General features: G+C 34.8%; 1 protein-coding gene across 1 annotated transcript; it reads left to right on the top strand.

The window, feature by feature from the left end:
• The first annotated feature begins 18,423 nt into the window (after positions 1-18,423).
• GLIPR1L2 (GLIPR1 like 2) lies at positions 18,424-70,503 on the top strand. The gene is made up of 6 exons (XM_012551843.2): positions 18,424-18,637; positions 31,191-31,436; positions 45,580-45,683; positions 60,026-60,111; positions 69,922-69,948; positions 70,030-70,503. Exons 1-6 carry the CDS (start codon positions 18,470-18,472, stop codon positions 70,305-70,307), a joined length of 909 nt encoding a protein of 302 aa, XP_012407297.2. The 5' UTR covers positions 18,424-18,469; the 3' UTR covers positions 70,308-70,503.
• Positions 70,504-72,089: the final 1,586 nt, after the last annotated feature.

The raw sequence follows: 72,089 nt of genomic DNA, 5'->3' as shown, positions 1-72,089 counted from the left end.
TGATTTTTTTTTTGCATCATGATTTGTAAAAAGAACATGCATTTATTATTTCTGCCTTTCTGCATTTGACTTGGAGGTTTTTATGCTCTAACCCATAGTCAATTTTTGTATGAACTGTTGAGAAAAAAAGTAAACTCCTTTCTGTCTCCATTCAATTTTCTCCAAAGATCTATCTTACCCAAATATTTTAGTTTTCTATTTACTTCTTTAACTTCTTTTTAAAATTTATTTTGTGGTTTATTTATTTAGTTCTGGGAGAGCAAGTTTGAGATCCCCCACTAGTATAGTTTTGGTGTCTATTTCTTCTTCCCTGTCTCTCTTAACTTCTCTAGGAATTTGGATGCTATACCATTTGGTGCATATATATTTAGTATTGATATTGCTTCATAGGAGAAATTCACCTATATCATTGAATGTGCATCTTTTTCCCTCAAAGATAATGCTCATTTTAGCTGGATAGCTTATTCTTGGCTGTAATAAAATTCCTTTGCTTTTCAAAATATCAGATTCCAGGATCCTAGATCCTGGCATCCTTTAAGATGGAAGCTGCTAAATCCTGATTAATCCTAATTGTGGCCCCTTGGTATTTAAATTGTTTCTTTCTGGCTCCTTGCAATATCTTTTCCTTGATGCAATAGTTCTGAAATTTAGCCATGATATTCCTTGGGGGTTTAATTTTGGAGTCTCTTTCAGGAGATGATCAGCAAATACTTTTGATGGCCATTTCACCTTCTGAGTTTATAACATTAGGGCAGCTCTCTTTGATTATTGATATAGTCAATTATTTCCTGAAAAATAGTGTGTAGGCTCTTTTTTTTCATCATGGTTTTCAGGAAGTCCAATAAATCTTAGATTGTCTCTCCTAAATCTATTATCCAAGTTAGTTGTTTTTTCTAGGAGATATTTCATATTTTCTTCTGTTTTTTCATTTTTTTCTTTTTGTTTCACCGATTCTTAAAGTCTTATTGAGTCATTCACTTCCATTTGTTCACTGCTAATTTTTAGTGTTATTATTTTTTTCAGACACCTTTTTTAGCTCCTTTTGTAATTGGCCAATTGAATTTTTTTGTTCATTGCATTTTTTTTCCATTTCACAAATTTTGTTTTTTAGTGAAATGGTGTCTTTTTCATATCTCTTTTGTAGGACATTATTTTTTTTTCCATTCCTTCCTGCAATGATCTCATTTCATTTCCCCATTTTTCTTTTAACTTTTTTAAGATCCTTTATTTAATCTTCCAAGAAAGCCTTGTAAAATGGGAACCAGCTCATGTCTTCCTTTGGGGTTTCATTTGGAGTTGCTTTACCTTTAGGAACCTCAGGATTTGAGGTCTGTTCTCTCTCACCATAAAAGCTGTCTATGGCGAGAGTTCTTTTTTTTTTTTTTTTTAATTTTTTTAAGGGTTGATGTCTGTTCAATGCAAAGAAGGGACAGCTGCTTTAATTTGCCTTGAGGCAGTTTTACTGATGGTTTTCAGAATTTGGGTAATGGCAGCTAAGTCCAGCCTTCTTCCAGGGCTTAATAGTTTACAATTTGTCTTTTGTAGCAAATCTGCCAAATCACCTGCTTGCAACCAAGACAGAATAGTCTAAGAGGCTCATAGAAGATTCCCAGGTGTGTGGAAACTGCAGTGCTCTGACTCCCGGCCCCAGCTTTTTGTCTTTGCCTCCCTGTGCTACAATCTGGGCTCAGCAGACTGTTCCCTTGCCCATTTGAAACAGAGCTGTTCTGAAGTTCTTCCAAAGTATCTTCTTCTGGGAATGTGTTGTACTCCAAATATTTGTGAATTCTTTGACTCCAAAACCAGTTTAGAGATTTACTCTGCTGTTGGTCTGAGAGGAAGTCACAGAAATGTCCTCTCTCCACCATCTTGGCTCCACCTCCCCATGTATATATTTTGAAAATAAAAAGCTTTAATTTACAAAAAAAGGTTTGGAAGAGCAGATGTAACAAGTGGCATAGTGAATTATTTAGCAAGATATATACTTGCAGCAGTTTGAGCCCAAATGAAGTAATGTAATGTGAATTTGTAGTGGCTCAGCAAGCACAGTTGCATGATTTTCTTAACCTTTATCAGAAACTGTATAGGAGAAAAGGCAACATAAGGCAGCAGTGATTCAAGGCTGAAGCTTAGCAGGATACAGTTAGCAAAATGATAAATGGGAATTTGTTAAGGGACAGGTCAATTCCCTGAGAATCTCCACAGCTGTGGATCATAACATGAATTGTCATGAATAAGGTGCAGTCAAACATGTGTGTATGTATGTGTGAGTTTTGTGTGTATCTCTAAGGCAAATCTTTTCCAATGGCTCCTCTTTCTCAAATATTAATTCTTTTTGCTCCAGCCAGTTGCTAGTAGAACTATTGACCATTTCATTAGACACTATACCCACAGTTTAGTAGCCTTCTAGAACCTCATAAATTTCTGAAACTCACAGGGTCACCTTGGACTCATCCAAACATATATAACAAAGTCATGAGTTTTTAGTTAATGATTTGTCTTTATGGTTGAAGTATTAAAAAACTTAATTTATTCTTTGTATTCCCTCTACTCAATTATAATATATGTATATATTTTTAAAAGAATACAAATCATTCCCAATTGATAAATGGTCAAAGGATGTGAAGAGACAATATTCAGATGATGAAGTTAAAACTATCTATAATCATATGAAAAATGCTCTAAATAACTTTTGATTAAAGAAATACATATTTCAAACAACTCTGAGATACCACCTCTCACCTCTCAGATTGCCTGAAATAACAGGAAAAGATAATGATAAATGTTAGAGGGGATGTGGGAAAACTGGGACACTAGTCCATTGTTGGTGGAGTTATGAAATCACTCTGGAGAGCAATTTGGAACCATGCCCAAAGGACTATCAAACTGCATACAATCCTTTGATTCTTTGTTCCAGAAGTGCCTACTACTAGGTCTATATCCCTAGAAAATTATAAAAAGAGAGAAAAAGATTCACATGTACAAAAAATGTTTGTAGCAGTTTTTGTTTTTTTTAGTGATAGCAAAGAATTGGAAAAGGAGTAGATACTCATTAATTGGGGAATGGCTGAACAAGTTGTGGTATATGATAATAATGGAATATTATTGTTCTATAAAAGATGATAAACAAAGGCTTGGAATGATTTACATGAAGTGATGCTGAGTGAAATAAGCAGAACCAGGAACATATTGCACACAGTTACAGCAAGATTGTATGATCAACTATAAAAGACTTGGTTCTTCTCAGTGGTTCAGTGATCCAAGGCAATCACAATAAACTTTGGATAGAAAACACCATCTGCATCCACAGAGAGAACTATGGAGATTGAATGTAAATCAACATGTTATGTTCACTTTTTTTCTTTTTTCTTCTGTTTTTTTCCTCATAGTTTTTCCATTTTGTTCTGATTTTTCTGTCCCAACATGATTCATTAATGTGAATTTTAAAAATTGATGTACACATTATCAGAAAAAAATAATAAAACAATAAAAAGGGGAGAAATAATATGTGTATTATCAAATAATTAATTGCCAATTTTCTATCCACAAACTATACACAGTATTTTATATATATAATAATGGAGTCTATTACTTGTACCTTAAGACATCTGACTAGCCAAGCCATAGGCCAAATATATTCAAAGTATTAGATCATGGTACTATATGGTAATAAATATTATAGAAAATCAAATTCCATTTAGAGAGAGCATTGAAGTTCTACAGGATATCATCAGATTTGGAAAATATAATGGAGAGAATTTATTCTTTGAAGAGATATTGACAGGTCATGTCACAAGTACAACCAAAAATATATGGGCAAGTGGGTTTACATACTGGGTCACAAACAGTGCCCTACTGAGACCAAAAGACTTATAGGATGAACTTACATTTTGGTTGTTTCAAGAGAAAGGAGGACAAAAGGGGAGGAGAGGGCATGAAGTCCAGGGGAAGGGAAAAGTAGAATAGGAAAAAAAATGGAGGAGGGGAAGGGAAAGGGGAAAAGAAAAAAAAAAAGGATGAGAAAGGAAAAAGGGAGGAAAGAGAAGAAGGCCAAGAGGGAATGGGAAGAGAAGGAGGAGGATTAGATGAAGAACAACCAACAGCAGTAGCAGCAGAGTATCATCGGCATAGATGTGCATGATTTTGGTATTCTCAAGTTTAATGATCCTGGAGCTTAAAGAAGAAATAAATGGGGAGCTAGTGGTGCAGAGGATATATTTTACATTATGAATGGAAAGTAGGAAAAAAGGAAAAACTGGGGTGGAGAGTGGGGATTGGGAAGGACTTGTCCAGTTAAATAATATCCTGGACTGTTCCACTTTGCAGAAATTTCTTCACGGCTTGGGGTTTGAACCAAACTCAGTTAAACAAAATATTTCCAGTTCTATTCTACATTATAAATAATTTAAAAACAAGGTCAACTTTAATGATCTCTCCTAAAGGAAGCCTACAATAGTATGATATAAACTAATAGAGAATATTTGAACATAGACATCATGTCTTCCCTTAAGTCTTCTTTCTCTTTCTTAATCATTCTTAGTTCATCCATATCTCATTTTTTAATTCATCAATGTCCCTCCTAGAATGTAGCATCTATAAATAAACAAAATACTTTGAACAGCCAAGAGGTGAATGAGACTATTATGCGCTATGATTTAAACACTATTATTCTATTACTATAGTTTTAGGGTATATTTGAATCTTTCAACTATAACTGACATATCTTTTTCCACCAAAATGCTGGAATCCTCTCTTCCACTCTACCCCCAATTAATAACAGCACCAGTATGACTATTTAAATTATACAGAGGTTGTTCCTGAACCAGGGCTTCCTAGCTGCAGCCAGCTTTCTCCTTCCTATACTAGGCTCTCTCTTCATACGAATTCTCTGCCCTCTCCCCTTCCTGCCCCTTCTTCCCCCCTTCTGAAGGCAGTAAAGGGGAAGGAAGAATCAGCAGAGAAACCTAGACTGTATTTGTACATCAGGGCCCCCCAGTCCTCATTTTCCAATGGGGCGCCTTGAGCTTCACATAATTATTAAGGACTGCAAGAGATTTGGAAGATTGTTTAGTAGAATGTGTTCATTTTATGAAAGAAGAAACTGAGTCTTGGAGAGGAAGAGCTTTGGCCCATCATTACAAAGGTAACCAACAGAGTGTGTTCTAAGATTCGAATCTGAATCCTAAAGCTCACTCACCCTCACGATCTGGAGTTTTGGATTTCTCGTGCTCAGAACTAAGGAATCCGGCACCAATGCACTCACCTATGAGTGACTTGAACCCTTCTTGCAATCGCAGCTGCTAATCTAATAAATTCACGTGAAGTTCAATTACCCTCCTATAGTTGCCAGAATGGCAGCCAACTCTAAAGTTGAATTATTTGTAACTGCTGTGGGCTCACAGGTTTCCAAAACTCTGGCCTCCAAAATTTTTCCCTTTAATTCTGAAATGGAAAGTAGGCCTCAGAACAGGCTGAATGGCCCAAGAGAGTGTTCCTCCGTGACATCTTCCGTCAGGCCCTGTATACTCCCAGGTTGAATATTTTCAAATTGGAAAAGAAAGGATAGTGTCCATCTCGCTCCTTCGCCAGCTCGTGGAGTTACTTTGAAGTCCTGGAATCTGACCCCATTGCAGAATACCTGATCCAACACAAGGACCTCAAGGAAGCTCCACAAAGCTGCCTACATCAAGGATGTGGCAAAGGTGCAACAGCTACTGCTCCTTGAAAGTATAATGTGAATGATCTGCATGAAGTGAAACGGCAAGGATGAGGGTTGTAGAAAGGGGTAAGAAAAGAGAAGGCCCCCACGGGAGCAACCTAAGACACCCATCCTCATTTTTACATCCTTCACCCTCATCTTTACATCCTTGTCCCTGACGATTGCACTAACCCTCAGAAAATCATTTAACTCAGCAACAGGGACAGGGACAAGGTCAGGCTTTGCCTTCTGGAGATTAGCTAGCAAGTTCTGAAAGTTGGCGTCACCTATTCCTGTCCATTTTTAATGAATGGGAAACTCATTTTTACTTTTAGCCGGTCCAACTAACTTATTCTTAATCAGTGGTGGTGTGGCAGCAAATACTGTTCTCTTCTGCTGAAATGTTTTCATGTCTAAAACGACTGTTTGGGGAGATGTTCTTGGCAAAATTGCTTGAATGATTTGCCCTTTAGTTCATTTTGATCAATGAGGAAATTAAAGCAAACCCAGTTAAGTGATCTGCCCAGGGTCATACAACTGTAAGTATCTGTTTTGTTTTGTTTTAATTTTTGCAGGCAATTGGGGTTAAGTGACTTGCCTAAGGTCAAACAGCAAAGAGGTGTTAATGTCTGAAGCCAGATTTGAATTCAAATCTTCCTGATTCCAGGGCAGGTATTTTATCCTCTTAGCCTTCTAACTGTCCCTCAACTGTAAGGATCTGAAATCAGATTTGAACTCAGGAAGACAAATCTTCCTGACTCTAGCCCCAGAATTTTTATTCATTGTGCTAACTGCCCCATCTGTGAAATATGGACCCAATATGTGACAGAAAATTAATTGCTGCTTTTTATTAAACCTCTACTTAATTAATTATTAAACCTCTACTTAATGTGTTAATAACAAATAAAAAGAAATAGGTGAGCAGAGATTGTTCCTCTATTCTGGGAGGTCAAACAGATAGGAGAGTTAATCAGCAAGTGAGATTGCAAAAAAGTGAGAATTGAGAAAAGACCATTAGATTTGGTCAATTAAGAGATCATTGGTATCTTTGGAGATTTGGAAGATAGACCAGTGTTAAAATAAAGTGACAGGAGAGGAAGTAGAGACACCAGTTATCAACAACCCTCTCAAAACATTTAGCTACAAAAGACAGGAGAGATGTGGGATGATAGTGGGGATGGATTGATCAAGTGAAGGTTCTTTGAGGATGTTTATAGGCAAACAGGAAAATAGTCAGGATGCAGGGAAAGATTGAAGATAAATGAGAGTAATGTTAAAAGAAATGATAGCTAAAATAGAATGGTATTGCTTGTATATGTAGAGGCATTTTCATTGGCAAGGAGAAGAGCCACCTCTTCATGTCAGGTGAAGGAGAACATGGTGGCTAAAGGCATTTGGATGATATTAGATGAGGAGGGGGAAAGAAGGAGACTTCAAGGAATGGCTTCAGGTTTGTTTTTTGTTTTTCAGCAAAATGAGGCAATATTTTATTTGAGAATGTTCAGAATGAACTTTGGAAGGTTTGAGGAGGGATGAAAAGGTTTGGAAGAGCTTCTGTGATAAATGGCTTAGTGAATTATCAAAATATAGGAAATATTAGGACAATATAAAAAGATAGTTTTCTGTTAGTAATAATCCATTTGAGGTTATGTAACATAAATTTGTAATGGCTCAATAAACACAGTTGCATGTTTTTCTCTACCTTTCTTTAGCAGCATATGTATATAGCAAAAGCAACACACAGTAGGAGTGATTCCAAGACTGGGTTTAGCAGGAAATAGTTGGCAATATGAAAAGTGGGCAACGGACTCAAGGGAAGGCATTGTAGAGTTGCATAAACATGTTGAATGATTCACTAAGGAGTCAAGATGGAAAAAGGAGGAGAGCTAGTACAGGAATGATGGCCTGTGATTAGAGGTCATGGTCTCCATGAAAACAAGAGTTTAAGTTTGCAAGGCATAGAAAGAGGTTGAGTGAAATGGGAAACTGAGAACTTCTCAAAATAATAACTGTGGGAAATCCAAAACTCAGCACCAAGGATATGTTAATCATTAAGGCTCTGGGAAAAAGAGCAAAAGACTTGCTCTTCTAGTAGAAATATCTGAGATAATCTCTTGACCTTTACTTAACTGCTTAGAGAAAAACATGACTAATTATTTAATGGCTTTGGAGATGTTCAAGAAGTCTCCAAACTAGTTTCTCTCTATTTGTTGATTGAAGAAGCCTGAAGTAAACTATGTCTCCTTGGTTATTCAAGCTTAATGGATTACTTAACTCTAAATAAATCTTTTTATTTTGAGGGATTATTCTCATAAAATTATTAACTAAGGTAGATTGAATCTATAATCTAAATTTAGTTCATCAAGATCTGATGGGTTTGGAAAATGAAATTCTTTGTACAGACCTTATAATAGAATGCTCATAATATCTCAAGTAAGCATGTGTAAACCTTGTAAGACTGACCATCATAAATCCATAAATTTAGGCAAACGCACCTGTGAGCATTTGTAATCCTTGTGAAACTGACCACCATAAAGTTAGGTAAACATATCTGCAGTAAGCCAACTATGTTGACTTGGCTAGAATTTAACAAATCTGTGCTATTCTCATCTAAGCAAGCAGTGAATATTAGCCAGATAAGGGGAGTGGGTTCATGGATTCTTGTGGGTTATGATTATATAATTGCTCTTAATTTCTGTGACCTTGGCCTTACCTCTCTGGAGAACTCCAGTGAGTGGACCACCCGCTACTTACAAAATTCTCTTTTTTTAAATTATAGCTTTTTATTAACAGAACATATGCATGGGTAATTTTTCAACATTGTCCCTTGCACTCAATTCCGTTCCAACGTTTCCCTGCTCTCTCTCCACCTTCTCCCCTAAATGGCAGGCAGTTTCAATGTTAAACATGTTAAAGTATATCTTAAATACAATATATGCATACAGACTCGTATAATTCTCTTGTTGCACAAGAAAAATTAGTTTCAAAAGGTAAAAATAACCTGGAAAGAAAAATAAAAATGCAAGTAGTCCACATTCAATTCCCAATGTTCTTTTTCTGGGTGTAGCTGATTCTGTCTATCAATTATCAATTGGAACTGAATTAGATTTTCTCATTGTCAAACAATACTATATGAGGATATACTTCCATCAGAATATATCCTCATGTAGTATTGTTGTTGAAGGGTATAATGATCTCCTGGTACTGATCATTTCACTTAGCACCAGTTCATGCTAAGCCTCCAAGCCTCTCTGTATTCACCCTTCTGGTAATTTCTTATACAACAGTAATATTCCATAACATTCATATACCACAATTTACCCAACCATTCTCCAACTGATGGGCATCTATTCAATTTCCAGTTTCTACCCACTACAAAAAGGGCTGCCACAAACATTTTGGCACATTCAGGTCCTTTTCCCTTCTTTAATATCTCTTAAGGATATAAGCCCAGTAGTAATATTGTTGGATCAAAAGATAAGCACAGTTTGATAACTTTTTCGGCATAATTACAGATTGCTCTCCAGGATGGTTGGATTCGTTTACAACTCCACCAAAAATGCATCAGTGTCCCAGTTTTCCTGCATCCCCTCCAACATTCAGCATTATTTTTTTCCTGTTATCTTAACCAATCTGACAGGTGTGTAGTGGTATCTCAGAGTTATCTTAATTTGCATTTCTCTGAAAAATAGTGATTTGGAACACCTTTTCATATGACTACAAATAGTTTCAATTTTTTCATCTGAAAATTGTCTCTCTATATCCTTTGACCATTTATCAATTGGAGAATGGCTTGATTTCTTATAAGTTAGAGTCAATTCTCTATATATTTTGGAAATGAGGCCTTTATCAGAACTTTTAATTGTAAAAATATTTTCCCTGTTTATTGCTTGATAGGATTCTTACAAGGTACTAAGTCAGTGGAATTGATAGAGACAATAATTATCTAATTTAGCATGGTTCAGTATGATTGATCTGAACCTACAAGAAGATGTTATGGGCCAGAACTTGAAATAAGGTGGTAAGTCGCTGGAATTGATAGAGACAATGATTATGTACTTAGTACTTACTAGAGTTCTACAAGATTCACACCTTTAAGAGAGCATATATAAGCTAGGAGCCTCAACTAGGATGGACTCCAGGAGATTCAGAAGCCAGGATTCAGTCTGAGATATTCACAAGCCACAGAAGGCAGCTTAAGCTCTTGGAACCAAGGAGAGAGATAGGCCTCTATTAAAGCTAACCAGGCCCGAGGAAAAGAGACAAGACTTTGAAGGAGAAAATAAAGGATTTGGACTTTAATCCTTAGCTGCACTTGTGGTGATTACTGGCTGCCTCCAGAAGCCCCCCAAGAAACCTGCTCCAAGAGAATAGTATATTTTAGAATATTACATTCTGGTGCCTGAATGTGAGACAGACACAATCCGGATTTCAGTGGAAAAGTCTCCTTGACCCAGAAATTAGGGTGAGTACAAAAACAGACAGGAAAACTTTGTTAAAGGGCTAAGATAGTACAGCTAAAATGAAACAGATGTTTAGAAAATAGGTTTCTTTTCCTCTTCAAGGAAAATGTGTAGAAAGCATTGTCAGACTTATTAAAAGCCAAGGTTTGATTATAATGTGGGAGCAGATCACTGAACTTTTAGAAAATATACAGTACACATCTCCTTGGTTCTCTAAGGAAAAAGAATTGGATCCAAAATGAGTGGAAATTAGGAAAGCAATTATGTCAATTCTACAATGAAAATGGACCTGACTCAATTTCCAAAGACACACTTAATACATATAATTTAATACAACTGGCTTCAAGAAATTATATAAGTGTTAGAATAAAGAAAAAGAAGAAACCGCAGGAAGGGGAAGTACCAAACAAACTAAGTGAAAAAGGATGAAGAATCAGATAAGAATGGAGTAAAGTACAATTCTGAGTGTGGCACTTCACAGCAAGAGCATTTCTCATCCCCTGACCTACCTCCTTCAATTAACCCTTCATAGGTGGAGGGAAAAGGAGGAGGGAGAGAAGCAGAAACACAATCAGCATCTCCTATGAAGCAGCATATGACAAGATTACAAAAGGCATTGGTTAAAGCTAAGGGAGAAGGACAGGATATATCTGATTTGAAAATAAATGCATACCCTGTAATTGAAGAGCTTAACTCTTTAGGTCAACAAAGGAGAAGATATATTCCTTTTGATTTGGAAAAAAATAAGGATTTGAAAAAAGGTTGCACTCTTTATGGGGCTACATCATCTTATGTTAAGATGTTATTAGATAATTTAGCTTATGAAATTTTAACCCCCCAGTGATTGAAAATCCATAGCAAGGACATGTATAGAACCTGGACAAAACTTATTGTGGCTTTTGGAGTATCATGAATTATGTAAGATTCAAGCCCAATGAAATAAGCAAACTGGAGTTAACATACAAATCACTTTTGACCAACTAGCAGGTGAAGTTCAGTATGGAGAGAATTCAGCACAGATTAATTACCCCATAACAGCTTATGAACAAATTGCGACTGCTACAGTAAAAGCTTGGGGTTCCCTACCAGGGAAAGATGAAAGTAAAGCCTTCACAAAAATAGAACAAGGTCCCAATGAACCCTTTGCAGATTTTGTGGGATATTTGCAAACAGCTGTCATAAGAACCACTGGAGAAAATGCAGCTACAAGAATTATGATAAGACAGCTGGCTAAGGAAAATGCTAATGGGGTTTGCAGAAGAATGATATGGGGACTACACAAAGATGCTCTTTTAGAGGAGATCATAAGACACTGTGCCATAGTGGGCACAAATGCTTATTATACCCAGACTATGATGAACATGGGAAGACAGGGTCCCTTTGCGCAAGGGACTTCTACAAAAACTCGTCAAGGTTTTCAGTTTGGAAAAATTGGACATCTAAGAGCTCAGTGTAGGCAAAGAGATAGAGTGAGAGGATAGGGTGAGAGAATAAAACCCTAAACCCCATGTCCAAAATGCCATAAGGGCTTCCAGTGGGCCTCGGAATGTAGATTGACCCAAGGAAATGAGAGGCAGGCTCAGCCCCAAGATGTCAATCAAAAAACAGGTGGGGAATGATGGCAGCTGAGTTTTCACCCAGAGAGTCTTTAGAAGTTCAGGACTCTGATGTGATCAACCATCCAAAAAGCAATCAGATAGCAGAAAGGGATTACAATTGGGGAGAATACAGGTTTTTTAAACCAACAGGTCAATGTCCAGTGCAACCAGCTTCAATATAATTTCTAGATGATGAGGAGAGATTTGGAAAGTGTTAAATAGAAGGGACTAGATAGGTTAACTGCTTGGGAGAAAGAGTTTGCTTGTATTCCTACAGATGGAAAAGGAAACAGATGGAGAAGGAATCAGATGGGTGCCAATGAGCCATATTCACTTTGTCCATCAGAGAAAGACAGAAAAAGAGAAAAATCTAAAAACAAAGAAGAAGACCTAAAAACAAAATCTGCAGGAATCATTGGATTCCCTAACACAAGATGAGATTGTTGCAGAATTGAAAACCAGCAGGAATAATTGGATTCCTTGAGATGAAAAATTATTGATGAGACTATTGCAGGACTTCAAAACTTGCAGGAATTATTGAATTCCTTGCACATGCACTAATGGACAATGGATTCCTTTTGGACTATTTCTAGGACTTATGGACTTATATAATTCCTTATGTTGATTCATGTTATTTATTACAGCACTACTAGCCTATGTTATATTGCTATATGCTTGTATAATACCTCCGATATTGATGGATTTATGTATACCTGTCTTAAGAGTGAGCCCTTTCAGAAACCCATTAATTTGATTTGATTTCCCATTTCTTTTGGTATTTTCATCTCCCTTCCTGAGCAGTCAGGGAGGACATGACCACCTCCTTTTATGGTGTATTCACCCCTTTTTTTGAGCAGTCAGGGAAGGTGTGATCATCTCTTTTGGGGGGTTCTCATCTCCTTGAGAAATCAGGGAGGTCATGACCACTCATGTTCTAAATCAAAAGAAAGCAGGAGATGTTAGGATTCTTATAAGGTACTAAGTCAGTGGAATTGATAGAGACAATAATTATCTAATTTAGCATGGTTCAGTAAGATTGATCTGATCCTACAAGGAGATGCTATGGGCCAGAACTTGAAACAAGGTGCTAAGTCACTGAAATTGATAGAGACAATTATTATATACTTAGTACTTACTGTGAAGACCGAGTTAGCAACCTGGATACCTTAGAATCAGCCAGAGTCAGGATAAGGAAAAGTCCTTGATCTTTACTCTTGGTCTTTAAGTGTAGAAGTGAATTGGATGGACGCAGAATCTCCCATGACCTCTCCTCTTTGTCTCCTGCCCAAAAAGTGACTCTAACTAGTCTTACTCCACCTCTTAGTCCCTCCTACAATTCTGTGCATACACCAATTATCAAGCCAGTACAGAATAGTGGGAACCACCTTTTTCCAAGTATATGCTTATATTATCCAACTGGTAATTAGCCTTAAGTACTTGGTTGTCCAATCTCAGTACATAAACTCAAGAGTTTCAGCCCTTTACATCTCCTGTTTTCTTTTGTTTTAGAACACAAGTGGTCACGCTATAACTGACTTCTCAGGAAAGGAGGCAAAAATATCAAAAAAGAGGTGATCATGCACCCCCAACTTCTCAGGATGGGAGGTGAAAGCACTAAAAAGGAGATTATTACACCCTCCCTGACATCTCAGGAAGGGAGATGAAAAGCCCAAAGGGAAGTGGGGATTGCTAGCAGGTTTCTGGGCTGAAGGGTGTTATTAGAAACAGGTATGGACAAACCCATCAGCATGGGAGGTATTACGCAAGTACATAGCAATAATGCACAGGCTATTAGTGATGACTCTCCCCACAGTCAGTGCAGGCTCAATGTGGTGTAACAAACATGAATTGTACATGCTAGTGGCATAAAAAACAATATAAATCAACATGGTGTTGTAAAAATTTTCCAGAAGTCCTAGAAAGAGGGTATGTAAACAATAGTCACACACATGCCTTCTTCAGCAACCAAGAGATAGTCCAAAACCAATCTATTGTCCATTGATTCACGTGTCAGGGAATCCAATGATCCCTGCAAGTTTTTGAAGTCCTGCAACAGTATTGTTAAGTGCTAGGGAATCCAATGATTCCTGAAGATTTTGAAGTCTTACAACACTATTATCATGTCTCAGAGAATCCAGTGATTCCTGAGGGTTTTGAAGTCCAACAATTTGTGATATCCATTAGTCAAACGCCATAACTGCCAGGCACTTTCAGTAGTAGGCACAGTCAGCAATGGAACCACACGATGTTTGTTGGGTCTTCTCTTTCATTTCAAGGGTCTGCTCCATCTCTCTCCGATGGACAAGGTGAATACAGCTCGTTGGCACCCATCTGATTCCTTCTCCATCTGTGGAGATACAAGCAAACCCTCTCCCCCAAGCAGTTAACCTATCTGGACCCTTCCATTCACCACTTTCTGGGTCTCTCCACATCACTTGGAGATTATCTAAAGAGAGTAGAGCTTCTCGCATTGGTTCCAGTGCGTTATAAAACCTGTCGGCCGGAGTCAGTGCATCTTTGTGAAAAATCAAGAAGTTAAAATGGTACAAAGAGCTAGATTTAGAAGTTCTCTAGGGTTATCTGTGGCTCCCCCTTTCTTTTATTTTTGGAGGAGTGTCTCAATGTCTCTGTTTCTCCTCTCTAATGTTGTCTGTCCTTGAGTATTAAAGGGCATGCCAGTGGTGTGTAAAATCTTATACTGTGCACAAAAGTATGCAAAATGTTTAGAAGTATGTGCAGGTCCATTGTCTGCTTTTATTGCTTGTGGCACACCCAAAATTGCAAATGCTTGTATAAGGAATTCAGTGACCACTCAGACTGTCTCTTTTGCTGCTGATATTGCAAAAATGAACCCTGAAAAAGTGTCTACCTCAACATGGATAAAAGACAGATGACTAAAAGATTTATAATGGGCCACATCCATTTGCCAAATTTCATTGGGTCTCAAACCATGAGGGTTCTTCCTTGGAAGGAGTGTAGGAACATGAAAAAAAGATGCAAACTGTACAGGTTTTTACTATGCTCCTAGCTTCCTCTCTTGTTATTCCAAATTGTAAACGTAAAGCTCGAACAGCCTAATGATACTTAAAATGAGATTCTTGAACTTCCTGAAATAAAGGAATATTGGCTAACATGGTTAGAAGGCTATCTGCCTTTGAATTACTATAAAAAATAGGACCTGGAAGTCCACTATGAGAGTGGACATGCAAGATGGATGCTTTCTCACTTACTCTTGAAGTTCCTTAAAGAACTGATATATATTAGAGGCTACAAATTTTATTTGGGCTGTGGCAATTCTTTGTACCACAGGCCAAATCAGATATTATATTTATATCTCCTGGATAATAAGTAAGAGCTAGAATGATCGCATACAATTCATTCTGCTGAGTGGATTGAAAAGGAGTTGTGACTATTTTCTTTATAATTAAGTCATGAGAGTATACAGCACAAAAATTATGTTGGGCTGCATCTATAAAGATAGTTGCTCATTTAGGAGGAACGTTAGAAACTTTTTCTTCAAGAATCCATCGCCAATTATGTAATAGTCTGGTTATCTTTAATAGAGACCCGTGTGTAAAATTTGGCACCATGGCTAATAAAATTGTTTGTCAGGTCTTATCTCAGATAATTGTACTACTCATTTAATGGCCTATAATAAAATTCTAGCACTAGGTAAGGAGTAAGGCTTTGTTCTGGTTGTGCTGGGAGTTTCATCTACTCTATCACACTGTCTCATTGATGAAGGACTGATGTGGGTGCCTCTTGTGTAGCAAAAACTGATATTTCCAAGGCTCTTTGAGTGATTCTTTCAACCACATTGAATAAATACAGTTCAACTTCTCTCAAAGCCTCTTGAGCTTCTTTTGTAAGCTGGCATGGTGAGTTTAAAGCACTGTCTCCCCTTAAAATGTCATATGATGTAATTGATAGGTAGTCAAGCCTAACACTAGACCCATCCATTGGATATCTCCTCTCAATTTCTGAAAGTCATTTAAGGTGTTTAACTTCTCTGTTATTAAGGGAAGGTTTTGTACGCACCTTAGGATATATTTCATATGTTAAATATTGAAAAAGAGCATGTCTTTGAATTTTTTCTGGAGCTATGTGCAATTTGTAGTTCCCTGATGTTTCCATGGTCTTTTGTAGAAATGCTTCTAACATTTGTTCCTCAGATGCACACACATCCCAATATATTATCCATGTAATGTAATAACATAACTTTTGGAAATGCTGTTCTTACTGGAGTAAGAGCAGCAGCAACATATGTTTGACACATAGTAGGGTTGTTTTTCATTCCCTTTGGCAAAACTTTTATAAGGCTCAGCTAAGTTAATGCTGGGCACTGAAAAGCCAAATCTTTTCATATCCTCCTTATCTAGAGTGATAGAATAGAAACAATCCTTAATGTCTATAACCCAAAGAGGTCATTCTCTAGGCAATTGAGTAGGAGATGGAAGTCCAGGCTGAAGAGTTCCCTTAGTTTCCATCTATTCATTTACCTTTCTTAAATCAGTCAACATCCTCCATTTACCAGATTTCTTTCTTACAACAAATACTTGGTAATTCCAAGGACTTAGAGAAGGTTGTAAGTGTCCTTGGTAAAGTTTCTCCTGTAATACATCTAATAAAGCCTGAATTCTATAGCTACCTAAGGGTCACTGTTCTGTCCACACTGGTGTATCAGTTTTCCATTGAATAAGTACAGGTGAAAGTGTTGGCAGGCCTTCAACAGCAGCCCTGCCTAAAAAACCAAGGTATTCATTTTTAATCCTAATTGTTGTAAAATGTCTCTTCCCCACAGATTGATGGGAATTTTTTCAACTACAAAAGGAGTAAAAACTCCTGTTTCCCCTTTAAATATCCATCTCAAAGGGGTAGCACTAACTTCACCTGCTATTTATCCTCCTATACCAGACATGTAGGTGTCTGCCTTAATCTTTGGCCAGTAACTGGGCCAGTTGGCACCTCTAATGACTGTATAATCTACATCTATATCTACCAGTCCTTCTAATGGTATGCCATTTATATAGACAGTGAGCATAGGTCATTCAGCTGTCACAGCTGTCCAATATATTCCTGGATTTTGTTGCTTGGAGTCAGAATCTGGGCAAAAATATAAAATTTTGATTACATCAAATTAAAAAGCCTCTGTATAAACAAAACTAATGCAAACAAGATTAGAAGGGAAGCAACAAACTGGGAAAACATCTTCACAGTTAAAGGTTCTGATAAAAGCCTTATTTCCAGAATCTATAGAGAATTGATTTTAATTTATAAGAAATCAAGCCATTCTCCAATTGATAAATGGTCAAAGGATATGAACAGACAATTTTCAGATGATGAAATTGAAACTATTTCCACTCATATGAAAGAGTATTCCAAATCACTATTGATCAAAGAAATGCAAATTAAGACAACTCTGAGATACCACTATACACCTGTCAGATTGGCTAAGATGACAGGAAAAGATAATGATGAATGTTGGAGGGGATGCGGGAAAACTGGGACACTGATGTATTGTTGGTGGAGTTGTGAACAAATCCAACAATTCTGGAGAGCAATCTGGAATTATGCCCAAAAGGTTATCAAACTGTGCATACCCTTTGATCCAGCAGTGCTACTACTGGGCTTATACCCCAAAGAGATACTAAAGAAGGGAAAGGGACCTGTATGTGCCAAAATGTTTGTGGCAGCCCTGTTTGTAGTGGCAAGAAACTGGAAAATGAATGAATGCCCATCAGTTGGAGAATGGTTGGGTAAGTTGTGGTATATGAATGTTATGGAATATTATTGTTCTGTAAGAAATGACCAGCAGAACGAATACAGAGAGGCTTGGAGAGAGACTCACATGAACAGATGCTAAATGAAATGAGCAGAAACAGGAGATCATTATATACTTCAGCAACGATAATATATGAGGATGTATTCTGATGGAAGTGGATTTCTTTGACAAAGAGAAGATCTAACTCAGTTTCAATTGATCAATGATGGACAGAAGCAGCTACACCCAAAGAAAGAACACCGGGAAATGGACGTAAATTGTTTGCATTTTTGTTTTTCTTCCCAGGTTATTTCTACCTTCTGAATTCAATTCTCCCTGAGCAACAAAAGTACTGTTTGGTTCTGCACACATATATTGTATCTAGGCTATACTGTGACCTGTTTAACATGTATAGGACTGCTTGCCATCTAGGGGAGGGGGTGGAGGGAGGGAGGGGAAAAATAGGCACAGATGTGAGGGCACGGAATAATGTTGTGAAAAATTACCCAGGTATGGGTTCTGTCAATAAAAAGTTATTAAAAAAAAAAAAAGTTTGCAATCTACAAAGTTAAATAGGGTCATGCATGTAGGAGTGATAAGCCATTCAAAGCATAGGGAACTGGGGACAGGGATGCAGGGTAGAGCAGAAGGAAAGGAGGTGAGTTTAAGGTATTTTGCTTAATCAAAGCCTGTGAACTCTGAACTGGTCTAAAATAGCCTGAGGGCGGGGAGGACTGTTGCTGGAGGAATCCTTCCAATTAAAATTTAGAGAACCTACCTCATTGATGAGACTGCCTTCCAATCAAATCTTTGGAAGCTCAGGGAAGAGATGGAGCTGAGCGGGCAGGGAAGGAACTGTCCAATCAGAGGCTTAGTACCTCTGCACAGGCGCAGTCTGAGGAACCTGCTGGGTACCTCTGGTGTGAGGCACAGTTGCCAAGCTGAGACCATGAGGCCTTGGTTGATCGTTTTATTACCTCTAATGTTCAGAGTCAAAGCTCTGTCGAAGAGTAACGTCCCAGCAATCAATGACATCGAATTTATCCATGAATGTGTGGAGATGCACAATTTGCTTCGGACGCAGCTTAAGCCACCCGCAGCCAATGCCCAGTTCATAGTGAGTGCGCAGATGCAGCCCAGTTTTTCCTCAGTCTGAGTATTCCGAGATGCTGGCGCTAGGAGGGCTAAGAGAGCGATCCTAAACCCTTTACTCACCCCCGACTCCCCCACCCCTACCTCCTTTACCAGGTGGGAAATCGAAAAGAGAGCTTAGAGATCCTCAAGGGTCTGGGTGTTTAACTTTAAAAGATATATTTTTGACCATTTAAAAATATTTTATTATTTTTGTTTTATATTAAATATAATTAGCACATTCTATTTAATACTAAAAATATTTAAGAATTGTCACATGATTGTATTTCAGGATAATTGATTCCCTTCGTAATCTTAAATTTTATTTTAAGCATTTAAAAGTATTATTCTGAGAATAGCCCCATAGCCTTCCATTTTACAAATGAATTAGCCAATTGACATTTATTAATTGCCTACTATGTGCCAGGCCCTGTGTACTAAGTGATGAGAAAACTGATGGCCTTCTTTACTGGGACTCCACTCAAACTATATGGGCTGTCATGTGAGTGTGTTAGGGGACCACAGGATGATGCCCAGATTGGCTATGTTTTCTCTTCAGAAGCCAAAAAAAATCTCATGATGCATCAGACATTCTTCTTAGTGGTGTGTGATTTCAGTGGTGCCTTTCTCTTTGGTAGAATTGTCTTGCTGGACTGCAGGCCACCGAATACCCAGAAACTTGACTTGTTTACTGGGCTGCTGAATCTTATATATTGGTAACTCAGTCATCATCAAAGATGAGGAAGCAAGGTTTTAAGAACCTTAGGCAGTATCTGTATTCAGCCCAATCAGATGCCATTATCAGTGTGATGAAAGATGCTCCTTCCAGGGGCACAATTAAAGAGGCCAGTGTACTTCCCATCCATTGGAGGCAGATTGTGGGAATATTCAGTCATTTATAGAGTAGGATTGCACAGGTGTACTGTATATCTTGCCACATATAAATTAACTGAAGAAGATTTATATAATTTGACGAGCAACAACACATCAATGTCTGCAAGTGGGGATCAAGTGGTCCATGATGTTAACTATCCCTAGGATCATTGAAATAATAGATGAGACATCTGTGTTGAAGGCTAGTTAGATTATCAAGCTCCAGATGCTACTGGCTTTGTGTACTGGCCAGACTATTTAAATGGTCAGCTACAGCAGCCCTGCATCCAGGAGTTCCTGGATGAGGATAAGTGATCTTGCTCTTACCTCAAGTACCTGATATTGCTTCATTTGCACTACTTGCTGGAGAGGCAAAAGGAAAGAAAAGTCATATAGCTAGAGAAATTAGGTGGTGTGAAGGAAAAGAGGGTATTCCCAATGCTTTGCAGTATTAATAAAACAATGCAGGAGGTCATTTCTCCTCTCTCTCTCTCTCTCTCTCTCTCTCTCTCTCTCTCTCTCTCCCCACATATATATCCATATATCAATATACACACATACATATACATATCCATATACACACATATATCCATACATACACACACACACACACACACACATACACACACATATATGTAGACTGTTGGGGCTTCCCAGGATTATAGTCCCTTGAGTGCCAGTGTCCAAAAGTCCCATGACATGAGTCCCTCTTATGAGAGCCTATTAACAGGGGTAAGTGAGGTCAAGCAGCTGGGTAACACTCCTAGTCTATCATGTTGTCATTGAAGTGGACTTAGGTCAGGTTAGACAGGCATTGTGAGACATCTGGCCTCCAGATGAATGATGACTTTCTAAGTGAAAGGTCTTCCTCTTCCATGCCTCACAGGGGTCCTTATTTTGATCTTCTGACTATATAATTGTTCTGATGATTCTCTTAACAAGATCTCTATTAAAGTTTCCCTGTGGGGATCTTTCTGAATCCTCACCATATAGTGAGGGTGGGAATTCTCTCTTTTCCTTTCTGCCTCCAGGAACTAAAAATTAAAGGAAGATGGTCTTAAAGGATCAAGCTTCTACCTACAGCGCTTCTCTTGGATATATGGCCCACCTACCCTCAGACAATAGCGCTATGACCAAATCTGTTCTTGATTTCTGCCTTCTCTTACTCCACTCATGGCCAGGTTTGGGGCCAGGCCTACATACCTTTCTTAAATCGTGTGTATTTAAATAATACCAATACTTCTTGGGATTCATTCACACTAATTAGGACATCCATTGTAACACCATCAATTTTTGTTCCTCACAGCTTGTTTTTTCTTTTTTAATTATATATTAAATTCAGCATTTTACATTCAAATGTATTTTCTTCTGAACTTCCTTCTGTCGGTGAATGTTTAAAGAAAATGCTTCAGTGATCCTCTTTTCTTATTTTTAATACAATTATTTCCCCTCATCCCCCCCAAATAAAAATCATAAGCAAAACAATGCCACGCATTTGCAATATCAAAAAATATATATGTCTCCTTTTGCTGTTTGAGTACAGCACCCTTTTCTCAAGCAGTAGATAGCATGCTTCCTCCTCAGTTTTCCAAAGCTTTTGTTGACATTACATTCATCAGAGTTCTTAATTTTTTCAAAGTAGTTTTCCTTTTGGGGTTGTTATTACTGTACAAATTGTTCTTCTGGTCCAACTCACTTCATTCTACATCATTTTCTTCAAATCTTCTTTGGTCTCTCTGAAGGGATCTATTCCATCATATTTTACAGAACAATGATATTCTATTGCATTCTTATATCATAACTTGTTCAGATATTCCTACTATTTTTTATTGCTACAATCAAAAGATGTCTGATTAATATTTTTTGTACAGATGAGGTTTTTTTTCCTTTTTTTTCTCTTTGGGATATAGCTTATATTAATGATATCAGCAAGTCAAAAAGAAATTTGTTGGGGCATGGTTCCAAATTGCTTTTCAGAATAGCTCTATGAATTTACAATTTTGTTAAAAATGTACCAGTGTGATTATCTTCCTATAACTTCTCCAAGAATTGCCATTTCTTTTCTTTTTTTTGTCAACTTTGACAAATTGATGGCTGTGATGTAAAATCTCAGAACTGTAAATTACTTTCTGTAGTGGTGATTTTTAGCATTTTTAATATGGCTGTTGGTAACTTGGATTTTTCTTTTGAAAATTGTCTGTTCATATCATTTACACATACACATATATACACACTCTCAAAAATTCTAGTGTACCTTTGAGTTTTAATACCTTAAATAGATTAAAGCTTTAATAGCTTAAAACTGCATTAGAAATTTTATGATGCTTACATATATGTATATGAATATGTAATGGGCTGAAGATGCACTGAGGTCCCAAGCACGTGAGGCTAAATAGTAATTGGACCATGCTCTATTAATATATATGCTTGGAGAAAGAATGGCCCTGCCCACTCTTTCTGTAAGTCCTGATGTGTTGTATAGGAAATGACGATTTTGGTGGGTGGAGGCAGAGGGGCAGGAAGAGAGGTGGGGAGAGATTGGTGGCTAGCTTCTTGTCACAGCTCCTCACATTGCTATCCCGATCCCCTTTCATCTTCAATCCCCCTTCACCTCCAATCCCCCTTCACCTCCACAAAGAATAAAGATTGAAGATTTTCCCTTCATCTAAATTCCTGACTCCGGCTAATTTTAAAAAACACGGTCATCACGTGAATACATGCATGAATTTGCATAATAAATATATAATTCTTATATGTGCTTTTTATATATGTATAATTCTGAATTCAACAAACATGAAAAAGGACATTTCCATATAAAAAACTGCAATAGAAAAATAGCATTTATTCATGAAAAAATGTCTACTATGCAGTTTGCCTTTATATAATAAATTTTACATTACTTTCAAAACTACCCTGTTTATTACTCTTAAACTCTTCTAGTTTTTTGTGCATTTAAAAATACTTCAAAATACTTGTCTTCCGTTAAACTTTTTTGCTAGCTGCCTTTTTTACCATCCCCAAAACTTCCCCCCCAAAATTAGAAAAAATACAAAAATCTTTTTTTTTTATCTTTAAGACATCTTTAGTATACATCTTCTTCTGATGTCTGTCACAGCTACCACCCTGCAGATATAATAAATAGCTGGTTGATAGGTCTATTTCCTATAAATCTTTTCCTTTTCCAACTCATCTACTTTTCAGTTGTCAAAAAGATCTTTCTAAAGTTGCATGTCTCCCTATTACCTCCAAAATCAAATACAAATTCCTCCTGTTCACTTTTAAAAACTGTTTGCAACTTGATCCTTTCTTCCCTTTCGAATCATTTTAAACTTTACTCCTTTTTCTCCTTTTTATATAATCTACAATGCAGCAGTTATGGCCTTCTTATTTCCCCATAACATATTTCATCTTCACTTTTCCCTGTTAATCAATAAATCAGTCATTAAACATTTATTAAATGCCTGTTATGTACCCGGCATGTATTAAGCACAAAGAATACAGAAAAAGGTAAAAGATAGTCCTATCTTTCATGAAGCTCACAATCTAATAGGAAAAACAACAAACACATGCACACACACATATGCATATAAAAGTGCTATATATATGCATATATATTTATATATAAGCTATATGCAGGATAGATAGGAAATCCTTAAGAGAGAGAAAATGCTAGAATTAAGGTTTTGAAAAAAAACTTGTAAAAGATGGAATTTTGTTATTTGGGGTCTTTGTTTTTGCTTATCATTGTTGGTTTGTTATTAGGGGCTGCTAGGTGAAACAGTGGGTAAGAATAATAGCCTGGGGTCATAAAAACCTGAGTTCCAGATCCTACTTAACCATTAAGTAAACAATTCCGGGAAAGTCATGTAAACCCTATTTGCCTCATTCCTTATGTATGAGTTAGAGAAAGAAATAGCAAACTACTACAATATGTTTGCCAAGAAAACTCCAAATAGAGCTACAAAGAATCAGACATGACTAAAATGATTGAATATTACCAAAATATGAAATTTTAATTACAAACTTAAAAGGAAACCAGGAAGTCTGGAATTTAGGATAGAATGTTCCAGGATAAGGGAGAAAGAAAATGCTTGAAAGCCAAGAGAGAGATTGTCTTCGTGTCTTGTATTTCTTTAATGTTTTTTTCTCCTCACTTCTTCTTGATGAATTTCTTGGCTTCCTACTAGACTTACCTTAAATCCTGACTTCTCCAAGAGGAGTTTTTCAATTCTCCTCAATTATTTTCCTCTGTAATCACCTCCATTTTATCCTGTATTTATCATATAAATAAATTTGTCATATAAAAACATAAGAAAGACAGAGAGGGAGAGAGAGAAGAGAGTACATAAGTTTGCATTTTGTCTCCCCTATTATTAAATGAGTTCTTTAAGGGCTAGTACTGTTTTGTCTTTAAATTCACAACATTTAGTAGAGTACTTGGCACATAGTAAATATTTAATAAATTTTTGTTGACTTGAAATAAACTTATTTTCCTTTGAGTTCCAACTAAAAGCACATCTTCTACAAGAAACTTCCCCAATCCCTCTTAATGCAAAGCCTTCCCCATTTTACATTTTTCTATCTATTTTGTACATAACTTGCTTTGTATATAGTTATTTGCATATTGTCTCTCCATTAGATTGTAAACTTCTTGAAGACAGGAACTGTATTTTTGTTTTCTTTTGTATTCCCAGTGTTTAGCAAAGTGCCTGGCACATAGTAGGCACACAATCAATGTTTACTGAGTGATTGATATTCAAGGAAAGAACTTCTGGGAGTAGTCAGTGATTCATTGTAACCCTCCCTTGTTCACCACTGGATAACCATAAAAAAAAAAATTAGCACTTCAAGACAGGTCTTGGAGTTGTGGAACCAGCAAAGAGCCACGTCTTTTATCCCAGGATAACCCAAAGATCCGCAAGTTGGATTCCTCTCACTTGGGTAAGGTTGGGGGTGGCATAAGTTCAAGACAGGAAATTCCCCAGGGAGCCAGCAGTAAACCCCACCTCAGCAAATCAGCAGGAGATCCTGCACCCCTGGATGGTGGAATAGATGAACACCAACACCAGGACTTGCCACATGCCTTGGCAAAACCAGGGATGCTTAACAGACTCTAGCTCCTGGGAATCGCCTTGTACTCTGGCATAACCCTAAGTAATTAGGCACCCTCCAGTGGCCAGACCTCTCTTTGATTTAACACAATCTCTGGGAAACAGAAACATTCTACCTGATCTCAACATATACCAAACACAACCACTAGGGCCCCATCTCAGTAGCAACTAAGCTTCAAGATCACAACAGCTTCCAGCAGTGTCACCCACCCCTCATCCCACATCTTCAACCAGCATCAGACATCAAGATCTCCCATGGGCCTCAAGATTACACCTTCAAGTAAACAGTCAGGTGAAGCCTAAGAAAATAAGTATTCCTTCTACCTGAGAAACAACTCGAATGCAAAAAAAAAAAAAAAAGGAAAAAAGGCTAGAGAAAAAAGAGAGAAAAGGGGAAGAGGGAGAGGGAGAGAGAGGTGGGTAGGAAAAGGGAGAGAGAGAGAGAGAGAGAGAGAGAGAGAGAGAGAGAGAAGCAAAAATTGACCAAAAAAAAAGGATCTGACTGTAGAAAGAATCTGACCATGTTATAGTGAGAGGGAAGGTCAAAATACAAGCTCAGAAGAGGACAACAGTATCAAAATACCTATGGGCAAAACCCCAAAAGAAAAATGGGAAGTGGTCTCAAATCCAGAAAGAGCTCAAAAAGGAAATTGAAAATCATATATATCAGAGGTAGAAGAAAGAATAGGAAAATAAATGAGAATAATGCAAGAGAATTATGTAAAAAGTCAACAGCTTGGAAAATTGTTTTAAAAATAAAACTTAAAAAATGGAAATGCAGGAGAAAAATCCATTGAAGAAAACTACTCCTAAAAAAGTAAAACTGGACAAATGGAAAAGAAAATACAAAACCTAATTGAGGAAAATACCTTGTGGGAAAAAACAACTAACCTGCAAAAATAAATAAATCCAGGTGAGATTATACTAGAATCATTCAACTAACTGTAAAACCATAATCAAAAAGAAGACCTGAATATCATTTTCCAAGAAATTATCAAAGAAAACTGTCCTTATGTCCTAGAACTAGAAGACAAAATTATGGCTGCTATTGTTTGTCCTTTGTTCCTGGAGAACCCATGACATCAGGAAGGTGATGCAAAAGAATTGGATTTAAATGAGCTAGGGTTGTGTAAGATCACCTGCCTCACTTTTTCCTCCAGAACCATCTGGATTCAGTGACCAGATATTGATCAGGACAACCAGAGATAGCCCTGGATGCAGTGGGAGACCTTGGCCTTTTTAAACTCAGCAATTTAAAAAGGGAGGTCTTTTTTATATTATTGTAGTAAGTGATTGGTTCTGAGAGGGCAAAAGTGATATGCCCATTAGTTGGTGAACGATGAACAAGCTGTAGCATATGAATGTAGTGAAATACTATTGGGCAATGAGAAATGAACAGGCAGATTTCAGAAAACCTGAAATCACTTGTACAAACTGATGCAAAGTGAAATGAACAGAACCAAGAAAACACCATTAGCCACACTGTGTGATGTTCAACCATGATTGACTTAGTTCTTCTCAACAACAAAAGACAAATAAAAAGAACTGACAAAAGAAAATGCAATCCATAACCAGATAAATAACTGCTGGACTTAGAATACAGATAAAAATACATTTTCATTTTAATTTCTCTTGTATTTTTTTCTTTTAATCTGTTTCTTTTTTCACAATTGTGACTAATATAGAAATGTTTTATGTGATAGCACATGCTATACATGTGGAGGGCAAGGGTGAAAATTTTGGAATTAAAAATCTTATGAAAATGGATACTAAATTTTTTTTCTATATGGAACTGGGGAAAATACTATCCATCTATCTATCTGTCTATCTATCTATACATATTTAGTATATTCAAAAATATGTCTTATCTGCTTTGGAGTCTTATCTCTTTCTTAGGAGTTGGAATGCATATTTTCTCATCAGTCTTAGGGAACCTTGGTTATTTCATGGATCAGAGTTATTATATAAATATATAATTAATAATAAATATATATATATATTATATATACTATATAAGTTCTCTTATTTTTCTTGTTATCCATAATTTCAGTTACTATATTCAAGCTACTGAATGCCAGATCTACATCACAGAATCACAAAATCTGAGAGATGAATCAATCTGAATATTGAAAGGGAGTTCAACAATTATCTAGTTCAAATCATATGCAAAATTAATTCAGTATAAAATACTAGTTATGAATCTTAATTGAATCATAATCTAATCCACATCTTTGCATTTGCTCCACAAGAATAGTAAGATATCAAAAAATTTGCTAGCACAACATTCCCCTTATACATTAGTTAAGTAAACCCATGAAGAAAAGAAATTAAATTAGTTGGGTTTAACTTAGTCTCCATTAAACCATGTTGGCCCCTTGTTAATACTGCTTCCCTTCTATGATCATGGCCTCATGATCACTTAAATGATACACTGTAAAGTTTTTCCCAGAATTTGAAGTCAATTTCCCTGGCCTGTTGTTTGCAGACTCTTATCTTATTTCTGTTTTCTTTTTAAAATTGGGACATTTACCCTTTTCCAGTAGTATTTCATTCTTGAGCATATTCTATTTCTCCTAAGATAATTTTACTTGAATCATTTTAATCCATGGTATCCTACTTCTTTTTCTCCCAAACACATTGAAATCTGCTTTCCCCAAATCTATAGATGAGTAATACTTTATGGAAAGAAAACCTTTAATACAACTCTACTGAGGTGAAATCTATATATTAAAATCATTTGAAATATACAATTATTGATAAATTCGTTCAATAATTTTCTTTTCATAGATCAGCCAAGGCATAAAAAGAAAAGTGCTGAAAATATTTGCCAGTGTAATGGAAAATTAGTGCTGGGTCCAAATTTTCAAATTTATTTTCAAATAACAGGAGTTATTAACTCTGTGTGTGTATGTGTGTGTGTGAGAGAGAGAAAGAGAGAGAGAGAAAGAGAGAGAGAGAGAGAGAGAGAGAGAGAGAGAGAGACAGCAAGAGCAAGGAAGGAAGGGAGAGGGAGGGAGAAAGGGAAATAGTGGCAAGGCCTATGAATCTCATCTTAAAATATTTTTAAACACAAAGTAAAATACACAGGCTTACAAAAGAAATGTTATATTAAAATAGTTTTTTTAAACTTAATTCATCTTGAAATCTATCCAGGTTATGAACCCTTTCCCTTTAGATAATGAGGTCTTCTAGAAATTTTTATTTATAGATGAGATTGCACTACTTACACTTAACTCTACAATACTTTAGAGATTTTTACTATTTTATAGAATTTGACTTAACTATCCACATAGGGAAAAATGTATATGTAGAGAGAATGTCTGTTGAAAATATTATAATAAGCAGTTACATAGTTGATCTAAGTTGAGCTTCTAATCAAAAAAGAAATGAAAAGTGGTCTGAATTTCCTTCAGCAAATTGCATAGTTTCTTTAATGACCTCAAATTTCTCCAGAAAAAAGATCATATTTTTAATACAGATATTGCAGATTATTGTATAATCAAGTCATGAAATATTGCATTCTTTAAGGAATTTGAAATTAATATCATGAAAATGAGAGATGTGAGTCTAAGTGTGTTGTAATGAATAAGAAACTTTAAACAAGATTTGGTATAAAGAGTGTCATTAAATGAAAAAGAAGATAGGCCACTTGCCAAAAAAAATAGTGTACATAGTCTGAATGCTTCACAGTTTATCCTCACAATGTTAGAAGAAATAAAGCTCTCCTGTTTGTTGGCCTAACTCTCACAGTGAACTTAAGTCAACCAGTAAATATATATATACATCTACTCTATGCCAGATGTTATATTGAAGTACTAGGAACACAAAGAAAAACAAAAGACAGTCACTACTCCTAAGAGCTTATAGTTTAATGGAAACAACATTGTGCAAACAACTTTGTACAAATAATCAATACACAGGATTAAATTGGAAATAAACAACAAAGGGAAAACACTAGAACTAAGAGTGGCTGGAAAAGGCTTCCTGTAGAAAAAGGGATATCAAGGAAGTCAGAAGGAAGAGATGAAGAGAAAAATTATTCCGGGCATAGGAGTTTGCTAGATGTCAGAAGATAGAGTTGGTTTGAAGAACAAAAAGACCATTGTCCCTGGATTACAGATACTTTATGAAATGGAAATATAGAATGTGAGAAACATGCAAAGCTAGGAATGGGGGACTGGTTATGAACTTTGAACAACAAATGGAGAATTTTATGTTTTATTTCAGAGGTGATAAGGAACTACTGAAGTTTATTGAGTAAGGTGATATGGTCAGATATGAGTTTTTAGATCACTGTTATAGCTGAACAGAGGATGACCTGGAATGGAGCCAGACTCATAGTAGGAAAACTAAAAAGCAGGCTATTGTAGTAATTCAGGTATTAAATGATGAGGGCTTATTCCAGAGTAGTGGCAGAATCAGAGAAGAGAAGGCATCATATAAGATGTCATAAAGGCATAATTGACAGCCTTGGCAGATTAGATATTGGAGATGAGAGAAAAGATAATACCTAAATTTCAAGCTTGGTGTCTGTGAGAATAATACCCTCAAAAGCATTAGGAAAGTTAGGAAGTGGAGAAAGTTTGGGGAGGGATTCAGTTATGGACCTGTGGAGTGTAAGACATCTTTTAGACATTCAGTTTGAGATGTGCCATAAGAAATTGGAGACATGAGACTAGAGATCACAAAAGAGTTTAGCCCTAAACAGTTTATTGATTTGAGAATCATTATTATAAGAGATAATGATTTAATCCAAGAGTTGATGAGATTACCAAGTGAAATAGAGAAAAGGGCCAAAAGTAGAGGTCTGTGAAACACTTGCAATTAAAAGGAGACCTGGATGAAGGTATAGCAAATGCGACTGAGAAGAAGCAATCTCCTAGGTAGGAGAGCCAAGAGAGATGAGTGTCACAAAAATCTAAAGAAGTTTCAAGAAGAGTAATTGATAGTTTCAGACACTGTAGAGAAGTCAAGAAAAATGAAGATTAAGTAAAGAGCATTGAAATTGGCAGTTAAGTAACTTTGGAAAGAGCAATTTTGATTGTATGAGGTTGACAGATTGGTAGGCAATTAAAAGTGTGAGAAGAGAAGAAATGGTTTTTGCATATTTAACTATGGAAGGTAGGAGAAATGTGAGATAGTAGCTAGCAGAATAGATTAAATGACATTTTTTGAGATGGGAAAGACATGGGCATATTTGTAGGCAATAAAAAAGCAACTTAACAAACAGATTGAACATAAGCGAGAGAATGGAGATAATAAAGGGGACAATCTGCTGGAGAAGAGAGGATGGAATTGGGGCCATTTTGGCATACAAAAGAGATTTGCCTCATCAAGGAGAAGGGCTACCTCATTATTTAAAACATGAGTAAAGGGGGAGATAGTACCAAAATATATTTGAATGAGATGAGAAAAGATGGAGCTTTATGTGAATGGGCTTCAATTTTTCAGTAAAATAAGATGTTCTCAAAAAAGGATGGGAGAATTGGGGGGGGAGGTTAAAAAAAAGTAAAAAGATTTGGAAGAGCCACTGTAGAGAGTGAGATCATCAATTAAGGAGATATAAAAGAATTGCTTTCCAACAATTAGAGTCCAGTTAAGGTAATGTAACATAAATTTATAGATCCAGTAAGATGGTTTTGTGATTTATCTCCTCTACTCTTACCATCATACATGTATGTATGCATATACACACATACATATATAGGCATAAACCTACACACATACACACATATGATGAAAAGAGTTGAGTTGAGGAGAGAGAGACTGTGAGCCAGTCTTAAAAGAAAAAAGAATGTCTTGGAGTTTGATAGACAACAGCTAACAAGATTTTAATTGTGTATTAGATATTGATGAAATGAATCTCAGTAGAGGAAGAGAGTTTACTAAACATGGTGATAAAAGACACATAGGTGAGTTATCCAGCATGGGAAGGCATGGATGGGTTGCAATATGCATTACTGAAAAAGACATTCAAGTTAGTAAGAGCATAGATCCATTTGAGTATATTTTAAATGTTTTTCAAATAAACCATTTTTAAAAAGGTCATTCCTGCATTCTTTTTTTTCTAACAGAAATGTTTAATCCATTCACATTTAAAGTCATAACTGTTAAATTTGTGCCTTCATTGAACTATTTTTTATTGTATTCCCTTCTCCCCTTCTTGTTAGGTCAATGTTAGTCTTTTGATTTATTTTGTTTATAGTAAAACATTCATATCTTCTCATACTAATTCCCCTTTCTAGCCCAATTCCAAATTCTGAGAATTTACTTTTATTACTGTGTTTTCCCCCTACAATTTGTAGCTCCCCCTTTCAAAAAAAATAGTTTCAATTTCACCTTCTCCTCCTTTATTCCTTTCTCCTTCAAATACTCCAATCTAATCCTTCATTTTTTAATTTTCTGCTTACATTATCCTTTCTTGCCTTTTGGCCCTCTTGTTAATTGGGGCTTTTAAAAGATACTTGCTCTCATTTCTGACCAAGTATATAATCTCATTTTAGAGTTCTGAAATAATTTAAAGCATGACTAAAATTTATTTGTTTTGGTTTGCAGACTTGGGATGAGGGTTTGGCAAAGACTGCCAAAGCCTGGGCAAAGAAATGTGTTCCTGGTAGTAATACTCATTTAGAACAATTGAGAAAATCTCATCCTGTTTTTAATGGCCTTGGTGAAAACATATGGACTGGACCTGATAATGAATATTCTGCGACTCTTGCTATCAGAAGTTGGTTCAGTGAATCCAAGTTCTACAATTATGAAAATAACACATGTTCAGGCATGTGTTCTCATTATATTCAGGTATGTATTTTTCATCATATTGTTAATATAAAAATTTCTGACATGCCTAAATTCTTACTGATTAGACTTACAGGGGATTGGTTTTTAGTAGGTTAAGTAGATGAAATTATTATTTGTAAAAATTCTAGTAGAACTATTTTTTTTAGTATTTAGTATTTCAAAACTGTATAGACTAAAATAATTTGTGTACAAAAATCCAAATTTTATTAAAGAATATATTTGAAACTCAAGATGTGTTAAATATCATTAACCTTTTCTCCATTAACAAAAGTGAAAAACACACCTTTATAAGCAATTTAGAATCAGGAAAATAAAATGACTTCTTATAATGTTGATTTCAAACATTAGGAAAGCTGTAGATCGTATTTATACAAATAAATTATTCTACTATCTGGAGTTCATTATACATTATAAATTATGCATTAATTATTTAGGCTCACTAAGTTATTTTTAAGTTCTATAGTTTTGTTTCCTCAGAAATTTGATGTTTTTATTTCACTAGATTATACTATAATCTATCTGGAGTGCATTAAAAATTAGTTTAAATTTTTATTGAATCTCTGGTCGTATATGGCAGACATATCTCTGTACTATGTCTAGACTTTATTTCAGTTCTTCTTTCAGTTTCATCATGCCTTGGAAAGATAAGAATTATCTTACTGAAACATCAAATTAGTCATTTTTTTCCTTTTAGAAATTTATGGTAGCCTGTTTTAAAACCAAAATTCCCTCAAAATTCATTCAAGGACTTAATCAGCTATAACTTTCTGCCTTCATCATTTCAGGAACTGTTTTCATTACTCTTTGGGGTAGAAGAAGCTCTTTTTACTTCAGTTTTCTCCTCTCAAAATGAACCTGGGCTTTCCCTATTCCCATAATTACATTTCTATGGTTGAGTTCTTTTTTTTTTTTTGCCGATTCATTTTTTAAAATGAGAGGTAGTGTTAATACCTCTAATTGTGGGATAAGGGGATGGTGCCTCTGTCTTCACATCAGTTCTCCCCTCTGATCTTTTTTGCTTATTCTTAAAAAATAAACTCTCCTCCTAGGGCAGAGGGGAAATTATCCCAAGCTCTTTTGCAAGGGAAACAGGAACTTCTCACTGACTGTGCTAGGATGGTACTGCAGGCTTTCCCACTGAACCAGGTGGGATTGGATAAATCCTGCCTACTATGCTGAAGTTTGGAGGTTCACAATTTGCTTTCTGTAGTTGCATTGGAACTCTTAAAATGGTCTGTTGATTCACTGAACCAGGGTAAAGTAAACAGTGCTACTGTATTTTGGCTAAGAGCTTCATGTTAGATTCCCTGCATCCCTTGAACTGGGCCTCTCCCTGCTAGGCCTGAGTTAGGCTATATTTCTTCTTGTATAATAAGGTACACATTTCCTAAAGTCTTTCCAAGATATCTTAAGCTAGAAAGTTATTATACTCCACATGTGTGTGGGTTCTGTTGCTCCAAAATCCATTCAGAGGCTTGATCTAGCATTGATTCTGAGGGAAGCTGGGCAGAGCTCAGGCAATGTCCTGTCTACTCTCTACCAACTTGTAAATAAAATTTAAAAAAAAGAAAGGGATCAAAAAATTCTTTCCACAAAAAGTTGATTTGAACATGTTTAACCTTTACTAGATTACTTGCTTTCTAAGGGAGGAGGAAAAGTAGGGAGGGACAGAGAAAAATTTAGGATACAAGGTTTTATAAGGGTGAATATTGAAAACTTATCTTTGCATGTAGTCTGAAAAATAAAAAAACTATTATTATAAAAATTTTTAAAGTGAATTTGATTTAATATTGAAGGAAAAATTAATTCCTGAATTTCATGTATCTTCAAAGAAAGAATTTGACCAATCTTCAGTGAGATATATAAGGTATTATAATCTAGATTAAGGGAAAGTCAAATAAACTATAGACCAATATTTCTAATAAATATTAGTGAAATAGCTACAACAACCTATTAAAAATATATGTGATGACCCAGTTGTATTTATATCAAGAATGCAGAAGTTCCTTCAATATTATAAAAATTTTAAGTATAAGAGATGACCATTAATAACTCCAAATCGCAAAAATTGCGATATCAAAAAATGTAGGGAAACGTGTATTGAAAATACAGTACCCAAATATATTTTTAGAAATCATTAAAAAGCAAAAGAATAGACTTTTATTTAATATACTTTAAAATACTTATCTAAAATCAACTATTAGCTTTATCTGTAATAGAAAACCTCCAGGGGCTTTTTAATAAGTTCAGAGAAAAAGTAAGACAATACATTGCCAACATTCTTTTTTGATAAGTATTAGAACTTGAAGCTATAATAATAACATAAAAATATTTGGAAATGATTGAGATTAAGAGAAAATATTTTAACTTTTTGCAGATTATACACTGGTTTCTTCAGAGAACATTGAAGATTTAATTTAAAATTAATCCAAACATAATTTTAGCAAGGTAGTAGGATATAAAATATACTCATGGGGAAAAAAGCCTTTCCATGAAGTATTTACTATATCCAGAAAGAAAAAATCAAAAAAAGAATTACAATTAAAAATAACTACAGAAATTATATCACTATCTAGTGATCCACGTCTTGACATGAACAAAAATTATATGAATGCAATTATAAAACTTTTCACAGTAGTAAAGACATACCTAAATAATTGGAGAGGTATTGATTGTTCATGCCTGGGCAGTGACAATATAATAAAAATGACAATTGTATCTAAATTAAAGCTTATTGCAATACTAATAGAGTCAAAGGGATTACTTTATAGAACTCTTTAAAAATAATAAAATCCATCTGGAGAAATAAGAGATCAAGAATCTCAAAGGAAATAATTAAAATCATTATAAAAGAATTGTTGGGGGGAGGAGTGCTGCCAGCTGTATCAAATCTGAAATTCTATGACAAAAAGTTGACCAATGGAACAGATTAGGTATATAAGATTCAGAAACTATCAAATATTTTATGATAATGTTTATTAAGCTCAGCAATTCTCTACTAGGATACAAGTACTCACAACAACAATAAAATGTTGAGAATATTTATTTTCATTCAGCTTTTTTCCCACCTAATAGTATTGTTTCTTCAAATACATGTAAAGAAAGCTTTTAACATTCACTTTTTAATTTTTTTTATTAAACTAAGTATAAAATAAGAAAAAAAAACAGGATAGAAAAAGAAAGAAAAGAAAAAGTAAAACAAGACATTGGCATGTGTCCAGCCATCAGCTCCATCAAGGAGCATTCAAAATATATAACAATGAATTTCCATTTCAAGAAAGCATATACAAAAATAGAAACAATTATAGTCACAATTATCCAACTTTTCTTTGATTCCTTGTAAATTAATCTCTGTTGAGTACTTTGTATTTTAACATTTCACTTTTATCAGACTTTGAGTTCCATTTTTCTTTCTTCCTCCCTCCTTAAGACAACAAGCAGTCTAATATAGGTTATTCATGTACAATTATATTAATCATATTTCCACATTTAATAATGTGATGAAAGAAGAATCATAACCAAGGGGAAAATCATTAGAAAGAAAAAATTGTTTAAAAAACATGAAAATACTATGCTTTAATATGCATAATATTTGTATCATAAGTCTTTTGGAATTGTCTTGAATCATTGCATTGCTAGAAAGAACTAAATCTATCATATTGATTGTCACATTATGTTGCTGCTACTGTGTACAATGTTCTTCTGGGTCTTCTCACTACACTCAACATGACTTCATTTAAGTCTTTCTATGTTTTTTATTTTTTGAAATCTTCCTGCTCATTATTTCTTATAGCATAACAGTGTTTCATATGTGGTATATGAATACCACAACTTGTTTAGCCATTTCCAATTAGGGATTGTTTAGCCATTTCCCAAAGAGTGAACATCCCCTCAATTTTTAATTCTTTACTACAAAAAGAGCTGTTATAAATATTTTTGCACATGTGGATCCTTTATCCTTTTTTATGATTTCTTTGGGATATGACCTAGTAATGGTATTGCTGGATCAAGGATATAGCATTTTTATAGCCCTTTGAGCATAGTTCCAAATTGTTCTCCAGAATGGTTGGATAAGTTCATAACTCCACCAACAATACATTAGTGTTTCAATTTTACCATATATTATTCATCATTTCTCATTTTCCTCACATTTAGCCAATCTGTTAGGTATGGAATTGTAGAGGGGGGGGGGGGAAATCTGATTAAGGTATAAGAGCCTTCAACCCAGAGGGAACCTGCTGACAATGTCTGGTTTGGCTTCCTATCTCCCTTTGGTGCCTCTCACCTTTCCTGAGAAGTCAAGGAGGGCATGACCACCTGTATTCTTCTTGAAACAAGGATACTTACACTAAGAGGAATTAATATATCAATAACAGGGTGCTTATAGTAAGCACTTGCATAGTGTGATGTGGTGATATGGTAATATAATAGTTCTACAATTGGCACATGCTCAGTGTGTTGTAGTGATGTAATTGTACTAAGGTATTAAGGGGCTGAGAGGACTTGAAATAAAGGGACTCCATCTTTGACCATCCTCATGGGTCTCCAGCCTCATCACTTATCCACTAAGACAAAGGAGTCAGCTGGTCCCGAGATCCTCCAGAGATCTAGTCCAGATGGTATATTTTGGCACCCCAGCATGGGGGCTCTAGAAAGCATAGTATATTTTGCCATCCAAATTTGGGGGCTCTAGAAAGCATCCTCAGATGATCCTCAGAGTTGTTTTAATTTGCCTTTCTCTAATCAAGAATGATTTAGAGCACTTTATATGATGATGAAATAGCTTTATTTTTTTTTATCTAAAAATTACTTATATATATATATATATATATATCATTTAATCATTTATCAATAGGGAAATGACTTATATTTTTATATAATTGGCAGAGTTCTTTACAGATTTTAGAAATGAGAACTTTATCAGAAACACGGTAAAGATTGTTTCCTAGCATTCTGCTTTTCTCCTACTCTTGGCTTTATTTATGCAAAACCTATTTAATTAAATGTAATAAGATTTATCCATTTTGCATTTCGTAGTGTTCTCTGTCTCTTTTGGGGCATAAATTTTTCCCTTTGTCATAAATCTGACAGGTAAACGTTTCATTGCTTTCCTAATTTGCTTATGGTATTACCCTTTATATCTAAATTATGCACCCATTTTGACCTTATCTTGGTATAGGGTATGAGATATTGGTCTATACCCTTTCTTTGCTTTTTTTTTCCAATACTTCAATTGATTCTTGACTTTTTGTTCTTCCAAAGTTGTTAATTATTTTTAATCTTAATTTTTAATTATTTTAGTTGATTCTCTGATTTTTAAGCATAGCATCATATCATCTACAAAGAGTAATAATTTTATTTCCTTATTGCTACTTCCTTTAATTTATTTTTCTTTTATTGCTAAAGCTAATATTTCTAGTACTAGATTGAATAATAGTGGTGATAATGAGCATTCTTTTTTCACCCCTTATTGGGATCCTATTGGGAAGGCTTCTAGTTTACATATTTTTACCATATAAAATTTGCTAATGGTTTTAGATAGATACTACTTATACTCTCTAGAGTTTTTCATCTTTGTTTAAGTATCAATACAATATTTGTGGCACAAAAGGAATTTGATGGGATTTTTTCTCCTTTTTTTCAGTAGTTTATATAATATTGAAATTACTTGTTTTTTAAAAGTTTAGTAGGGGAAGGAATCTTGATCGATAGTGGAGTAGGTTGGTAATTTCAAGTTCTCCAGATTTCCCCCACAAATAGAAAGAAAAATGTGCCTCAGAGTAGACAAACTCATGGGAAAAAAAAAAAAACAAGAAGACTTGGGGCAGAACAGGATTCCTCTAAGTACAACAAAGAAGAACTGACGTAAAACCAGGGGCTGGGAATTAACCCATGTGAAGTGCAAACATCTTCATGAATGCTCCATAGATACATCAAGTTCAGACCTCTTGAGCTAGCTAAGGGTAGCTGGAGCTTCAGCAGGAACCACAGAAACTTTCATCTCCTGGACTGTTTGTCAACTGAGGTTTGAGTCCTGGAAGACAAATGAACCAAGGCAGATTGGGAATACAGCTGTGCTGCAGAGATTTGGCTAAAGGAACCAGTACCTGGTGAGTACAGAAGCAGTAAGGCAGGGATGCTGCTGGCAGTGAACACTAATAGGAGGTTGGAGCCCTTGTTTTGGTATTTCAGGTCAGAGGGGAAAGCTGGTCAAGTTTTCCTGAAGGGAAACTTGAAGCACCATCCTCTCCCTTCAGGATTAGAGATCCTTAAACTAATACTTCTTATTTAAAATTAAAAAATGAACTGGCAAAGAAGAAAGAACCCCACCATTGAAACACTTTATGGGAACAGGGAAGACCAGGTTTCATCTTCAGAGGAGAACACTTCAAAGAAGAAAAAACGCAGCTCCCACTAAGAGTAAATTGAAATGGCTCCCTGCCCAGAGAAAATTTATAGAACTCAAAAAATTATTTAAAAATCAAATGAAAGACATTGGAGAAAATCTAAAACAAAACAATACAAATCCAAGAAAAACAAGATTAGAAAAGGAAGTACAGAATCTCAAAGATGAAAACAGCTCTTTGAAAATTAGAATTGAGCAAGGCGGAAGCCAGTGAAGCTATGAGAGACCAAGAAATTACAAAACAGATTATAACAAATAAGAAAATAGACCAAAATGTGAAACATTTTATAAGAAAAATTATAGATCTGGACCACAGATCAAGAGAAAATATAAGAATAATTGGACTGCTTGAAAGTTGGGACCAAAAAAAAGAACCTTGACACAATAATGCAGGTAATAACCCAAGAAAATTGTCCTGGAGTGATAGAACATGAGGGGAAAATAGAAATAGAAAAAATCCACCAATCACCATCTCAAAGAAAACACACAGGAATATTATTGAAATATAATGTGTGGAAAACACACAGGTATATTATTGCCAAACTTCAAAACCCCCAGATCAAAGAGAAAATTTTGCAAGAAAAAAAATAATAATCCAATATGCCAAAGGAACAATTAGAATTATGCAAGACTTATCAGGAGCCGCAATAAAAAAAAAAAAGCACACACACACACACACACACACACACACACACACAAGTCCTGGAATCATATATACATACCAACAATCAAAAGAATTAAGCCTGTGGCCAAAAATATCACATCCAACAAAATTATCTATAATTTTGAATGAGAAAAAAATGGATATTAAATGAACTTACAGATTTTCAGAACTTTCTATCAACCAGAGCTAAACTTAACAGAAAATTTAAAATAGGAGCCAATAGCAAAGATCAATTTTAAGGAATTCAACATGGACAAATTGGTTTTTTACATGGAAAATGTATACAATATGTTTAAGATTCATATCAACAATAAGGTAACTCAAAAGAAAGACTGGTAAAGTTAAAGTAAAACTAGTAATCATCATGTTATATATATGAGGTGCAGAGGAAGACTAGATATTAGTAGGGAAGGAGGGCTCGTAGTTCTGTAAACCTATTCACATCAGGAATAGGTTTAATAGGCAACACTTTATATATATATATATATATATATATATATATATATATATATATATATATATATATAATGAAGGGTATAGCCTTCCAAAATCTATAAAGAAATAAAGGGGAGGGATGGGTGGATGGGTAAGCACTTGACTGGGCAGGGGGGGGAGGAGGAGGTTAGATAATAGCAGGATTTAATTAACGAGTCACCTGGGATAGAAAAGGCATGTGTGTATGGTGTGTGTGTGTGTGTATGTATGTATATTTCTACATATGTATACATAAATATATGTTTTCTTACTGTAGCTTGCTTGAGAGTGGGTGGGGGGAATCAAACGGGTAGAAAAAATAAAGTAAATAAGATGCACAACAGAGAACCAAAGAACAATTTACAAGGAAGTAAAGAAAAAAAAATCGACATTCTAATAATACATACATATATATATATATATACTTTCTTGATCTGGTAATTTGTTGTTATATATTTTAAATCCTCCCTGATAATTCTGTTTGGGCACATGACATGATTTGTTTTTATTTATTTTGCTTTGTATTCCTTGTTTTTTTTTTTCTTATTGTTTTTTTCAATTAAAATAAATTTTTGAAAACTATTTGGTAGCATTCACTTGCAAATCTACCTGGTCCTGGAGATTTTCCCTCAGACGATCTTATTCAATTTCTTTTTTTTTAATGGGATTATTTAAGTATTTTACTTCATCTTCTTTTAATCTTGAGAATCATTTTTTTGGTAAATATTCATCCATTTTATTAGATTATCGGATTTATTGATATACAATTGAGCAAAATAGCTCCTAATAATTGCATTAATTTCCTCTTCGTTGGTGGTGAATTCACCCTATTCATTTTTGATACTAGTAATTTATTTTTCTTTCTTTTTCTAATTTTTTAAAACAGATTAAAAAGGTTAATCTATTTTATTGATTTTTTGCATAAAATCAGCTCTTAGCTCTTAGTTTAATTTGAATAATTTTCTTAGTTTTAATTTTCTTAATCTCTCCTTTGATTTTTCAGGATCTCTAACATGGTATTTAATTGTGAATTTTTAAATTGTTCTTTTTCTACATTTTACTTGCATGCCCAATTCATTGACCTCTTTATTTTATTCATGTAAGCATCTATAGATATAAAATTTCTCCTAAGAACTGCTTTGGCTTCATACCATAAGTTTTAGTAAGTTGTCTCATTGTTTTCATTCTCTTGGGTGAAATTATTGATAGTTTCTATGATTTATTGTTTGACCCACTCATTCTCAGGGATTAGATTTAGTTTCCAATAAATTTTTATTCTATATTTCCATGGTTTCTTACCACATGTAACTTTAATGCATCATGAGCTGAAAATGATGATTTAATATTTCTGCCTTTCTGCATTTGATTGTGAGGTTTTAATACTCTAACACATGATTTTTTTTGCCACTGTGAAAAAAGTATATTTTTCCATCTCCATTCAATTTTCTTCAAAAGTCTGTTATATATAACTTTTTTTTATTTCAATAGTATTTTATTTTTCCAAATACATGTAAAGATAGTTTTCAACATTCATTTATATGGTACTTAATTTTTCCAAATACATGAAAAGATAGTTTTCAACATTAGAAAACCTTTTGTTCCAAATTTTTCTTCTTCTTTTCATCCTTTCTACCCTCCCCAAAACAGCAAGAAATCAGATATAGTTTATATATGTACAATTTTTCTAAACATACTCATTATGCTGTGCAAGAAAATTCAGATCAAAAGGGAAAAAACCACAAGGAAAAAACAACAACAACAAGCAAATAAAAAACAAAAAGAAAATGAAAATACTAGGCTTTGATCACATTCAGTCTTCATAGTGCTCTCTCTGGATGCAGAGGGCACTTTCCATTACAGGTTTATTAGATGTCTTGAATCCATCACAGTTGATTATAACATAATCTTGTTGTTTTGTACAATGTTGTCTTGGATCTGCTCATTTCACTTAGCATCAATTCATGTAAGTCTCTCCAGGTCTTTCTGAAATCATCCTGCTGATCATTTCTTATAGAACAATAATATTCCTGTTCTGTAAGAAACGACCAACAGGATGATTTCAGAGAGTCCTAGAGAGACTTACATGAACTGATGCTAAATGAAATGAGCAAAACCAGGAAATCATTATACACAGCAACAAGATTATATGATGATCAAGTCTGATGGACATGGCTTTCTTCGACATTGAGATGATTCAAACCAGTTCCAATTGTTCAGTGATGAAGAGAGCCATCTATACCAGAGAGAGGACCATGAGAACTGAGCGTGATTCACAACATAGCATTTTCACTCTTTTTGTTGTTGTTTACTTGCAAAACGCATTTTGCTTCTCATTTTTTCTTGTGTGGCATGATAATTGTATAAATATGTATACCTATATTGCATTGTTTCCCACCTTTCTGCTTTCCTGCTAATCTTGGCCACATTGGTATTGTTTTTGCAAAAACATTTTAATTTAATGAAATCAAAATTGTCGATTTTGTCCTAATGTTCTTTAGTTCTTCCTTGGTCATAAATTCTTCCCAAAAATCTGGCAGGTTGATTATTTCTACCATGTTTAACATATATTGGACTACTTGCCATCTAGGGGAGAGCATGGCAGAAAAAGGGGGAAATTGGAACACAGGGTTTTGCAAGGGCTAATGTCTTTGCAATTGGCCACATGTATGTTTTGAAAAATAAAAAGCTTGGGAAAAAAAGGAAGAACAATAATATCCCATTATATTCATATACCAAAACTTATTCAGCCATTTCCCAACTGATGTGTATCCATTCCATTTCAAATTCCTTGGCATTACAAAAAAGCTGCCACAAACATTTTTCTCATTTTTATGATCCCTTTGGAATATAGATCCATTAGAGACAATTCTGGATCAAAGGGTATGCAAATTTTTATAGCCCTTTGACATAGTTCCTAAATGTTCTTCAGGATAGTTGGATCATTTCACAATTCCATCAACAATGCATTTCTGTCTCAGTTTTCCAACATCCCCTCCAAAATTTATCAGTATTTTTTCTGACATTTTCGCCAATCTGATAGTGATGTGGTGCTCAGTTATCTTAATTTGCATTTCTTAATCAATAGTGATTTAGAGAATTTTTTCCTATCAGTAGAAATTTAATTTTATGAACCTGTCTGTTCACATAATTTGACCTTTTGTCAATTGGGGAATGATGTGAATTTTAATAAATTTGAATGAGTTCTCTATATGTTTTAAAAATGAGGTCTTTATCAAATACACTAGTCCATAAAATATTGTTTCCCACCTTTCTGCTTTCTTTTTAATCTTGGCCACATTGGTATTGTTTTTGCAAAAATATTTTAATTTAATGTAATCAAAATTGTCTATTTTGTCATAATGTTCTTTAGTTCTTTGGTCATAAATTCTTCCCAAAGATCTGACAGGTTAATTAAACCTTGCTTTCCTAATTTTTTTTTACACTATTACCCTTTATGGCTAAATAATTTCAATCTTATCCTGGTATAGGATGTTAGATGTTAGTAAGTGCCTATTTTCTGCCATACTAGTTTACAATTTTCCTAGCAAATTTTGTCAAATAGTGAGTTCTTATCCCAGTTTTTCTGAATAGTTGATTGTTGCTTTTAATCTAAGCTCTTTTACCATCTGTAATATATTCTAAGCAATGTAAAAGCTAAATCCTATGTAATTCTGACTGTGGTTTCTTGATATTTGAATTGTTTCTTTCTTACAGTGTTTTCTTCATCACCTGATAATTCTGGAATTTGGCTACATGATTCCTTTGGAGTTTTTATTTTGGAATCTTTATCAGGAGGTGATCAATGGATTATTTCAATGACTGTTTTACTCTCTAATTCTAGGATATCAGGGCTTGATAATTTTTTATTCAGTTGTATTTTATTTTTCCATTTACACTGAAAGGTAGTTTTCAACATTCATTTTTATAAGATTTTGAGTTCCATATTTTTTTCTTTCTTCCCTTCCCTTATGTTCCCTCTTCCCAAGACAGAAAGCAACCAGGATATATATGTAAAAAAACCTTGACAATTTATTTAAAAATACTTTCCAGGCACTTTTTTTTTTTTATCATGGCTTTAAAGTAATCCAATAAAAATTATTGCACAGGTCAGTTTTTCCAGTAAGGTATATTACATCTTCTTCAGTTTTTCATTTTCTTGATTTTGTTTGACTGATTAACTTGACCAATTACCTTTCATGCCTCCTTCTACATTTGGCAAATTCTACTCTTAAAGGAAATGTTCTCTTTAGTAGATTTTTCTTTTATCTCGCCAATTATATTTTTAAAGGAATTGTTTTCTTCAATCAATTTTTGTCCTTCCTTTTTCGAGTTATTAACTCTGTCTTTTATAGACCTCTTCTTTCTTTTCCCAGTTTTTCTTCTACCTCTCTACTTGATTTTTAAATTTTTGAGATCTTTCAATTCATATTCCCTTTTGAAATTTTGTTTTCTGAATTTGTGTTTAGATCTTCCTGGTTGTCAGTAGGTTTCTATGGTGAGAGCTTTTTTCTGTCATTTGCTCATTTTTTTTCTTCTCTGGGTGTAGCTAATTCTATCCATCATTGATCAATTGGAACTGAATTAGAACTTCTCTTTGTCAAAGTTCTCCACTTCCATCAGAATACATCCTCATACAGCATTATTGTTGAAGTATATAATGATCTCCTGGTTCTGCTCATTTCACTCAGCATCAATTCATGTAAGTCTTTTCAAGCCTCTCTGTATTCATCCTGCTGGTCATTTCTTACAGAACAATAATATTCCATAACATTCATATACCACAATTTACCCAACCATTCTCCAATTGATGGGCATCCATTCATTTTCCAGTTTCTAGCCACTACAAAAGTGCTACCACAAACATTCTTCTCTACTCCCTTTTTACAGAAGTGAGATAGACTTTTCCAGAAGTCCTAAGTTCTCTTGGATTGGAAAAATTGGCTTATTCACTTTTTGTGGCTTTTGTTTTTCCAAAGTTCTTTCAAATCCTTGATTTAATTTTATTTCTGAGTGAAACTGAGGAGATCTCAGACATCATACTGGCTTTTTTCACACAATCTTGGCTCCATTCTTCAGCAAAACTTAGATATTCTTCTAAGTCCTTTACAAATATCTCATTTGATTCTCACAAAAACCCTGTGAAGTAATAGTAACAACAACACCGATAACAATAGTTAATATTAATATCATGCTTATTATGTACCAGAAGCTGTGCTAAATGTTCAACAATTATTATCTCAAATGATCCTCACAATAACCCTGTAAATTACTACTATTATTATAATTTTATAGATAAGGAAGCTGAGGTTAAACGGAGGTAAAGTAACTTGCCCAAGGTCATAAATTACTAGTTGTTTGAGGCCAAATTTGAACTTGAGTGTTTGTGATTCCAGGCTTAATGCTTCATCTTCTGTGCCACTTAATCACCATTCCTTGAAGAGAAATGATGGACAGAGGTGTAAAATAAGATATACATTTTTAGGCATAGTCACTGTGTGGACTTGTTTTGTGTGGATTTTATGAGCTAAGAGAAAGGTGGAAGTTAGAATAATGGTGGTAAAAAAAAAATGGCCATTCCTGCTGTCAGGGATCCTACATTCCATTCTTTCAAAGTTCTTTCCAGTTTCTTACAAATTTTTCTATTTTTATCTATCACTTAAGTAGGAGCTTAGATGTTATTCAGTAAGTTATTAATTCTAAAAGAGGTATTAGTAGCCAAAAATGATGCTGTTCCTTGCACTGCAATACATTTTGTTTCTCCACATAAAAAGAAATTTAACTACAATGTATATGACATTCATTTTTTTAAAACATTCTGTTGATTAGAACTATAAAAACTTTAGTGGAGAAGATTGTTGTAAATCTTTTCCTGAGTACCTGTTGCCTGCCGCTAATACTTCTTTTAGTTCCTAATTTAGTGATTACAAAAGGGTAGTTGTATTTAATATCTTTTTTTAAAAATTATTGCATTATGTGCTTTTAATTTCAATTATTAAAGGATTTTTCAATGGATTTTTGTGGTTAATGAGGGATGACTGAATTTTTAAAAAGGAAAAATAAAAAAATTCACATCTGTTGGATCTATAGGCTTTGCCTACAGTAGTTTCACATTATAATTGAAATCTATGTCATTACAGGCACATTTATTTACAAGCAGTCCTTAAGAAGAATTCTTAGGTTTTGGCCAGAATCTGACAAATATGATAAAGTAGCCTTTATATGTTCTCAAGCTTAATCCTGGAAGTTATTTATGTTTAAGGACCATCATAAAAGAATGTTTTAGATTAGGATAGCAGTTTCGTCAAGTAAGTTAATTAAAAGGCTCTTGATAATGTTAACCATATGGGATATATTATATTACCTCAAGGACCCTCTGATAGAGGATACCTTAGCTATTTCAGTTTTTAAATAAACAACTTTAGTTCTTTGTACTAGATCCATTAAGCAACTCTCAGAACAATGTTTTAGTTTTTGGTCAACAACATTCTCTTCTTCCTACTGGCACACAAATGCTAAAGTTTATGACCCATTTCATGTCCATACACAATAATGAACCATAAGTATTAAAGTGAATGTTTTATTTTGAAATTGTCTTTTAGCTTGTTTGGGATACTTCCTATAAAATTGGCTGTGCTGTTATTGAATGCCCTAGTATTGGAACTGTTCTGAATGCAGCACATTTCATATGTAACTATGCACTAAGGTAAGTTGTTTATATTTATTGTTTTAATATTTTTTCCTCTAAATTGTAATTTTATCTATTTATGTAGATTAGTGCTCCTCCATGGCTTAGTTTAACTATTGGTGAAGATCAACAAAAGTAGTCCTCATATTATTTTACAGTGGTTTAGTTGTGGCATAGGACTGTCAGTAGACAGTAGTAATAGCAGTGTCAGCAGAATGCAATTTCTGTTAGGTCCTACCATAGTGAATATATTCCTATTGATGTGCTGAACTGTTTTTGTCCAAAATCCAGTATAATTTCAAGAGAAAATCATCAAAAGAAAATTGTTGACCCAGTGATTATTACTGTTATTAATTATTTTTGTTGTTGTTGTTGTTTGTCATCATTGTTGTTATTGTGTGTGTGGCCGGAGCAACTTGGTAAATTAATTAAATATTTGGAAAATCCGATATATTTTCCTGAGTTGTTTTCCCAAACCTTATAGTCCATATGTGAAAATACTTTATAGGATGCTATGCAAATGTAAAATATATTTTAAAAAATATATTATTAGAGGGAAAAGTTCAGACATATTGATTTTTCTTTGAGGATTCATATTATGTAAATAGCAAAATATTAAAATATTATTTTCTAGGAACCCTTTAAGTCATAGTCTTAAAAATCCCAATATTGGAAAGAACCTGAAATTTAAAAAATTATTAAAGGACCATTGTTTAGGTACTACAGACAGTTATGAATTAGCATGTAGAGATAGTTATCTGCAGATTTAATTTATGTCCAGAGCACAGGCTTATTGATATAAAAAGTCAGTGGGGCTTCAGCATTAACTTCAGCAAACTTATATAGAATGTAGACACACAAATAGCTTTAAAAATAGAAAATTTTATAGAAAACAGGAAGGGAAGATAAGAGTATGTTGTTATTGAGTTGACTTAATTGTGCTCAATTCTTTGTGATCCCATTAAGGGTTTTCTTAGCAAAGATTCTGAAGTAGTTTGCTGTTTCCTTCTCCACTCATTCTATAGATGAATTACCAGACAGTTTTGATAATTACTGCGTTATGATAGAGTTTAAGATCTTGTACTGCTAAACCTCCTTCCATTATACTTTTTTTCTTTAATCCCTTTGATATTTTTAACTTTCTGGTCTTCTAAATTAATTTTTATTATTTTTTCTAGCTTAATAAAGTAATTTTTTGGTAATCTAGTTGGGATATTATTGAATAAGTAAGACTAGGTAGAATTGTCATTTTTATTATATTATCTCCTACCACCAGTGAACAATTAATATTTGTTCAGTTATTTAAATCTTATTTTATATGAAAAGTATTTAAAATTACATTCATGTAATTCCTAGCAAATGCACTCCCAGGTATTTTATATAGTCTACAGATATTTTAAATGGGTTATTGTTTACTATCTCTTTTTTCATAATTTTGTTGGGCATATATAGAAATGCTGGTGATTTTTGAGGGTTTTTTTATATCCTGCTACTCTACTAAAATTATTGTTTCACCTAACTTTTTAGTTGAATCACTAAGATTTCTCAAATGTAGATGTTAGCATTGTTATAGTCTATTCTTTTAGTTCTGCTTATTCTGTAACATTTCATAGAAATCTTTTTCATATTCACCATTTCTTACTGCATGTTACAATTGTATATTCACTGATATATTTTTCAGATTTTTAACTATTACCAAATAATTTTGTCTGGTTTCTAATATGTAGCTGGTAAACAACAATTACTTTAAAATTTTTTTTCATTTGTTGATGACTGATGATCTTTAATCAGGTAAATTCTGTCCTATTTAGAGAAGTCATTCAAAACTATTCTAGCTTTTCCTGTAGGAGATAGTAGGGGAAGAGGAGCATGGCTTTTGCTTTCCCTTGTCTACCATGGCTAGTGTATGTGCACAGATACTTGTATACTTCAAAAAGGATGAAGTATATGGCAAAAACGTTACATTGTCTGCTGTCTTTGAGCTTCCAATTTATTCATATATGTGAATTTTGTTCACATCAACTTAACAAAGAATAACCAACAATCTTATGCTATCAATGGAGGGGGAGGAGAAAGAAGAAGAAGAAGAAGAAGGAGGAGGAGGAGGAGGAGGAGGAGGAGAAGTGTGTAGATAATAAGAAACTTACAGGAACAAAGAAGGTTTCAGAGCAAAAGAAAAGCTTCTGCCATGAAGAAAAACCAACAGAAAAGAAGCTTGGGGAAAGAAGTCTTCAGCAGCAAAGAAATCTCTGGAAAAGAAGCCAGCACCTGAAAAGGAACATATACACCAAAAAGAAGACGCCTGATGCATAAACATAGTATATCCATTTATCCATTAGGTCACTATTGTGTTGATATTGTGAATTTCTAAACAATAAATATTCAAAGTGGCTTTGGGGGTGGGAAATCATCCTGGAAATGATAAAGCATAAATAGGAAAGATTGCACCAACTTATTTAGAATAAGATAAATATAAATTAACAAAATCCTAAAGTTTCACCTCATAGCCAGAAAATTTGTAAAGATGCTTAAAGATGGAATTAGTCTTTGTTGGAGATATTGTAGAAAAAGGTTGATCTTAATACATACTACTGGTGAACTGTGAATTGGTTGAACTATTGTGGAAAGGTATTTGGAATTATACTAAGAAAGTGACTAAAATTCCTATATCCTTTGATTCAGAGGTTCCACTAGAAAGTATATGCTTTAAAAAGGCAAGAGTCCAAAGCAATGGTCTCATATATACCAAGATATTTATAGTAGCATTTTTAAAAATTACTGTTAATATCAATTTTTTAAAAAATTGAATTCACTATTCTTTTCCTTCTACCCACTCTTCTCCCATATATTCAGAAGGCAAACAATATTAAATCAATTATACATGTGAAATCATGTGCCAGAACTTTTTGGGGGTAGGTAGCAAAGAACTGAAATGAAAACAAAGTAGATGCTCCTTAATTATACAATGACTAAAAAATTATATGACATTAATGTAATAGAATGTTATGGAACTGTATGAAATGATGAATGGGAAGAAAAACTATATAAATACATGATGTAATACAAAATGAAAAAGGCAAAAACAAGGAATCAGTTTTCATAATGATTACAATAATGTAATTGAAAAGAATAATGGTAATGGTAAAAATAATAATAATAATAATGAAACTGGTTACTATGTAATTAGAAGAATCAAGCCTGGCTTCAAAGAATAGATATGAGAATGTATCTCTCTCCCTTCTTTGGAGAGATGAGGGACTATAAGTCACTGACCTGAAGTCAGGAATATAATAAATTTCAATATATCCTTACTAGATGTGTAACCTTCCACAAGTCACTTGGATTAGGAGCTACCTGTACTTCCCAGAGATCAAAATTCCAATCTATCCTAACTAAATATGTAACCTTCCACAAGTCACTTGGACTGGGAGCTACCTGTACTTGAAAAGGAAACAGAAGGCATCGATGTTTTCTTCTTACTCCTAAAGAAATAGCTTTTTGTCCATATCTGCCCTCAGAAAAGTTGAGATGCTCTAGTGATTCCCCAGCATACCATTTCTACCAGAGCAAAATGAGTCATGATAGAAAACAACTTTGGAGCAACATTAAGAAGCATTTCCATTCTTCCTGATTGGAAGGGAAGAGGAAAGGAAAAGGGGGGATACAAGAACATAAGGGTGTAACCTCTGTGCTCCACTCAACCTGAGGAAAAAGAGAGAATTGGAAAAGGAGGTTGCTTCTTTGTGGTTAGCCAAAAGAGCATATGAGTTAGACAAAGCCAAGAGCATTCAGGAAACTGTCTGAAGTCATATCTATTTCCATTCAAATGTGTTGATATTTTTATGAACATTTTGTAAACTTTGTTAAGTGTTTCTTTGATCCTCTGTAAAGTCAAAAATTTTAGTTCTTACAGTGCAAGTTAGTTATGAGTTAAGCCTATTAATGAAGAGAAGTCATCATTTTTGGTTATTTGGAACCAAGGTGTTAAAGGTATCCACAACATGAAATTGTTCTCTCAATATGTGGTCCACAAAGGATTATTTCTGGAGTGGCTCTGAACTGAGCAGAAGAGGAATATTTTCTCTTACCTCATTGTAAATACTTAGAAGGTTTCCACTGTTCACTATGATAATGCCAAAGAGTATGCTTCATTTTAGTGAACATTCTATAAATTTAAAAAAGGACAAAAAGGAATAAAGAGGAAGGAAAACACAAGATATATTCATGATAAATTGAATTCCAATGAAACTGAACTACTGTGCATTTCACATCCTTTTCACTTGTTCCCTCTACCTAGAATTTCCTACCCATGACCACTTATTTTGTAGCTCTTACCCATCTCAAATCTTACTCAAATCTTCCATGAAAATTTCCCTGTTCTTCTGTAGCTGAAAAAAATATGCTCCTCTTCTGAGCTCTCACAGCACTTTGTTTCCTTTTATGGCAGTTTCACATTCTACTTTTGAATTATTTGTATATATGTCTTATCTCCCATAATAAATTGTTTCATGAAGACAATGACTATATCTCATTCTTCTTGTATTCACCACATCATCTACAAAAGGGCCTTGCTTATAATAGTTGTTTAATGAATAAACAAGTGTTGAGAATAGCAGTGATGATATGGCTTTGAATCATGACTTCTTGGCAGATGAGGTCAAATAACTTTTGAGTATTTGCAAAAAAAATCAAGTTATTTCTTAGAGGTTGAATATCTGTCATTAGGGAATGAAGCTGGGAGAGCAGAAAAAGTTTTACAGCTGAGTTCTTCCAACATTTCTCTTGAGGCAATTTTAAAATAATCAAATTCTATTGTAGCAAAGCCAATAAAAGGTCAGGATGAGACATTTTTTCCACCCCAAGACAACTTAGCAAGTTAAAAGAAGAGGTCTAGGACACTGAGTTGGAAATGGAACTAAAATACATCCAGTGGCAACACAAGCTGTGGACCTGGGACACAGCTATGACAACAACATCAGGAGCTTTGGAAACTCTCAGCTAAGAGATATTAAGAGGATCAAAAAGAGATTATAATTATGTTGTCATTGGGCACAAGAGTGGGCAAAGTTTTGCAATTCCATTGTCTATGCCCACTTCTGGATTATAGTTTTAATATGAAAAGGTACATTAATGGTCACAAGAAAGCAGGGACACTAAGAGGCCATAGTGCTTGTAGCTATCAGTGAATAGAGAGTCCTTTCCTGGGTAAAGACCAGAGCACAGACCAATAGAGCATTGACTTTTTTTGGATCACACTATCTTGGAAGCACCAAAAACTTAAAACTGCTCTGAACTAGCTCTACAAAGAGCAGTGCACACACACACACACACACACACACACACACACACACACAACCCTGAAGTTAGGACAATGTCCTCCTTATCTCCAAGAAATGCAGAATCCAACTTTACTTTTTTTTTATTTTCAGTAGTATATTTTCCAAATACATGTTCCATATTTTTCTCCCTACCTCCCCCATCTTTTCTCTCCTTAAGGCAACAGGCAATCCCATAAAGATTAAATATATACAATCTTTCAAACACATCCTCATACTTTTCATGTTGTGAAAGAAAAACCAAACCAAAAGGGAAAAAAGCATGAGAAAGGGAACAAAAAGGTGAAAACATTATGCTTTGATCCACATCCAGTCTCTACAATTTTGTCCCTGGATACAGATAGCATCCTCTGCCCCAGATCCATTGGAAGTATGTTGGAATCCTAGTGTTAACAGAACCTGAAACAAGGTACTAAGTACAACTGATAGAAACAATGCTTGTGTTCACATATTTAGAGAGCTCATATAAGCAAGAAGTATTTAATACTCATTGGAATTCACATTCCGAAGCAAAAGAGATTCATTGCATCTTCCACCTTGGTGCTGGCTGGAGACTGAAGAAAGCAGAGGCAGAAGCAAAGGACAAAGCTGTAAGAGCTCTTAGAACCAAACAGAAAGATAGTCCTCTAAGAAAAACTAACTGGGCTATTTTGGAGGAAGCAATAAAATATCTGAACTTTTAACACCTGGTTGCATTTGGGTGATTACTACTTTTAACTGAAACTTAGGCTGCCTCTAGAAAATCTCCCCAAGAAACCTTCTCCCAGAGAGAATGATCTTATGTTTTAAAGAAGAAAAAACACCACGGAACTGCCCTGAATCACTGCACCATTGAGAAGAGTTTAGCAACACACAATCCAGTTGCCTTTGTTTTCTTGATCCCAATCACTTCACTTAGCATCAGTTCATGTAGGTCTTTCCAGGAAGAGCAGAGGAAGCTTTACAGCTGAGTTCTTCCCAAATCAGCCTGCTCATCATTTCCTATAGAACAATAATATTCCTATAGAACAATAGAACAAAAAATTTTATGTTTGTATATCATAACTTATAAATGCTCCCTGGATAATATAACTCTTTAAAAATTAGAATTGGGTAAGTGGAATCTAATTAACTCAATGAGACAATAAGAAGCAATAAAGTGTAATCAGAAGAATGAAGTGATACAAGAAAATATGAAATAACTCATCAGAAAATAACTGTCCTGGAAAAAAAACATGTCAAAAACAAAAGCCTAGGCATCTTTTAAGAAACTGTAAAGGAAAATTTCCCTAATATTTGGATATCAGAGGGTAAAATAGAAATGGAAAGAATCCACTAATAACCTCCTGGAAGAGATCTAAAATAAAAAATTCAGGGAGCATTGAGCCAAAATCCAGAGCTTTCAAAGAGAAAATAATGAATACCCAAAAAGAAAAAAAATTCAAATATTATAGAGACACAGCTATCAACGTAAAAGAACAAAGGGATTGAAATATGTCTTGGGAGGCAAAGGACCTAGAGTTACAAATACTAATATTCAGCACAAAATTAATATAGCCCTTTGTAATGGGCTGAAACTCGAGTTAATGCACTGAGGTCCCAAGCACATGAGGCTAAATAGTAACTGGACCATACTCTATTAATATATATGCTTGGAGAAAGAATGGCCCCCGCCCACTCTTTGTGCAAGTCCTGATGTGTTGTATAGGAAATGATGATTTTGGTGGGTGGAGGCAGAGGGGCGGAGAGACTGCTGGCTTCTTGACTCAGCTGCACACATTGAGATCGCAAATTCCCCTTTACCTCCGATCCCCCTTTACCTCCGATCCTTCTTCACCTCTACTGAGAATAGGACTGCTTGCCATCTAGGGGAGGGAGTGGAAGGTGGGAGGGAAAAATCAGCACAGAAGTGAGTGCAAGGGATAATGTTGTAAAAAAATTACCCTGGCATGGGTTCTGTCAATAAAAAGTTATTATAATAATAAATAAATAAATAAAAGGAAGGCCTGATTAAGGAGAATATCAGAATAATTGACCATATCAAAAAACAAACAAAAAATTTATTTTTTATAAATACAATTTTTGGAAGAATACAGCCTACATTCCTATGAAAAGCATTACAAAGCATATAAATGGAAACCATTCTTAAGATGATAAGTAGTAGCTATCTAAAACCATCAGCAAACATTATCCGTATTGAAGATAAACTGGAAGCCTTCCCAATAAGATCAGAGGTGAAACAAGATGTCCATTATCACCACTGTTATTCAATATTGTACTCAACATATTAGCTATAACAAGACAAGAACAGTAAATAGATGGAATAAGAATGGGCAGTAAGCAAACAAAATTGTTATTCTTTTTAAATTATGTAATGGTATACTTAGAGAATCCTACAGAATCAACTAAAAAACTAGTTTAAACAATTTACTATTTTATATTACCAACAAAGTCCAACGGGAAGAGAAAGAGTAATTCAACTTAAAATAACTGAAAGTAATATAATACACTGGCAAATCCAGTTGACTAAATGAACAAAAATTACAAATACTTTTCACACAAATAAAGACGGTTCTCAACAATTGGACACATATGAATTGCTCAAATTTAGACCAAATCAAAATAACAAAAACAACTGTACCTGTTAATTTGCTTACTCAATGCCAGACCAATTAAATTACCAAAGAATTAAAATTATAGAATTCAAAAAACAATAAAAAATTTCAACTGGAAAAATAAAATGTTAAGAAAATTAAGAGAATTTTTTAATGTGAAAGAAGGCAGCCTAGCAATATCAGATTTCAAACTATATTATAAAGTGGTAATCATCAAAACCCCTTGCCATCTCAAGAAACCTATAGCAAGCAGTTCCTTTACCTCCTGCCAGACACAACCTCCTGCCTCAGAAGCCAATCCTCTTTTTAATTTATGTGCCCACCCTACTAGCTGATGTGGCATACAGGCTCCAGGGCACAGCTTAAAGAGAGAGCAGTGTTTTATTGCTTCTAACATCTCCCCCTCTTTTATTAAACAAGTGTTTAATATAATAAAATAAGTGTTCGCATGTTAATCAATGAAAAGCTCTTTTGTAAGCACCTCTAAAGAATTTTTAAGAATTTGTATAAAGCATCCTAGCAAAGTAGGCAAAAGCAAAAGAAGTAACAATACAAAAATGGCTACAAAGAGCCTGTGGGATACAATAGAAGGGGATGGGAAAGGAAGTATGTTGGATTCAATCACTAAGCCAGTCTAGCAAGGGTAGTCATCTCTCCACTATGGTGCTGTTTTGGGCATTTCTTAGGTTATCTCCTTCTTTTCTTCTTCAGCCCCTGTTTTAATAGGAGCAACTTTCCTTGTTCTTCTTTCCGGACTCCAGCAACTTTCCCCATCAGGACCTTCAAGACCTAAACATCCTGGCCCTTTCCAAAGTACTAAGTATGGACCTTGCCAATGTCCTTCCTTATCCTTCCACAGGACTTTTTGAATGTTTTCCAGTGCTTGGAGTTCTGTTTTCATGGGGCCTAGTTTTCTGTCCTCTCTATAGATTGTGCCAAATATATCATTCCTGGAGAGAGGCCGTATCCCTATCCAGGCACAAAAATTTGTAAGTATATTAGGCCTTATCCACGTCCACCTGGGTGGACCATAGGGGATTCTGTCTACTTCCTCCCCCTTTCTGTTCAACAAGGGTGGCCTTCAGAGTACAATGGACCTTTTCCACTAGGGCCTGACCCTGTGAATTACAGGGAATCCCTGTAACATGTTTAATGCTGAATGTGATGAAGAAGGTGGCCATTTGCTTAGAGCTATAAGCTGGACCATTGTTGGTCTTTGTATTAGGAACTCCGTGAGAGGAGAAGCAACTATACAAATGCTTAATGATAGAAGAAATGTTCTCATGGGAGGCCACTGTGGCCCAAAGGAATTTAGAAACCACATGTGTCACATCCATTTGCCACAAATCATTTGGGAATAAACCCTGGGGATTAACTCCTTTACTAGGTAGAGGTAGAGGAGGGAGAAATGGAACACACTGAATGCACTACTTCACTATCTGTCAGGCTTGTCCCCAGGTGAGGCCACAAAGGCGACGTAGAGAATTAGCAGGTAAGTGAAGAAAATCATGGCTATATTCAGGGAGTGTGGTGATCGTGAGAAGGGAGTGTTGTAAAGCATGGTCTGCCACCTCATTGCCAGCAAATATGCCTCCTGCACAGCATTGGTGAGAATATACATGCAGGACCTAAATGGGATATTTCCTAGTCTGTAAAATCAGCTGCAATTCAGCAAGAAGGCTAGCAATTGAAGAGTTCTGAGGTTGTGGGAAGCATCCTCAATGCCTCTGAATACTCAGACAACATATAAGCTATTTGATATGGTGTTAATGGGCTCAGGGTATCTTTTACAGGCTTGGAGGATAGCAAAAAGCTAATTTTTCTGCGTGGAATCATAAGGAGTCTCTAATACCAGAATCTCTTTTGAGTGCTCATGACAATTTGAGGCCTTGCGGTTCTAAGTGGTATCAGTAAAGACATTTGTGCCTTGCACAGGCTCATCAACAATTGTCTTACAAGGGGGCTGTATCAGAATATGGTACAGCAAGGGAAGGAATTATTGTAGCCCATTGAGCACAATACACCCATGGCCAATAAGTTTGCATCATGACTTCTCTAGCTCCCAGTTCAAAGGGTAAATACAGTAAGGGTCTTTTCTGTTAGATGAAAAGCTCTTTTTAATGCCTCAAGGGCAAGTTCTCCCAGCATTTCAATATGGTTCTATAGAGGGCTGGAAGGATTGCAGAGGACTGGAACTCTGAAAAGGTGTACTTGAATCTAATACAGAAGAGTACTTAAGGCTAAGTACCTACTCAATGTGAGATAATGGTTTTCTAAAACACAGACTTAGATGATATGATGATGTGATGGCTTTCCTCTCGATTAATGCCTGCTGAATGTGTTGTGGTGAGATACTCATAGGGAAGGATTGGGGGGCTGAGGGAGAGAGTCAGAGTCTCTCTGCCCCAGATCGCTCAGCAGGGAAGACTTCAGACTCCAGACTCCAGAGTCCAGAATTGATCTTTGACAAGCCACACGTGGCAGCTTGCCTGCTTCCTTCCCTTCTCCTCCTAAAGACCAAGCACTTTGACTGATCCTGACACTGACTGATCCTGAGGCCATCCAGAGAGCTAGTCCTTTGTCCAACATGGGACAAGCCATCACATCACCATATCATCTAAGTCTATGTTTATAAAACTATTATCTCACATTGAGTAGGTACTTAGCCTTCAGTACACTGCTGTCTTAGATTCAAGTATGCCTTTTCAGAGTTCCAGCCCTCTGCAATCCTTCCAGTCCTCTATATCTCCTGCTTTCTTTTGTTTTAGAACACAGGTAGTCACCAATCCCCCAAAAAGATGATCATGCCCTCCCTGACTTCTCAGGAAGGGAGGTGAAAACATTAAAAAGGAAATATCATGTAAGTACTTAGCCTTAAGTACTCTGCTGTCTTAGATTCAAGTACACCTTTTCAGAGTTCCAGCCCTCTGCAATCCTTCCAGCCCTGTACATGGTTTGGCAATATCTTCCCTTTGTTCGATTTCTCCTCCCTTGTCTTATCACCATCCTTTTCCTAAAGGTCATATTTCTCTCTGCTTACTTCCTCATTACTCATCTTATCCCTACCTTCTCCTGATCCATCATATCCACTTCCTACTTCTTCCTCATTACCTCTTCCTTTTTTGTGACATCCACCTCCTTCATTCTTGTTTAGTTCCTCATTCTTCCCCATGATTAACTTCTGCCAGTTCCATTTTATGGAATGCTGGTTTATGACCCTCATTTATTTTACTATCCTCCTTTGTTTTGTGACCCTCATTTGTTTTATGACTCTGTTTGCACTTTATTATCTACTTTTAATGGATTGCAGCTTGCACCTTTTAAAGTATTTCTGATCACTTGATAAATGAGGTGATGCCTTTCTGGGATGGCTCCCAGCATTTCCTTTTCATAGAAAGCGATCTGATTACCTACTACATCCCACTTTTTAAAATCAATTCCCAATCCTGCTTGCTTTACTATTCTATAGCACTTCCTGGTCTGAGACTCTCACAATAATTTGTCCCATCCCTAACTTTCTACTCACTAGAGCAGAGTTCTGTCTCTCTTCCCACCCTGTAGGCCTGCTACACGGTGAGGTCCTAGCCAAATTGTCCCTGTTTGGGAGCCACTTGTAGCGTCCCTTAAGGTTACTCTATCTGTCTTTATTCACTCATCCTCTGAGTGGGGGAGCAGGAAGCAAGAGCCCAGGAGCACAGGAGCAATAGAGCAGGAGCACAAGAGAGTAAGAGAGCTAGTTCTGCTCAAGGCTGTGTATTTATGCTGCCTCTCTTCCCGGATTACCCTGATCAGCCCACTCAGAACTTCATAGGTGGAACCCTAGAAGGGAGGCTTCTGGAGTTAGTGCTATGTCTCAGGAGGAGATCTAGGAAGAGGACACACCCCTTGCCACCTCAAGAAACCTATAGCAGTTCCTTTAACTCCTGCCAGAAACAACCTCCTACCTCAGAAGCCAAGCTCCTTTTTTACCTCCTGGGCCCATCCCACCAGCTGATATGGCATATAGGTTCTGTGGCACATCTCAAAGAGAGGGCAGTGTTTCACTTGTTATCTTTTTTAGTGTTTTTTCTTTGGTAGTATTAGACTATATGAGAAGGCATATTAAAGTGTCTCTGAAATGGAAGGGGTATTATTAAATCTAATATTGTTTTTTTAATTATTGATGCAGTAGTTTAGGAGATTTAGGCTCCTGTATGACCTATCATGTGGCCATTTTATCCAGACACTAGCTATACCATTTATTATGAATAATCTAATTATAGGAAACATTAATAAATCAGTAATAAATCAATTTCAAAAACATTTCATAATTGGAAGAAACCTTCAATATTATCTTGTTCATGCTGTACCTGACCAAGAATCCCTGCTACCTAATGTGAACTGATTACTTTCCCTTGTCTGAAAGAAGCTCACCTGGAAATTATCAGTTTAAAACAACCTTTAAGAAATTGATTAGCATATCTTTAGACAAATCTAGCATTTGCTTTGCCAGGTTCGTTCCATTTGGCTTCTTAATTCCCCTATTTTTTAATCCCTGGCACTTTCTCTCTCTTTGATCCTCCCTTTGAGCTGACACCTTTACTTCCCTAGTCTCCCCCACCCCCAGAAGCCCTCAAGGCTGTATTTCCCCTATAAAAGATTTGCTTATGATGAGGATCTTTGCCAAATTATCTTCAGGACTAAACTCACTGTGAAGTGCTCTCTTTCTCTCACTCAAAGTGCCTTCCACCTTTCTCCTTACTCTAGCTAACTCTGGCAAGTCTTACCTGCCCGACAATAGTTTACTCCCATCTAATACGATATTTCTTTTCTCCTGGTTAATTGTGAGTTCTCCTGGGAATCATGTCTTTTTTGTTTGCTAATCACCATGAAGATAAAAAGAAGAATAAAAGGATGATGTCTAATGTTTGAAGGTGAAAGACAACAGTAGCAGCCAAGCCATTGCTGCTTCTTCCACAGATTTGTAGAAATTGGATTGTAGTTTTTTTAGCTATAGCTGGCAGATTCTATGGACATACTGAAGCTGAGTTAAGTTCAGTGAATAGTAGAAGCAATAGAAACAATGTATTTGTATTTTATTGTGTGATATTTAAGATTAAATTATGAAAAGTAATTAGGAAATGGGACAGAAGGTGGAGTAAAAAATTTCTTAGTAGGACAAAGGTCTGACTGGGAAATTTATACTAAACTATTAAAGAGATTTGGATTGCCACTCACAAAGGTTTAATGCAATAGATGCATCTAGCTAGTTCATTAAGTTGGATTTGGGATTACTCCAGTATGATTTCCTTGTCTGGTTGATACACATAGAACTTGGAGATCAGCATTTGACCAGCAGCACCTGATTTGGGAACTGTTAGTGCCACCAGACAAGTATTATCAAAATGAAGTGGTTGGTTTAAGACCTTTTCTAATTCTAAAATTTGAAATTCCTGGCTATACATGGAACTTTATTCCAGGATGACTGGCTTACTCCATTAGCTCTAACATTGAGATTTACTCATGAAGTTTTTGTTGGATTCCAAGTGCACTTCTCAGTTCCAGGGAGGAATACCCTATCTACCTGCCTCTAAATTAATCTGATCAATTCCCAGTATTCCCTTTTAAAAATAATATTGTTTCTATAAAGCTCATTCTGTTACCCTATACATTTCTCTTAGAAGCCGGCCTACTGCTTTTTCTATATGCTTGATTCTATATGATTGATTATGCTATTGTGCTTTTTCTCACTATACAGTAGAAGTTTGTGCCTTATCCTAAACTATCTTTCTAATCCTATATTTATTTAGCATTGTTAACACACTATTTTTGGTATTATGGTCAGTAAGCAAGTCTGATTATTTTCATCTGCCCTTTTAAAAAATCTTAATTTTGTTATAGAAAATAGCTTTAGAATAAAAAAATACTCTTCTTATAATTTCCTTGTGAGTTCAGTAGAATAAGCACTTTATTATTCATATTTTATTGATGATGAAATTAAGACTCAGAAAACTAAAGGTTAGAATATAATCTATGATATAAATTGGATGGGGGTGAATAAGCACTTATAGCAGACAAAATTTTTACATAAGGTTAAATCGGAAAATGGTCACTGGTACATGAAAAACAATGATTACAGAAGGACCTATTTCTTGGTTAAGTATTTTCTTGAGGTCATTTTCTTAATTCATATCAGAATTTTTATTAAGAATTGACTGATGTGGGCAGCCAGGTGGCACAGTAGGGCACCAGCCCGAAAGTCAGGAAGACCTAAGTTCAAATCTGGCCTCAGATATTTGCTAGCTTTGTGACCCTGGACAAGTCATTTAACCCCAATTGCTTCAGCAAAAATAAAAATAAATAATAATAATAATAAAAAGAATTGTCTGATGTGTTGCTTGAATCCATATGAAAATTGATATTCTAATAAAATATTTTTCTGCTTTTACAGTGGGAATCCTGGGAGAAGGCCTTATAAAGCAGGAAGATTTTGTAGCAAATGTGACAAGGAAGATAAATGCCAGGATATGCTATGCAGTAAGATTAAGGCAATAAGTTGAATATGGAAAAATAATAACTACACATTGTTAGATGACAATGATATCATTTAATAGTGGTTTCTTAGTACCTTATTTTATTGTTCCACCTATTAACACAGAATTATATAAGTAATTTACTTCAAACTATAACTGTCATGCTGTATTTCATTTAAATCATGAATTCCCTTCTAACAAATGATCAACCAACAATTCTGGTTGAGAATAAATTGACTCCCTAAATAGCACATTCATTTTCTAATAGCATTTTGATTGTGCTTCCCTATACTGAGCTAAAATCTACCTCCCTTTAAATTCCATATATTTCCTGTAGTTTTCACTTTCTGAAGCTTAGCAGAATAAATCTGATCTTCCTTCCTATTGTACAGATAAATACATATATAGATATAGATATGCAAACATATAAACAACTACATATATATGATTATATGTATATATGTGTAATATGAAGTATAGTATAATATATACATATGTGTAATTACAATCTTCAAAAATTTGGAGATGTATAAAAATACACACACATAAATATATTTTCAAATATCTAAAGACTGCAATGATATTGGTAGCAAGATCTATTTTCCAGACTAAACATACCAGTTCCCTCAGTTCTAGCCTTTTTATCAGGAATGTTTGGAAATCTTCATTCCTATAAAACATCATTTTTCTTTCTATATGGTTATATTTAGTTTTGTCAGATTTTTTTTTTGGTTGCAAAAGCTTATCTCTTGCCTCTTGGAATATCATATTTTGAGTTGTCCTCTTCTTTATAGTTGCAACTACTATGTTTATTTAATTCCTATTATGGCTCCTTGGTATTAGAACCTAAGCTACTAGGGGAATAGTTTTTCCTTTTACTTGGAAACTATTTTATTTATGATATTTTTGAGTTTTCATTTTGACATTTCTTTTGTGATATAGCCATTGAGTTCTTTCTATTTTGCCCTATATAATTTTTATATTTTGCCTTTCTATATTTTGTCCTCTGGTTCTAGAGAATTGGGGTCAATTCACATTAAAACAAATTCTTTAAATATGGTAATCACTTTTTTTTCTGGTCCTTTGTCCTGTTTGTCAGGTTAGTTAAAGGAAGTATATATTATAAGAAGTAAGACCTTTAGAGAGGAGGCTTTATGGTGGAATGGAAAGAGATTTTGGTTAATCTTGGGTTACAAAAACCCTGACCCAAATCTCTTTCTTCAGGCTCATCTTATTTATAATACAATAATATTTGCAGTTTTGTTGTGAGACAACTACTTACTAAAGTAACAAATAGTATATAAGCCCTTTGCCACTGGCTTCTTTGTTCAAGAGAATTCCCATGGATATCTACATCACTTCAAATGCAAACACTGACTTATGGCTTCTGTATTTACTCTGGTTTTCTATAGTGTTCTAGAGCTTTTCTCAGATAATTTTCCTAATTGTCATCTATCAACTTCTATCTAGACTTTTCCAGGCTGCATTTTTGCTTTCTTCTACTTGCCATGTGAGTCTGGCCTCCTGAGTCTTATATAGGACATAACATCTTCATGTGCAGTAAGGCTGAATCTTAAAGATTCAGTTAAAGAGAACTTTACCAGTATAATCACCCACACCTTTCAGCAAACTTCTCTCCAGTCACTGATATTATACTTGGACTGATTACTCAATGGTTAGCATTACCCCCTCTACTCCCCTACCCCCACTATACTCTCACATTACAGTGATTTAAAACTCCAAGCTGTCATTTGCACAAATGTCATTCCTTATCCTTTACTACTCCCTTTTTTAGTCCCACCCTCTTCTATCCCTCTCCACCCCCAATATCCTATTTCAAATCTTTCTTTCTCTTCCATTATGTTTTCTGGAAAATCTGCTCCTTAATTAACAAACTCACTTTCATCTTAAAACTATTCCTTTCCCATTCCCTCCCTCTTTTTGACTCTCACTGTGACCTTACTCCTTCCTAATGATATGGCATCACTGCCTGCCCACTCTTTTCAACCCTGGTTATATTTTTCTCTCATATTCCTGGGTCACTGGTCCTGTTGAGGAGTCAAAATACTTCTGTTACCTATTCTCACTTTATGAATTTCTCTCTACCATCATCACTCAGTAACCTCTTATTCGTTGAAGTATATTCAATCTAAATTTATCACCCCATCAAGATGCCGATTGCTATTATCTACCAACTCCCAGGACACTCAGCTTCCTTCTTCAGTGAATTCAGTGCCTTGGTTGATAGTTTTTGTCTCCATAGTAACTCCTGCTATCATATCAGGAGATTTCAACATAAATATTAATATTCCCTTGAATATTCTAACACCTTGATTCTTCACTCTTTTCAGTTCTATTTCATTCTTTTTCATTTCACCTTGGCTATAAACAGAGATGTTCTTACTCTTGATATTACCATCATCCTAAGGTTGTTCTACTTCCATGTTTATAAACATTAATATTCCTCTACCTGATCCTAATAATTTATCATTTTATATTTTCCCTTGCTTAATTATCTCTAACCTTATTCTTTGTCTTTATCATGACCTCCAATCTCTCTCTCCTTCATCTCTTAACTGTTATAATCAAGTTTCTTTTGTCTCTTTATTCTGTTACTGAAGATGCCTTGTGAAACTTCAGCATTGAACGTTTTAACCATCCATTGCTTTCATATCTATTCATGTGCTGTTGGAGAAAATAATATGATGAATGTATCCACTAGAAATTTGTGATATATCTCAATTGGGTCCTCATTGCAGCAAGGCAATTTCAGACTTTTTTATACCTTTTCAAGCTTCCAATGGTAGATTCTTTCATCATTCTCTCAACTGAAAATTTTCCATTATGCTTCAGCAAAAAATTGGTACTATTCATCAAAAACTTCCTCTACTTCACCTCCCTTCATCTTACTTTACTCACAATAACCACCAATTTTTCTTTTCCTTAACATAAAGATGTGGACTTTATCCATGACAAGACAAGCCCTTGTACCCAATTACATTCCATACTGCCTTTTCCAAGAGATTTTCTTTCCTATCATTCCTACTCTTCCGTAAATCTTCAGTTTAACCTTATCTGGGGGCAGCTTCCATATTGTCTATAAACATGCCATTATTTTCTCCATTCCTAAAATGTTTTCACTGGATCCAACCAATTTCACAACTATTATCCCATATCTTTACTCTTTTTGTAACTAAACTCCTTGAGAAAATAATCTGCAATAGGTGCCTCCACTTCTCTCAAGCCTCTGAAGTCTATCTTTGGACCTTATCATTCAATTAAAACTGCTCTCTCCAAAATTACCAATGCTACTTTAGCTCGAATCTAATGGTTTTCTTAATCCACATTTTAAAATCTCTCCAGCTTTTAACGTCTATTGACCTCTTCTAGATACTTTCTGCTCTCCTAGATTTCATAACCACTTTGTCTCCTAATTCTTCTTTTGTCTACCTGCCTTTACTCTTTGTCTTTTGCAGGATTTTTTAAGCTGTATTATAGATTTTCTTCTCTTGTTATTCAATATTATCTTCTTTGGTGATATCATCAAGTCTCATATGTTCAATTGCTATCTCTATGAACATTATTCTCAAATCTATGTATCTGATCCTAACATCCCTCTTTACCTCCAGTTTCATATTACAAACTACTTATTAGATATCTTTGAACTGGATATCTCAAATATTTCAAAATCAATATGGCCAAATTAGAACTTATTGTCTTTATCTTTCACAGAACTTCCTTTTTCTCAACTTGCCTATTACTGCCAAGAATACCACAAACCTCATAATAGCCTAGACTCACAACTTTTCACTTGCATTCACTCTTTATATCCAACATGTTCCCAAGTCTTGTCATTACCACTTTTATATCTCTCACATGTGGACTTTTCTATCCTCTAACACCGCCATAACATAATATAGAGTTTTGTCACCTCTGGCTTAAACTATAAAAATATGTTGTTATTTGGTTTCCTCTTCTTAAAGTCTCTGTCAATTCCAGTTCCTACTCCCATTAGCTGCTAAAAGTGAGATTTCTAAAGTACAGATCTGACTATATCATTCACGACTCATCAAACTCCAGGGAATCCCTATTACTCCAAGAAAAAATATATAATCTTCTGTTTGGCTTTTAAATCCCTTCACAATTTGGTTCCTTCCCACCTTTCTAATCTTACACTTTGCTCCTAGACATGTATTGTACAATTAAATAACACTGGCTTTCTTGGTTTGCTTGACAGAATTCTTCATTTCCTGACTTTGTCAAATAGTGAAATGGTATCCTTAAGTAGAGGCAGGGTACAAAGAATCAAAATAAGAGAAACTTCTCTGACTTCATCATTTTGCTTTCTTGCTAGTCATGCTGCCATAACATCTTCCTATTTGACCTAAACATAAGCTAGTGATGTCTTTGTCAATAGATGTGTTGAAACACATGCCAAATAACCACTTTTCAAGAAGAGGTGTATAAAGGATTTCTCATTTGGGTAGTAAATGGAATTAGATGACTTTGAAATTCTATCATAACACTGAAAATTTAGGAATCTTTGAAAAGATTTTTAAAATTTATTAATTTTGATGCAGTGTTGGCATAAAGGCAGCGTAGGACAGTAGAAAGGACCCTGGATTTTGGGGGGAAGTGGGTCCCCAAAAAGTTCAATTCCTTGTTGCTTTACTTAACATCTAGATAACTTTCAACAACATCAAACTGCTTCATTTTTACTTTTCATCCAAACATTTGTTTTATATTTTATCCCAGCATCTAATATTGTCACCAATACATTATAAAAGTAAATTTTTGTTGAACTGAATTAAAAATCAGCGGAAATCTCGAGGACTATTTTCTAATCTATGATTTTGTGATGAAAACATTTGGATTTCTCTTTCTGTTCTTAAATTGTTTTCCTTTTCTTCCATCCTTTCAAAGACTACATTCTTGTTCTTAATAAGCTGGAGTATGGAGATGCATTGTTTTTACCTTTTTACCTTATATTCTTGCAAGGAAAATGACCTAAATTTTATATATTTGTAGTTGCTAACCATATGTGTAGCATAATCTTTTTACTTTATTAAACCATTTTCCCTAAGTTGCTTATTTGTGAAAAGTGAAGTATTTGATTCTCTGTAACACATCCTGGGAACTCTAATTGCCAACTACTACTATAAACTGCCTTCTTTTCTTCATCAAATATTTCCTCAGTTCTTTATTCCATGCATTGTATTGCACTAAATTCTTTAATAGAAATATAAAACAAAACTGCCAATCTGTGGGATAAGTTCTATCTAGTTAGATAGACAAAATGCCCCTGCATACACACAAAAAAGCATTAAATTAATGATACACATAAACTACACAGTAAGTATGCACTTAAGTACTACATGATTGGGATAGGCAATAAGTGTTATATGAGATATGATGTGAGAAATATGACTAAATAAAGTGGCAAAGTAAGATTTCAAGGAGAGGTTAAATTTTGAGTTGAATATTGAAGGAAAAAATAGACTTCGATGCAGAGGATGAAAAAGATATCCCAGGGGAATAGAAGATAAGCAAATAGGCATTTTTAATTTTTTTTATCAGTTTGGATTTTATTAAGCATAGTAACATCTGTATATACACATATATTTGAAAAAGTAGCAGAAGGTATATTTACTTATTTACAAATTCACATATGAATTCACAGAACTTTTGCAATAATTCTTCAATCTTAAAGTTTAGGATATTAAATCATGAAATTTACAAATGCAGGAATACCATATACATCAAGCTGGAAAGATTTATACATCAAGCTGGAAAGACTTATTTGGTTAGACATCTTTAGTTATATTAAATATATTATTTCAAATTACTGTAACTGAAAGATTGCAAGGTATGTGAATACATGCAAATGTGAATATAATATTTTTTTACATCAAAAGATATATGATTTTGTGTTTGGTTATCCCTTCCAAAACAACTATATAGTTAAAATGTGTATATGTGTACATACAAACATATGTGTATGTATATACATACGCATATAATATTGTATAGTTCAACTCAAATTTTACAATAAGATTCTATAAACCCCCCCAAAAAAGAAAAAAAATTCAGACTTCTTCTCTGGTACAAAGGGAGGGCCAAAACATTTTACATGGATTTTCCAGATCACAGGGCATTGCATTCCTTACCCACACAATGTGAAATTGAGTTATCTTGTTGTGAGAGGATAAGAACTTAAACTAGTATAGTAACTTTGGTAATGGAAAAGAAAATAATGGTGTAAGAGATTATTTTTTTTAAAAAAAGTATTTAGTGACTTAGTGCCCATTTGGATATTGAAGGCAAGTAGGGAGAGAAGTTGAATGTGACTTCTCTACCTCCAGACTAAGCCTATTGGAAATAACTGCTGAGGCAGAACCAAAGTGGTAAAGTAAGGAAGAAACTTGTTTAGTCTTTCCCCAAAACTGTTCCAAATTCATTTAAATAATGACTAAATAACTTATATAGCATCAGAACACCCAAAAAGATGGAGTAAAACATTTTCCAGCCAAAGACAACTTATAAGGTCAGCAGAAAAGGTTTGTGATATGAAGGTGGGACTTCAGCATGCAGTCTCATCACAGCCTCGGCCCCAGCCCCAAAGCTGGACCCAACTGGGCCCCAGCCTGATCTCTGAATCAGCAGCAGTACTGGTGGTTTCCAAACCTGTCAGCCCAGAAACAACAAAGAAAAGCTAGAAGGTCAGTAGAAAAGATCTGTGGCATCAAAGTGGGAGCCTACCATGTGAGCCAAGTACAATCCCAGTGCAGGCCTCCAGGGCAGGCCCACCTAGCCCCAGCTCAGACCCTAGCATCAGTGAGGTAGGACCTTTGTATCAGCAGCAGTGCTGAAGGCTTTTCGACCTCTCAGCCCAGAGACACCAGAAAGGATTCAGAAGGTCAACAGAGAGGGTCTGTAGCAATGTGGTAGAAATCCAGTATGAAGTCCCAGTGCAGGCCATGGCAGCACAGCTCTGGCTTCAGCCCCAGCTCCAGCTAGGAATCAGCAAAAGAGAGTTCTGTTGCTTTAGCACATTAGATCTTACAGCTACTGTGGGGCAGGTCATCCCCTACAATTCCAGGGTAGAAAAGAATACTTGTGGTGAGATTTCTAGAAAGATCTCTGAATCTTTCTACACAATTCCTCTGAAGCTGGAAATAGGGACCTATAACAAAGAATTAAAGCTGAGTAATAGACTAGGAAAATGAACAAACAAAAAAAATTCTGCCCATTGAAAGTTATTGTGGTGACAAAGAAGATAAAAACACACACTCAGAAGATGATGCAAAATCAAAGCTACATCTAAAACCTCCAAGAAAAATAAGAATTGGTCTCAGGTCATGGAAGAGCTCAAAAGGTACTTTTAAAATCAAGTAAGACAATTAGAAGAAAAAATGGGAAAAGAATTGAGAGTAATGCAAAAGGAAAAACAAAAAGCTAATGAGAAGAAGAAAAATTGGCCAATTGGGAAAGGAGGTACAAAAGCTCACAGAAAAAAAAAATGATTCCTTAAAAAAATAGAATTAAGCAAATGTAAGATAATGACTTTGTGAAAAATCAAGATACAATCAAGCAAAACAAAAAATTAAAAAATAGAAAAAAAAAGTGAAATTATCTTACTGAAAAAGCAGCTGAACTGGAAAATAGATTCAGAAAAAATAATTTAAAAATTATTAGTCTACCTGAAAGTCATGATCAAAAAAAGAACCTGGACATCATTTTTCAAGAAATTATCAAGGAAAATTGTCCTGATATTCTAGAACTAGAGGGTAAAATAGAAATTTAAAGAATACACTGATCACCTCCCAAAAGAGATCCCAAAATGAAAACTCCCAGGAATCTTATAGCCAGATTCTGGAACTCCAAAGCCAAGTAGAAAATATTGCAAGCATCCAGAAAGAAACAATTCAAGTACAGTGGAGTCACATGCAGGATAGATTTAGTGGTTTCTACATTAAAGGACTGGAGGGCATGCAATATGATAAACCATGGAACTAAAATTGCAACCAAAAATCACTTACCTAGCAAAACTGAGTATAATCCTTCAGAGGAAAAGGTGGTTATCAGAGAAATAGGGGATTTTCAAGCATTCAGGATGAAAAGACCAGAGGTGAATGGAAAATTTGATTTTCAAATATAGGGCTCTTAAGAAGCATAAGGAAGTAATCAGAAAAGTGATGTCATAAGGGACCTAAGGTTTATCAGTTTACAATTCTACATGGGATGATAGTTTTTGTAACTCATTAGAATTACTAATTAGAATTTTATCATTATGGCAGTTGGTAGGAGTATATATAGATAGAGGGCACAGGAATGAATTAAATATTAAGGGATACTATCTTTTTTTTTAAATGATGAAATTAAGGGGTAAGAGAGGAATGTAATGTGAGAAAGGGAAATAGAGAAGTGAAATGATGCATATTACCTGCCATAAAAAGAGGCAAAAAAAAAATTTACAGTGGAAGGGAAGAGGGAGACAAAAAGGTGAGTGAGTGAATCTTGCTGATATCAGAAGTGGCTCAAATAGAAAATAACATACATATTCAATAGGGGTATAGAAATCTATCTTACCATGAAGGAAAATAGGAGGGGAATGAGATATGAGAAAGGGTAGGAAGGTGATAAAATAGAGGGTATATTGGGGAGGAAGTGGTCAATAGCAAAACACTTTTGAAGAGGGTCAGAATAAAAAGAGAGAAAGAGAAAGAGGAAACGCAATTAACAATAGTAATTGTAAAAACATTTCAAAGCAAGTTTCTCTGATAAAGTCTCATTTTTTAAATATAGAGGGAACTGCGCCAAATTTATAAAACTCAGAGCCATGTCCCAGTCCATAAATGATCGAGAACTATGATCTGTGACTAAAGGGCTATAAATTCATGCATATTCTTTGATGTAACACTATTATTAGGCATGAATACCAAAAGATATTTGGAGGGGGAAAAAAGGAAAACCTATGTGTACCAAATATATTCATAGTAGCTCTCTTCTCAGGGCAAAAAAAAAAAAAAAAAAAAAAGAAATTAAAGGGATGTCCATCAATTGAGAAATGGCTCAATAAACTATGGTATGTGTTTATGATAGAATATTATTGTTCTTGGGGAAACATTGAGCACAATGTTCTCAGGGGGAAAAAAAAAACTGGGAAAGTCTTCTATGAATAGAATGAAATGTACTACATACAAAGCAATACCAACATTCTGGGATGACCAGCTATAAATGACTTTGCTATTATAAGTGGTATAATTATCCATGACTACTCTGAAGAACTTATGATGAAAAATTCTATTCATACCAAAAGAGAGAACTTATTATGTCTTAATACAGATTGAAACCTTCTCTCTCTCTCTCCCTCTCTCTTTTTAACTTAATTTTTCTTGAGGATTGTTGTATTCATTAGTTAGGAAATCTGTGTTTTCTTTCATAGCTTGACTTTTATGGAAATAATTCACATAACACATGTAGTTTCTTAATTATGGGTAGGGATAAGGGAGAGAACCTAGAACTTTTAATGTGAAAAAATGTTTTCAATATAACTGGAGAAAAATATTAAATAAATAAATTTAATTTAATTTAAAAAGAAAATATTTGTGCCAGTCTCTTCATGGAGAAAAAAATTGCCTTGATTATTTTCAAGAAGAGGCTAAATTACCACTTTTAGGAGATATTACAAAGCACATGCTTGTTCAGATATGGGTTAGGTTAGATGACTTTCTGAGGTCTCTTCCAACTTAGATTTTGTGTCTAAAAATATTCTTAATATTGTTGTTTATACACTTTTTCTCTATCATTCTAGGTAACAATGAGCGGGAGCGAATTGCACGTATGTATTTTTTCTCTAATTCTTGAATAATTTGTCTTGTTCAAGTAAAAGCAAGCATCCAAATTGCCTTTTTATTTACAGATTATCCTTATTGGTATCCAGAGTGGGAAGTACCTCGACCAATTGTGTGTGATCCCCTATGTATATTTTGTATAGTTTTCAGACTGTTTTTATTAGTAGTGACTGTTGCTATAGTTTTCCTATTACAGCATAAATTTCCAAATATACGGTTAGAAAAAGATCTATTGTTGGCTGAAATATTAGCACAAAAAAAATCTGAGAAAGATGTAGAGTCAGAGAGTGATAGCATCAAATCAGTTGTAAGCCCTCAAAATGTAAAGGAACTAGCCAAACACTGAGGGATTGGGGAAAGGCCATAGAATCACTGAGTCTGAATAACAGAAGAAAATCTATTGTAAGCCATTAGAAACTATGCTTTTTATCCCTTTTGATGAGCTCTTCTTACTACAGACAAGAAATAAGATGGTTAAAAAGAACTGGGCAATGAAATCAACAGAGGTTTTAAACACATTTATGATCCAGGTCTTTAAAAGTGAAAAAAAAAATCCCTATGCCATTATATTTCATAAGGATATTTCAATTTTAATTGTTCTCTGAATTTAACTTCGTTAAATTTTTAATGAATGATTAAATTTGCCCAGTGTTTTTCATAGTCAATATAATATTACTACTTTACTATTGGAGAGATCTATGAGAATAGGTATTTATGTTTGGAAAAGTTTTTAAAGACTTCAGAATGGAGTAGTTACCTTAGAATATTCCATACACTTGAGTTGTAGTGTCTCTACAATTTATTGAAAGATTTAGGAAATTGTTGACTGAACTTTTGTAAATCTAGCTAATTATTTTACCATGTTTCCTTGCCTTTTTGCTGACAACAAGTATTAATAAGTACTACAAGTTGTGCTTTTTAAAAATGTGATTGTGATCCAGGCATTTTATGTGTGTAGAAATATATAGATTTTATCTGTATGTCAAGGAATAACATAACAATGAAAACTATTAATTTATAAACCATTGTTAATTACTTATAAATCCATAATGTTATGCATTAATTAGGATTTCATAAATGTATAAGAGACGTGAAGAAATGCTTGATGCAACAGAATGTACAAGTGACATAATCTTTTCAACCATATTCTAGCATCTTTTGCTTTTTCTGTTAGATTTTAAAAGAGCTTTTTTTATGTTTTGGGGTATATTATTCTCTTTTTAAAAAAATCCTGTTTCAATGCTTAAACCAATTGGAGCTATCCTTTTTGATTGTGATATTACCACTCTGATGACAGAGAAATGAAAGCTCAAAATTGTTTATTTGCATTTCTTTTATTACTACCAATTTCTTTATTACAATCTTCTATTTGGTCATTAATAGGTCTATATCTGTCTTTTTAGAACTATTTGTTCATGAAATTAAAACCATTTCTCATCATATGAAAAAACGTTCTAAGTCACTTTTGATCAGAGAAATGCAACTCTGAGGTACCAATTCACACTTCGACTAAGATGACAGTAATAGATTATGATAAATGTTGGAGGGGAATGTGGGGAAATTGGGACACTAATACATTGTTAGTGGAATTGTGAACTGATCTAACCATTCTGGAGAGCAATTTGTAACTATGTCCAAAGAGTTATCAAACTGTGCATATCCTTTGATCTAGCAGTATCTCTACCAGGCCTGTATCCCAAAGAGATATTAAAAAAGTGAAAAGGACACACATATTCAAAAACGTCTGTAGCAGCCCTTTTTATAGTGGCAAGGAACTGGAAATTGAGTGGATGCCCATCATTTGGGGAATGGCTGACTATGTTATGGCATATAAATGTTATGGAATATTATTTTTCTATAAGAAACAAATAGCAGGATGATTTCTAAAAAAGCCCACAACAATTTACGTGAACTTATGTTAAGTAAACTGAATAGAACCAAGAAAACATTCTACACAGCAACAACATGATTATGTGATGATCAACTCTGAGAGACATGTCAATGAAGCAATTCAAGCTAATTCCAATAGATGTGTCTGAATCCAGAAAGAAGATCATGGAAACTGAATGTTCATCACAATATAGTATTTTCACCTTTTTGTTGTTGCTTGCTTGCTTTTTGTTTTCTC

This window comes from Sarcophilus harrisii, chromosome 5, assembly GCF_902635505.1.
Source record: "Sarcophilus harrisii chromosome 5, mSarHar1.11, whole genome shotgun sequence".
NCBI classification, from domain to species: domain Eukaryota; kingdom Metazoa; phylum Chordata; class Mammalia; order Dasyuromorphia; family Dasyuridae; genus Sarcophilus; species Sarcophilus harrisii.
Note: the sequence above shows the minus strand (reverse complement) of the source record. Positions and strands in the feature narration are given on the sequence as shown.

Excerpts from the sequence above, each read along its gene's own strand:
- GLIPR1L2 (XM_012551843.2), top strand. The coding sequence starts at position 18,470 with ATGAGGCCTTGGTTGATCGTTTTATTACCTCTAATGTTCAGAGTCAAA. Across the intron at positions 31,437-45,579 it reads TGTGTTCTCATTATATTCAG|CTTGTTTGGGATACTTCCTA; the intron begins GTATGTATTTTT and ends ATTGTCTTTTAG. Across the intron at positions 60,112-69,921 it reads ATGCCAGGATATGCTATGCA|GTAACAATGAGCGGGAGCGA; the intron begins GTAAGATTAAGG and ends CTATCATTCTAG.